Source organism: Panthera pardus, unplaced genomic scaffold (genome assembly GCF_024362965.1).
Source record: "Panthera pardus isolate Hobbes unplaced genomic scaffold, ASM2436296v1 HiC_scaffold_20, whole genome shotgun sequence".
In the NCBI taxonomy this organism is placed as follows: domain Eukaryota; kingdom Metazoa; phylum Chordata; class Mammalia; order Carnivora; family Felidae; genus Panthera; species Panthera pardus.
In genome coordinates, this window is record NW_026526766.1 from 36,198,221 (window position 1) to 36,270,309 (window position 72,089).

Below are 72,089 nucleotides of genomic sequence, written 5' to 3' on the forward strand. Positions count from 1 at the left end.
TGGTTTGTGATTAATCATATAATAAATAGACTTTATGATTAGTTCTTACATTAGCACTACATACATAGGAGATAAATTACCTAGACTTGAACTCTATGAAATAATTCTCTGCTTCAGGAAAGAGTGATATTAGTTTTTTTGTTTTCATTGTTTGCTTGTTTGTTTTAAAGGGTAACTTGATAGGGTAACTTTATTCCTGTGGTTAAATTAGCCATTTTTTTGTTTGTTTGTTTGTTTGTTTTACAAATTACATAGCAAACAAACCAAGATGCTCTAATGAGAATTCGTATGAGTCTGGACACATCACAAGTACTTGGCTAGTAGTGTGGACTAATTTTACCAATACTCTTCCCCAATGTGAGAGCACTGAAATTATTGGTATTTTTCACTACACATTTTTATATGAACATAGATATTTTTCTTCCTTTTTATATCATCTCCCATACTAATTGATCGATACGTTGCAAAATGAGAATGCCTTCTTCTGGCAGTTACAAAACACACATGTTTCTGGTTAAAATGCTTTCCCTGTAAATATATATTAAAAATTTACATTGTATAATGTGACAGAAATACAGTAGATATGCCTTACTGGCCAGGGACTTGATATTTTAATTCTACAACAGAAATCCAGAAGGCAAATGTCATAACTACATATTACCAACCAGTCCCATATGCCTATCAAACTTCTGACATCTATATTTATATACTTTGCCTTCACCTATCTTGTTATGATTAAACTCTCCATGTCCCTGGCTGCAGACAACCTTCCACTTGTGCCATCGATCTCATCTTCTCTCATCTAATTAGAGCTTTTACTTCAGCAATTTCCCCCTCACTGTCTCCTGAATCATCATTGGCTTCCCTGTGTCTCCATTGTATCATTCTTAGCAGCATATGAACATCCTCTATCTGTCCCATGATGCAGAATAAAATGTCTTCTTCCATCAAGTCACTCTTCACCTGCTACCATCCTAATTCACTCCTCTGCTTTTGACAACACACCTGAAAAAAAAAATGAGTTCAGAATATGCAGTTCCTTTCCAGTTATTTTCTGAATCAGGGATTAAGATCAATCAGGTTTTTGTTCCCCTACAACTTTATATCTCTCTTGTCAAGGACAACCATAACTCACACAGTAATAAATGCAATGGTCATTTTTCAGTCTCTACCTGACTTCATCCAACACAATTATTTCAATGGCCATTACATCCTCTTCTGGAAGCATTTGCTACACTTGACATTCAAGGAAAGTTTTCCTCTAATATCACTGACCACACTGTTTTAGTCTTTCTCATCTTTACTCTATTCAATTTTTAGATAACCTCACCAAGCCTCAAGATTTAAGCACAATCTATGCTGCTGATTTCCAACTTTATGTCTCTAGCCTGGAATTCAACCTCCAATTCCAGACAAATAATTCAAATTTCCTATATAGCATTGTCACTTGGGGGGTAAGTGGCATCTTCAAATGTCCCAAATGTTCCTACCTATCCAGTAAATGATAATATTTTTCTCATTCCTCTGTCAAACAAAACAAACAAGCAAACAAAAAACAATCAAACAAAAAACTAATGTATCAGGATTTCATTCTCTCATTTTCTACCTCTTATTTATCAACAAACTCTGTGCCTGTATTTTCAAGAATTATGTGATCAATTTTCACCATCTGCACAACTACCATCTTGATCTATTCACCAGAACTTCTTGCCTGGTTACTCAGTATCCTCCATTTTTTCCAACATATCCTACTTTGATGTATTTTGGAAACAGCAGCACCAGTGAGAATATTTGCTTAAAAGTTCCTATATGAGATCATGGCATCCCACATTATCTTCTCATCTCATGTATGATCACAGGAAATACATTTTGCAAATACTATTATATTATGTATATACAGACATCATTATGCTGTGGGATGATTATGGTAAGTATACAATAAAAAAAAGTAAGCATAAAATATGCTAAATTGAAATTCAGAAGTGAAAGTGTAACAAAAATATAGCAAAAGAAGAAAATATGTGAAATAAAAGCTTTTATATGAATGTATTTAAATAGATGATGTTAAATAGCATACTATAAAGGTATTTCATTCCCTCTGGATAAAACTAAATGAATGATAGGACTATTTTTAAATGTCAATATTTATAATATACAAAAAATTTTATCTTTTATTTTTTTTATTTTTTTTTAATGTTTATTTATCTTTGAGAGAGAAAGAGCGCAAGCAGGGAAGGGGCAGAGAGAGAGGGAGACACAGAATCCTAAGCAGGCTCCAGGCTCCGAGCTGCCAGCACAGAGCCTGACACAGGGCTGAAACTCGCAAACCACAAGATCATGACCTGAGCTGAATTCAGACACTTAACTGACGGAGCCACGCAGGTGACCCAGAAATTAAAAGGTGCCCCTTTCAATTCTACTTGAATTTATAATGAAAAATGTTATATTTCAGCTTAAAATATATAAAGAAGAATCTTCTTAAAATTCAATTAGGGTATGGAAAACAGTATGGAGTTTCCTCAAAAATTAAAAAAAAAAAAATGAACTATCACATGATTTAGTAATCTCATTTCTGGGCATATAACAAGAGGAACTTGAGCTAGGATCTCAAAAAAAAATATTTGCACTTTCATGTTCATTGCAGCATTATTTATAGTAAACAAGATGTGGAAATACCTAAATGTCCATCTATAGATAATAAATAAGAAAATGTAGAACATACATAGAATAGAATGTTATTCAACCTTAGAAAAGAAGAAAATCTGGTCATTTGAGACAGCATAGATGAACCGAGGACATGGTACTAAATTAAATAAGCCGGGCACAAAAGGGCAAATGCTACACAATACCACTTTTATGAGGAGTCTAAAGTAGTCAAATTTATAGAGGCAGAAAGTAGAATGGTTGTTTGCCAGGGGCTGGAGGCAGGGAAAAACAGGGAAATATTTGTCAAAGTGTAAAAGTTTCAGTTATGCAAGATGAATAAGTCTTATAGACCTACTGTATGGAATAGTGCCAGTAGGTAACAATACTGTATTATAAACTTATAATTGCTAAAGGGTAGATCTTATGTTATTTGTTCTTATCACAAAAAATAAATGAATAAATAGAGGATGGGAAGAAACTTTTGGAGGTGACAGATATGTTTATGGCATAAATTATGGTGATGGTTTCACTGGTGCACGGTTATTTCCAGACTTAAAAAGTTGTGTACGTTAAATATGTTCAGCTTATTGTATGTCTTTCATACCTCAATAAATTGGTTAACAAAAAAAAAAAAAGAAGAAAGAAAGAAAGAAAGAAAGGCACATCACTTCTGTGGGATTCTTACCAAAAGTGCATAACCACAATACAATAATTAGAAATATTGAACAGACTCAAAAGGAGGGAAATTCTACTAAATAGGTGAAAATTGTGACTTGGAAAATGCCAAGATTATACAAGATAAAGTCTAGGGAACTGTAGCACATTGGAGTAGACTAAGGAGATATAAGTGTACTGTGAGATCTTCAGTTGGACCCTGGAAAGGAAATATGGCATGAGCTGGAAAAACTGATGAAATTTTAATAAAGTTTATTGATATTAATAGCATTGTATCTATTAATTTATTGGTTTTGGTAAATAAACTATGGTTATTTAACATGTTAATTTTAGGGGAAGTTGGGTGATTAGTATATGGGAACTCTGAACTACATCTCCCTTTTCCTGTGTCTAAAATTTTTATGCCCAAACATGTAAATCTGAATACCAAAAAAAAAAAAAAAAAAAATTAAGAGACCCCCAAATTAACAGAAAAATGACATTTTTTTCTCATTCATTTAAAAATACTGTCAATGACTTCCCTCATATGAGGACTTTAAGACACAAAACAGGGGTGCTTGGGTGGCTCTATTGGTTAAGCATCTGACTTTGGCTCAGGTCATGATCTCATGGTTCATGAGTTTGAGCCCTGCTTCTGGCTCTGTGCTGACAGCTCAGACCTGGAGCCTGCTCTGAATTCTGTCTCCCTCTCTCTCTGTCCTTCCTCCACTCATACTATGTCTCTCTCAAAAATAAATGAACACTGAAAAAAAAAGATACAAAACAGATGAACATAAGAGAAGGGAAGCAAAAATAATATAAAAACAGGGAGGGAGACAAAACATAAAAGACTCTTAAATATAGAGAACAAACAGTTGCCGGACGGGTTGTGGGAGGGGAGATGGGCTAATTGGGTAAGGGGCTTAAGGAATTTACTCCTGAAATCATTGTTGCACCATATGCTAACTTGGATGTAAATCATTTAAATAAATAAATAAATAAATAATTAGATAAAAGAAAAAAATAATAAACAATAAAAAATAAATAAAATAAAAATACTCTTAATGAAAATCAAATATAGGTCAAATCAGGGCCAAGTTCTATAAATAAAGTACAAGTTTGGAATCTTGCTGCCTTCACTTAAGTTTCAAGAACTCATGTTTCTCAAGCTGTCCTTTGAGAATTTGGATCTAATTTACTCTTAATCTATCCTGTTATTAATAACTTAACTAACTGATTCATTCATTAATACAGATTCAATAAATTGTAATTCTTGGCATAGGAAGATAAATGACGTGTGTTCGTATCACATAAGACAGTATACCTCAAAATATAGTTTCCTTCAAAGGAGAATCTCTGTTAAAGGCTCAGATTAGATGGCTCCACCCTAAAAGCCTTAATAGTTTGGTGCTGGCCAACAAGCTCCTCAAATTATGTTGATAAACATTTGAGGACCATCATGGAAAGCTAACATGGATCTATAAAGTGGAAAACTTTGCTGTGTTACTATTGCTATATATTGAAATGCACTAATTTTTTTTAAAGAGTGAGCAAAGTTTCATTTGTAGAAAAAAAAGATACTGATGTGGTTTTGAAAGAGTGAGTTAAATAGAGAAAATAATTCCAGGGATAGGAAGTATCATACGAAAGAGCACAAAGCACTCTGAAATGATACTCAAAAAAAAAAAAAAAAAAAAAAAAAGTCATCCTTAAAAAGCAGATTCAGAGAGCAAATTAATCTGATTTTTTCAATTCAAAAAAATAAAATAAACTTCAAATGAATGATTGCCAAGTGATTTTTCCTAAGTCAGAATTTAGGGGGATATATATCTCTAAGAGATATGAAAGTGAATAAAATAAATCAGAACCAGGTGTAATTCATTTTATAACATATATTTTTTGGAGTGTTATTAGATTTAAGAAAAGTTGAAAAGAAAGAACATATCTTCGTTACACCCTTCATCCATCTTTCTCAACAATTTAACAATAAATTTTTCAAGATAGCATCCTCTATGGTTAACATATTATATTCATGATACATATTTATCCCAGAGCTATGATACATCCGTCAAATTAAAAAGTAACAATGATTCAATTAACTAGCTTAGGGTGAACCTCAGAATACGATATTGCATTTAGATGAATTCTCTTTTAAAATGTCATATGCTTTATTCATCTGATAGATATGTTAAAAGTAAAAGACTGACTGAAGGAGTTTTTTTTAATAGACTGGTAACCTTACAATGTCTATACAAGTATAATACAGAAAACCATATTAAATAGTGTCAAGATAAGCTAAAATAACTGATAAATACATATAAGCACTGATAAGAACTGAAACACAATAATTTAAACACTCCATCCATCCATCCAAATGAAACAAATCAAGATCACATTACATTTCAATGTCGGTATATAATCTATTGTTTCCATTCAGTTGTACTCTGAAATGAGAGCAGTGATAAACCTGCTGATTTCACCATCACTAATCAGAGCTGTGATCTTTAGTAGTAATTTGTGAATTTAAAATAAAATTCAAGAATTGTAAAGATAATGTATTTGAGTGTGCTTGAGAAAAATAACTAGATTTAATCATTTTATAATGTGTGTGATTCGAGCTATAAGTTTAAGACCATGTCCTCTGTGAATATTTCAAAATAATATTCTTATCCCATTTTTTCTGCCCAATTTAATATTTAACTCTGTCATTTTTCCATCGCAATTGTTCCAACATTCAAACTTCAGGTGTTTTTTGTTGTTGTTGTTTTTTGCTTTCCCCCTGTGAGTTTTACATGACTTTTCTGTGACATACTTGAATGTATATTATCAGGGCCAAGGTTTTATATACCACACGATTTTTTTCTTTAACATGGTCACAACTGGAAGAACCACCTCTACTTATGTTCTTTGAAAAACAGAGAAATTCAAATTCCAGAGAATCGACTATGTTGTTGAAGGCTAAACTACAGAAGACAACAAAACGGCAATTTAGCTCACTCAAATGGACTACACAAGCATGTCTGATGAGCACACTTTTTATTTTCATTCTTATCTTATTCTTATAAGATACTAACTTAGTGTTTCCCATGTTAAAACGGTGGGGCAATTTGAGTTTGAACATTTATAGTAAGATAATGGTTTATTCACTTTTACTATTGAAAAACATAAATAAGGTTGTACTAATCCACTCTTTTTTATTATACTGTAGTCAGACTTCCTCGTGATATCCCAACAGTGATAACTATGTAATCCTTTATTCTCCCTATTGTTTCTTCCTTTCTCATGGGTGGAAATGTATTACATTCTTTTGTTTCCTTGAACTTGTTATTTCTTGAGGAATATACAATGTAATACACAACTTTGTCATTTACATATTATTTTATGATGTCTCTGAGTTTAATACTTTCGCTGATCCAAAAAGTTATATCTTTTATTTCTGTTTTCATTATTCCAAAGCAATTGGATGATGTGGTCATTAACTAAGAGAAGAAAACTACTAGTACAGGGCCTGAGGGGATTATCATGAATTCGGTTTTAGACAAAATTCCAAAATGTCTATTACACATTGAAGTAGAAATGCTGAGTAGGTACCTGGATATGTGAGTCTATGAAAGGGCAGGCCTATGCCCGCGGACTCCATCTTATTCTGTGTCCTTCACCGTGACCACACCTCCTCCCCTTGAGTAACCCCCCCCCCACCTGCCTAACAGGACTCGGACCCTTCCCCAGGACCCTTCCCCATCCAATCGGCTGAGGCCACAGCCATTACCTCACCAACTGCCCCTATGCCCCAATAAAACCTTTGTCCTTTTGAAACTCGCTCTCTTTCCCAGGTATCTCACCGCTGCATCCGTGCAGGTAGGGGATTGAGCTCGAGCTAGCTTGAATAAATGCTCTTTTGCTTTCACATTGGACTCGGCTCCCTGGCGGTATTTGGGGATCATGAATTCTGGGCATAACATCTAAATCCAGAGCAGAGGTTTAGGCTAGATATAAACATTGAGGAGTCATCAATTAACAGATGGTTGAGCTCTTATGAGCTCATCAAAGGATGAGTATAGTAAATGACAGGGAGGTCCCAGGATGAGCCATAGGACATTCAAGTTTAGAGAATGAAATGAAAAGGATCAATAGAGAACCTTGAGAAGTGTCAAACTAGTGAGGACAACCAAGGAAGTATGAAATCATGGAAGCCAAGTTAAAAAAAAAAAAAAAGTGTTTCAAAGAAAAGAAAATGACAATTTTACCAAGTTTGGAGAAATATAATTAAAAACAAAATCTTCTCCCAACTGAGAAATCCTTTTCACAAAGATAGTAGAGGGGAAAAAAAAAAAAAAAAAAAAAGCAACAACAGCATTTTTATTATCGAAAAATTATTAAGTTAGAACGTGATACATATATCACAGGCAAAACACTAAGAGATTGAAAAAATAGAAACAAATCTTACTCTTTTATATAGCCAAGCAGATACACACCATTGCATAAATGCTCCTTTTATTTTAAATGTTTATTTATGTTTGAGACAGAGAGAGAGAGAGAGAGAGAGAGCACATGAGCAGGGGAGGCATGGGGTGGGGGAGAGGATCCAAAATGGGCTCTGTGTTGACTGCACACCATCTTTTTTTTGCAGGGCTCAAACTCAGTAACTGTGAGATCATGACCTGAGCTGAAATAGGATGCTTAACTGACTGAGCCGACAAGGTACCCTACAAAAATGTTCTTAAGATAAATTATAATTAGTCTCCAAGAAAAAGGATTTGACTGCACTATTTGTGACAGGTACCTTATCTTTACTTGGTAACTGGAGTGACCATTTGTGTTAGCTAATTGGCTTTATCCAGAGGAGAAAAAGACTTCTCATATCTTTAGTACAGGAGATAGTTAGGAACTTGGACCAGGGTGCCCTCCAAAGACAAGCTCTCATCTTCCCAAACTGGAAGACAAGAGTCATCACTCTGGATGTTTACATTTCAAAGAGATGGTTCCCAGGAACTTGAGGAAGATATTTCTGGGTCATAAAGCTGATAAAAGACCCATCTAGTTTTCAAAAGGATTAATATACATTTCAAAGAGAGAAGAAAATACTTACATTTTCTAAATTACAAGTTTTCTGAAATAAATGCTCTAAGTAAAAAGTTAAAAGAAGTCCCTTTCCTTATAATCAAGAGGGAAAAAAAAATAAGCCTTCTGTTTTTCATTTTTATTTTCCCTCATACCAAATAATGCTTATAATAGGATAAATAAAATAAGAACTGAGAATTGACCTTTGGATTAGGAAACATTAGAGGCCCCTGGTGACTGGCATAGGCAGCTTTAGTAGGGGCACGTTTCTATTACAGTGGTTAAGAAGAAAAAAAAGGAAATAATGGATTGGGAGATAAGTAGAGAGGTATTTTGTGGAGTTCTGTATGAATGACACAGTGGGGTAAGAGCTACATGAGGAGAGACGAAAGAGACATTATCTTGACTAATCTTTTTTAATTTTTATTATTTTTTTTTAATGTTTATTTATTTTGAGAGAGAGAGAGAAAGAGACAGAGTGCGAGCAGGGGAGGGACAGAGAGAGACACACACAGAATCTGAAGCAGGCTCCAGATGGGGAGCTCATGGGGCTCAAAGCCATGAACTGTGAGATCATGATCTGAGCCGAAGCCGGATGCTTAATGGACTGAGCCACCCAGGTGCCCTGAGTAGTCTTATTTAAGGGGGCCTTATATAAAGGAGGAGACAAATAGGTCCTTACTGCTAGTTTTGTTCACTTTTACGATCAATTTAATCTACTATTTCAGCCACAGTTGTGATAATAAGGAATGTTGCCTGGCCACAGAAGAACATTTATAAAGGGGGTGTAGTGTCTAACAGAATTGTACGTACTAGCAAATGGCTAATAAACTAGGCCTTCCCTACTGAGGCATTTAAATATTAGATACACAGAGGGACAGAGCCAGTGCAGGAAAGTGTAAGATGAGTGATTAAGAATCAAAGGAGAGAGCAGAAGCTATGAGGAAGAATCCACATGCAGATTCCATGACATATGGACAGAATGTCAAGAGAATTACAATGATGGGGTTTTGGGCGCTGGTGGGGGTTCAGAGCCGATGGCCAAGAAAGAATTCTTGAAGACGTCTCTGGTGCAAAAAGGTGATTTTATTAAAGCGAGGGGACAGAACCCACGGACAGGAAGAGCTGCACTGGGGTTGTGCAGAGTGGCTGCTTATATATTGTGTAGTTGGGGGAGGTAAAGTAAAGGGAAAGTTTCTTAAAGGGATTTCCATATACTAAAGAGGATTTACAGATTACTGGAAGACTAGCTATTGTCAAACTAAGGTTGTTTTTCCCTGTAGCAAAGCATTATCATTAAGGTAGTAGGGGGTTCTTAGAGATTAGGTTATGGAGGAGATATTTTTAAACTGATGGGAGATTTTATCAGTTTAGCCATTTGTTTTCTGTCCTTTCCTTTGTTCTTAGGCAGCCAGGAGTGCCTGCTAATATCACAGTATGCCACCCACCTGGGGTGGGGGGTGGGGTATGCCAGCTGGTACTTTCCCCCCAGCTGGCCTTAGGGTCCCTCACCACTTACTACTAGTTTTTTCCCACTTTTCCATCAATTTAACCTGCTACTTTAGCCACAGGTGTGATCATAAGGAAGGTTGCCTGGCCAGAAGAACATTTATAAAAAGGCTGTAGTGTCATAGGCCTAACAGAATTGTACATACTGGTGGAGAATGGCTAACAAAGGCCCTCCCTACAGAGGCATTTAAATATCAGGTACACAGAGGGACAGAACCAGTGCAGGAAAGTGTAAGATGAGTGACAAGGAATCAAAGGAGAGAGCAGAAGCTATGAGGAAGAATCCATGTGCAAACAGATTCCATGTGATATGGACAGAATGTCAGAATTACAATTAGAAAGTGGTTCAGTATGTGCAATGTAATGACAAAGAGCTAGAGTTAAGTGAATGGCTCATTTGAGATTAATTATTATCTGTATGTCAATCTATATTTTGCTGCCTTACTCTAAAATTACAAGTAGAAAGAAATAGATATGAATAATCATATGAGACTTTTTTTTAAGATTTATTTATTTAAGTAATCTCTACACTAAACATGGGACCCCCCTCATGACTCTGAGATCAAGAGTTGCATGCTCCACCCACTGAACCAATCAGGTACTCTGTTAATGAGATTTTATTCATCACATCACATCCACTGAACAATATCTGGGTATCCTGGTTAAAGCCTGACTGAAACTTTTAATAGTAATAATAATAATAGCAACAATAATAATAGTAATAGCCCACTCTTAGTATCTCCAGTATACCAAGGGGAAAGATGAAGCACAGAGAAGTTTAGTAACTTGCCTAGTGCCACACAGGAGTCATCATTACTATGCCATAACTTGTTCAAATTCCTTCTCCTTTATCACTGTGACAATTCTAACTTAGGGGAATAAAAGCAGAAGGAGTAAGTACTGGGTTTTTTCTCTAGCCAGTCTCTTTTTATGGATTGATCATCTATTTATGTATTCAATAAATTCTGTATTGAAAGCTAATGTATGCCAAGCACTGTGTTAGGTGCTGAGGAATCAAACACAAGCAAGTCATGATATGCACTTCAAGAAGTTTATATTCTTCTGAGAGAGCAGAAAAACTGTAATTGTAAGTTGTTAAAAGTGCTGTAAAGAAAAATCAATGTTTTGAGATAGAGAATAAAAATAGACTCCTGCATGCCATATAACAAGTATCTGATACTGTTAAAGAAAAAAATATTGATGATATTTGTTAAAGATAATACGCAGACTTTATTCAGGACCATCACAATAGGTATAAAAACCACTGCATGGGGTTTTGTAGTAGGGAAGAGAAATTGGACTCAACTCCAAATACAACAAAGAAAAGTGGGAATTGGTAGCCTAGGTACAAAGTTGGAGTCAGAGAATGGAAAATTCCTGAGAGGAAGCATGAGTAGTAAGGGAGATTCTGTCCGAACTGACCTAACACAATTGTTGCTGGAGACAAGCAATGGTGATCAGATATCACTTGGGGGATGGAGGAAAATGAAGAGCTTTATTAGATATGAAGGGTGATCAGGTATCAAGAGTGAAGAGTTCCAATTAAACTGACTTAGCAGAATTCTGGTTAAAACTAGATTTTACAAGGAAGTACACCAATGGGCCTAGGAGAAGGTTCAAGAGCCTGACCAGTCTGGTCAAACTGTGCTAAAACACAGATACTATGTTCATCTTTCCTAACCCATACATTGGCAGTCAGGTAACTGAGCTGGTCCAAGCAAAGATGCCTCTACAACTAAGTTTTGGGGTTCTAACACAGTTATTTGTGAAAAAAACAAAAGGGAAAATATGTTCTAAGCGTTCAGTCAAAAGATTATACACCAATAAATTATCAGATACTTATTAGAGAAAGAAGAGGATATAGATTGAAAAGTTTTCTGAAGTTCATTAGTTTTATTTGCATCTTATGCTTATATTTGATGAATCTAGGACTTTATATCATAATAATATTCCCCACTGAAGTTATACTGTCTCTTTTCAATGATGGTTGATAGTCACATTTGTTGAACTAGATTGTCAAACTGTTAGTGGTAGTATTTATAAATGCTCATTGTTATAAAGAAAACAAACCAAACTGACCTCTGTTCATATAACCCCACCTGACGTAAGTTTTAGAGTGGAGTTTAGTGGTTAAGTGGGCTTAAGCAGGTTAAGTTTATGGATTTTGGTATTACATAAACATCTTGATTCTATCACTTAATAACTAATAATTACATTACCTGGGCAATATATTAATCTCTCTGAGCCTCAGATTACGTTATGTAAAATGTGAAGACTCAGAACATTTACCCAGAGGGCTGTAATGGGCATAGATGAAATTGTGTATGATTATTAGATCAGTCTTTCTAAGCTGTAATGGTAAGAGATAAAACTGGCAATAGCTTTTATAACTGAAATGTCTAGAGTGAACTTTCAGAAATGGTTGGATCCAGGGGCCTCAAAATGATGTTCTGAGATGCAATTCTTTCTTTGAATTTACCTTCTGTTTTCTTCTGCGTAGCCTTTATCTCCTAGAGTCTTCTCTATATGGTGATCTTCAGTAGACTTTTAGGGTTGTATTTTCCTTTGACATAATAAACATAGCAGAAAAATAGCTTTCCTTTTCCAAATAGTTAACCACAAAATTCTGGTATTGAGCCTCATTGAAATCTGCTGGGTAATCTTTGACCCAAAGACCACAGCCAGAGGGAATGTATATATTAATAGCCACAACCTGGTTCACAAACTCACCCACTGAAACCACATGGATTCTGAAAGGGCATGGTAGGTGGTTCTTCAAAAATCTGGATGCTGGTACCAACAGCAGAGGAAAATGGGAGCCAGTGGGCAAAAATAAATGATGTTCACCAAAGCATGTTACTACGGTGGCTGACACAGATCATGTTAGTACAGTGTCTGGTGTGTAATTATTACTCTGAAAAATTATTTTTAAAGATACAGTTATCAGGTTTCCCATACTGCTGGAGAAGATGAACTGTAACTTAGAAACCTAAAAGGAAAATCAAGAAAATGCCTGTTATAAAGGATTATTTGCTCTTTAACAGTCCCTCAGAGTATTATTAAATGACAATACAGTGCCAAAAATGTCCTTAATTGTAACTCCACATGTATATACATTTGCAAAGATACCTGTGTAAGTAGACAACTGTTTTAGAACATTTCTATCCCAAATGTTCTAACTAAATTTTTGAATCTTTAAGCATGAAGGCTGACAATGTATTCACCAATTCTTTAGGAAAACCAGAATACGGATGTTCTCCTCTATTTTTCAGTGTCCTTAGTGTCTTTTACTTTGGGATATATGGAGTAGGAACTCTTTAAGTACTTGTTGATAAGGTCAATAAAATAATGTAAACACATTTTTAAATCTATTAATAGGCATTTACCAATTTAAATTAATAGCCATATGTCAACACTATATTAGCCACTGTTTTTCAGGACATATCGTGGAAAAAACTGCTTTCTTTTCCATAATTTCCAGTTTAGGGAAACACATTCAGATGGACCATATCTTCACTTAATCTGAAAGAACTACTATCATCATGCACATATATTTGAATGTTTATTATTTCCTGCCATATTTTTCAAAAGCTGTTTTCATTCATGTGTGTGTAATATTTCCTAGCACTTTCATAACTTTTCCTGGGGATGTTGTTGGGTGGAGTTTGTTGTTTCTATGAGGTGAAGTAACAGATAAGTGTACCATTTGATTAGTTTTGAGAATTCTTTACACTCCTATAATCACCTTCTCAAGTAGGATGAAAGATACTTCCATCATCTTAGAAAATTTTCTAGTGTCCTTTCAACTCCATCTCCCACTGTAACAACCTGACATCATAAATATATTTGTTTATTTTTTCTATTATCATAAGTCTTATCACATATCTTGCTTTGCCTGTCCTAGAACTTCATATGAATGAATCACACAGTATGGATTTTTGTGTGTCTAGTTTCTTTCACTCAGGATGTTTTTGAGATTCATCCAGGTTTTCTAATGTACCTATACTTTATTCCTTTTTATTTTTGAGCAATATTCAATTACATGAGTAAATGACAGATTTTAAAATATTTTTTTTTCTGTTAAGGACTATCTGGCTGTTTGCAGCGTTTGGTTATTAAGAACAAAGTTTCTAGTAACATTTCTTGCCAAGGAGTTCTGCAGAAATACAGGTCCATATGTAAGATTGAAACTATGGGGTCAAAAAAACAGGTATATTTTATTTTTTAAGGAAGTGACAAGTTTTCCAAATTGGTGGTTCCATTTTACACTTTCATTCACTAAGTATTAAAATTCTGGCTTCTGCAAATCTTTGACATCATTTGGTGTTAAAGTTCAGTGATGAAGTTTAATCATTTTAGTGGTTAGCTAGTTATAGTCACTGTAATTTTAATATGCATTTCCTGATGGCAATTGATTCTCAACATTTTTTTTTCAAGCCCTTGTTGTCCATTCGTTGATTTGGTGTATCAGTTTGTTTGGTTATTTTACTTTCTTTCTACTAGCAGTTGCCTTTTTTTTATTACAGACTTGTAGAAGTATTTACATAGTTTGGATATTAGTACTTTGCCAGATGTATGTGTTGGAGATATCTTCTCCTATTTTGCAACATACAAACTTAATGTATGATTTAATTAAAAAATATTTTAAAGTGTTATGAAGTCTAACCTGTCAAGGTATTTTACAGTTATTCCCTTGTCTTCTCTGTAAGAATACCCTTCCCCAAATGATGAAAATGCCCTCTCTCTCTCCATATATATTAACTTTTGGTAAAACTATCAATTAAGCAAAGTTGGGTATAGTGCTGTTCAGGACTTCTATATCTTCATTGATTTTCTGTCTACTTATTCTATTGATTACTGAGGAAGGAGTGTTGGAGATTCCTGGAACTATTTCTCTTTTAAGTTCTATAAGCTGTTGCTCTGTAATCCGAGCAGCTGTTATGGAAATATAAACATTTAGGATTCTCATATATTCTAAATTACTTGACCCTTTTATTAGTATTAAAAGTCTCTCGTGGGGCACCCTAGTGGCTCAGTCTGTTAAGCATCTGACTCTTGATTTTGTCTCAGATCACCACCTCATGGTTGTGAGACTGAGTCCTGTCAAGCTCTGTCTCTCTGTTTCAAAATAAATAAATAAACATTTAAAAAAAATCTTTCATACACCTGGTAATATATATGTTCTAAAGTCTACTTTGTTTGCTACTCTAACATTCTTAGCATTAATGCATGACATACCTCCTTTCTTTCTTTTACTTTAAATCTATTTATGCCTTTATAGTTAGAGTCATTTTGGCACAGACAGAAAAAGTTTAGTCTTTTGTAAAATGTTTATCTTACGTTTTCTTTTATTTGAAATATTTAGAACATTTATTTTGAAGGTGGTTATTCATTCATATGTTTGGGTTTAAATCTACATCTTGTTACTCATCTGTTATTTGTAATCTCTATTCTTTGCTTCTTTATTTCTCTTTTCCTACATTTTTTTATTTGTAACTTTTATTGAGGTATAATAAACATACAATAAGTGTATATATTTAAAGTGTATAATTTGATGTTTTGATGTACATATACTCTTATTAAACCACCAAGAGTCAAAATAGCAGATATTTCTATCATCCACAAAACTTACCTTCTACCCTTTATTTATTTATTTAGTTATTTTTTTTATTTTTTATTTATTTATTTTTTAATTTTTTCAATATGAAATTTATTGTCAAATTGGTTTCCATACCACACCCAGTGCTCATCCCAACAGGTGCCCTCCTCAAAACCCATCACTCACCCTCCCTTCCCTCCCACCCCCCATCACTTTCTACCCTTCAATATTGCCTCCCTTTGCACTCTTTCGCATGACTCCTTCCCCCTCCAGGAAAGCATCAATCTGTTTTCTGTCCCTTTAAGTTAGTTTCCATATTCTATAATTTTATTTAAAGAGAATAACTGGGGCACCTGGATGGCTCCATCAGTTAAGCATCTGAATTTGGATCAGGTCATGATATCATGGTTCATAGGTTCAAGCCCCATGTTGCACTCTGTGCTGAGATCTTAGAACCTGGAGCCTGCTTTAGATTCTGTGTCTCCTTCTCTCTCTCTGCCCCTTCCCTGCTCATGCTCTGTCTTTCTGTCTCTCAAAAATAAATAAACATTGGGAAAAAAAAATTTTAAAAAGAGAACACAATATGTACTAATTTAGGAAAGGGTCTGGCTTCTTTTATTTGGCACAATGATTTTAGAATTATACCAAATAGCAATGTTTCATTCTTCTTTCTGGCATGAGTAGTATTTATTTATACCCAGTAGTATTGTGGAGTAACTATTTACTTATGCTACAATGTGTTTTTATGGACATTTGAGTTGCTTCAAGCTTTCTAGCTGTTAATGTACATCTGGGTTGTTAAATTTTTTTGTCTATTACAACTAAAACTGCTATGAAAATTCACGTACAAGTCTATGTATAGACAAAAGCTTTGATTTCTCCAGAGAGTATATATATTTTTTATTGTTTTGTGTAGAATTAGCATTTATTTATTAAATAAAATGTCTTCCTTAGCCAGCGAAGCCACCGGGGTTAGGGATTTTCTTTGTGGGGATGTTTTGAGATAAAATTCATCTTTTTAATAGATATTGGGCTATTGAGGTCATCTAATTCTTCTTTAATGAGGTGTATAGTTTAGTAAGTTTGTATCAATCAAGAAATGTGTCCCTTTCATCTGGACTATAAAATTTATTCCCATATTTTTCATTATATTCTCTTATTATATTTTTAATATCAGTTGAATCTTCAGTATTATCAACTTCCTCATTTCTGTTATAGGTAATTTGTGTCTTATCTTTCTTCTGCTCAGCAAGAATTTTACCAATTTTATCGATCTTTTTAAAGAAACTGTTGGATTTTATTGATTTTTATCATATTTCATTGATTTTATCAATTGTTTTGCTGTATTTCTCTTTATTTCATTTTTACCTTAATTTTATTTTTTATTATTCTTATTTTGTATATAATTTGCTCTCCTTTTCTAGTATCATACTTTGGACACTGAGGTCACTGATACGATTTCTAACGTAGGCATATGGTGTTACCACCTCTGCTTGAGCGCTGGTTTATTAGCATCCAACAAATTCTGGTCTATTGTAATTGTTTCCTATCCACCTAGTTCAAAATAATTCCTGACTTCTCTTTTGATTTCTTTGGTTATCCATGGGTTTCCTCCTACCTTGACTTGAACTGAACATTGCTTTAATATTTCATTTGTTCTCTGCTTTCGTCTTACTATTCCCATTGTTGTATTTTTTAGCAATTACTCCATAATTCACTGAATATAACTTTAATCATCATAATTTTCTTTGCATAGAATATGAAGCATTGTATATTAATAATATGCCTCATTTTCTCCTACCTTTTGTGCTATCATAATGCATTTACATATGCATGTTTTAAACATAAAACATACATTTTTTAAAGTTTTTAATTTCATTTATTTATTTATTTTGAGAGAGACAGTGTGTGAGCAAGGGAGGGGGACAAAGAGAGAGAGAGAGTCCCATGCACGTTCTACACTGCCAGCATGGAGCCCAACACAAAGCTCAAACCCACAAACCGTGAGATCATGACTTGAGCTGAAACTGAGAGTCAGATGTTTAACTGACAGAGCCATCCAGATGCCCCAAAACATGTATTTTTATTTAAATATTCGATGTCTTTGAAATAAATGTTTAATTAGAAAAAAAATAATTATTTGACGTTTTATCACATATTTACCACTGCTAACACTGTTCATTCCTTTTGGTAGATAGAACTTGTATTTATATTTCCTTCTGATTTAAAAACTACCTTTAGCATTTCCTTTAGTTCAGATATCCTAGCAGCAATTTTTCTGAATTTTTTTCCTCTGAACATATTTTTTGACCTACAGTTTCAAAAGATATTTTAGCTGCATATAGAATTCTAGGTTACATTTTTCTTTCTGTCTCCTCAGTACTTTAAAATGTCATTTCAGGGGCGCCTGGGTGGCTCAGTCGGTTAAGCGTCTGACTTCAGCTCAGGTCAGGATCTCGTGGTCCGTGAGTTCGAGCCCCGCATCCGGCTCTGGGTTGATGGCTCAGAGCCTGGAGCCTGCTTCCGATTCTGTGTCTCCCTCTCTCTCTGCCCCTCCCCTGTTCATGCTCTGTCTCTCTCTGTCTCAAAAATAAATAAACGTTAAAAAAAATAAAAAAAAATGAATAAAATGTCATTTCACTACCTTCTCATTTGAATACTTTCTGAAGAAAAATTTTGTTGGCAGTATATCTTTGTTTTTCTGTGTGATTTGTATCGTTTTTTTCCTGTTTCTCTTTACATCTAGATTTTTACAAATTGATTATGATTGTCTTCTGGAGATGGGCTTTATGTTTATTCTGCTTGAGATTGGTTGCCATTATATCATCTCTAAATTTCCAATTTGCACTGAAAGTTGAAAGATTTCAGCCATTATTCCTTTCGGTTTACTCTATTTTCCTCCTCAATTTTAATTGCACACGATACACAGCTTGATATTACCTCAAAAATCACTGGTATCTTTTTATTTTTCAGTATTTTTTTGTCTCTGTTCTTCTTTTTGGGAATATGTGTTGCTGTCTTCAAATCCATAGATTTGTTTTTTTTTTTACAAATGTCTAAATTCAATTCAGTCTAATGTAGTATTATTTTTGATATAGTATTATTCATACCTAAAAGTTTAATATTTTTCTGTTATATCTTTTATTTCCCTCCTCTATGTGTATAAGCTTTTCCTGAGATCCTTGAACATATTTTTTAATGTTTATAATAGCTTCTTTAACTCCTTTACTGTTAATTCCATTTTCTCTTTTATTACTTGATCGGTTTCTATTGGTTGATTTTTTAAATGTTTATTAGTAATACTTACTTATTTTCATGTATTGCTATATTTTATTGAATCTTCATCACGATGTTTTCTGTGTGTATTGTCAAGTTTTATACTTCATATTCTCCCAGTGCCTCAAAATCCCCACCAACAGGCTATGAGCATCCTGCCCAGGTAACCAGCTGCACCAGTGTGGTAAAACTGGCCCCTGCCACAAGACCCCCTTTTCCCCGATTGTAACCTCATAACATCCAAATGCACCGATAAAATCCCCTTACACCTTTTGCTTGTGTACTCCACCCTGACCTCAATAATGGCACTTGCCCATCATGGGTCCTCACTCCCTCCCAGATTTCAACTTGCTTGGTTGAGCTTGCTCCCGGGCATGCTTCCCTTATGGCCACCTCCTTGGTATATGGTGCCTTCCTCTTCTAGGAACTGTGAATATAATAAATCCTTTAATTTTGCATGCCTCTCCAATCGTGATTTCTGAATTTGTGCTGGAATGATCCTTAAAGACTCCACAGGGGAGACTTACTCTGACACTTAGAACACATTGTTATTGTGTGATGGATATTTTGTATTATTTTTAAGCAGCATGTAACTTACAGATTAGCTTGATCTTTTTCAAGGGTTTTTGGTTTTGTTTTGCTTTGTAAAGATGTGTACAGAAGGTTGTCCTCTAGGGATATTTTAATCACAATACTATGATAGTATAATGTTACCCTTTGAGGTCTCTCAAGAATGCCCCATATATTTGATGAGGTGTTTACAATCAGACTGAAGAAATATGAGCAATCCTCTCTTGTTTGTGAACCCTGAGAATTTTTCATTTGTAGCTTCCCAGTAAAGGTGGTTTCCCTGGCAATAGTTCCTTGCTAACCTCAGGGAATTTTTTTGTATGTATGCACAGATGGTATTTACTCAAAGACCTCCATTTTCTGGAACATAGTCTTTTCACAATTCTGTCCACTGTAGCCCTGTCCTGAAATTCTAGCCACATTGGCCTCCCCATAAATGATCTAACTCCTTTGACTCTGATTTTTTTTTTTTTTTAATTCACCAAGAGCACTAGATTTTTTTTCTTGGCATAAAGCTGGAACAGTTTTAGTGCTCATCTTGTTGATTTTTCTTCTTGCTGAAATCACAGTCCATTATGACCATTATGCAGAGCCTTAAAACTATTGTTTCACATATTAAGCACAATTATATATTTATTGATGATAGAATACAAGTCCTATAGTAGTTACACTTTCAAATTTAGTATAAATCTGCTTACCTATTTTTAGTGTAAAATCTGCTTACCTATTTTACATAATAGTTTAAAGTGATGAAAATACATCAAAAGTATTGAGAAATGTTTACTTGAAATGTTTAGGCAATGAAGGCTCCTACCCAGGAATTTTCCCTCAATAATTTTCTCACCTTATGTTATTAGAAGCTAACAATTATACCTTTGAAAGGTCTCTAAACAAATCATGTATTTATTACCATTATACAGACCTCAGTATGGCTGCCTAATTCAGATGTACCAGAAACCAGTTTTCTGGTACTTATTATTCATTCTGGTACAGATTACAATGTTCTGATATTCTTCAGGCATTTTCCTTTCAGCTATTAAAATTATTTACCATTTGAAACAAATTCCCCAGGAATACTTATAATTAATCCCCACCATTCACTGAGGTAAACTGAAAGCCCCTCTCTCTTTCTTATTTAGTTAAATGGAACTAAGTAACCTAAAATTTTTATTAAGATAGTGAACAGAATCTCATGTTTTACAGTACACATTTGGCTGTAATACTGGATCAAGATGACAATCCATGAGAATCCTGATCTTATCTTTGTTTGGAAGTTGTAGCCAATGACTTGTGGGGCCTAAAATTTAAGTAAAAGTCTGACTGAAGATGAGGCTTTGAGTATTTGTACACCACTAATATATAGCATTATGAGAAGATTTCTAAAAAGCGGAATAAGATTGTTTCTTCTGTTATAAACCTACAATAAGAAGTAACAAATTTCAGTCTACAACTCTCCAATTCTGAGAGGTTAAAAATATCCATTATGTAACCATATTTTAAGAAGCTAACCCTGCCTATTATTTTTGTACTTGCTAAATATAATGACCAGAAATATACTAGAACATTAGAATTTGAATAGAGGGTAAATTCTAATGCCCCCCAAAAGTTACTTGTCAAAGTCAAAGTCCTGACTGACAAAGATTTAAATGCTGTGTGTTAGAATGAACCTCTCTGAAAGGATTTTGATTGTTCCACGTACATATAACAAATGCTACTCAATCATTATTTACACTTAATCACTGGATGAGAATGACAATATTCCTTGTTATAGGACACACACTATGACAATATTCAAAGTAGTCTGGACTGTGCAGTGATATGTAAAGTTATATCACAAAGAAATTATATGAAATTAAACTGTAGAAAATTTAAATTTAAGAGATGACACCAAAGTCATGGGAGAATACACTGGGTATCAGTAGATTTGATTTTAGGGAATTATCATGGAGAAACAGGTAGAATATGATAAAAATATGCATTTATATTCTGGCTGGGGTGAGTCTACAGGAGGTGTTAACTTTTTAGTTTTCACAACTTGTGCTAATGTAGGATGTGTATTCGCTAATTGTCAAGGATTCCTGATTGATGAATAATATTCAATAAGGCCTATTCTGTATCAGAATAAATTCATGTATTTTTCACTTATTGCTCTTGTTTCATCCTCAACATGACACAATGAAGCTTCTACCATTATTTGTGCATTATTGCACATAGAATTTAAAGCGAAGAAAAACTACTAATGCCAAGTCACTCATTAAACATTTATTGAGCAACTCCAGGAAATGTGGCATGGTAAGTGAGGAGAAGCTTGGGTAGACAGACATACCTTACTGCCTTTGTTAAATTACTTAAACTCTCTGTGCTTCAGTTTATTCAACTTTAAAGTGACTACGATTACAATATTTACCTTTCGGGTTAATATAAATATTAGAAACCATATATGTGTATAGCATATATTAACTGAAGTAGTTGATTCCATACAAGATATTCTAACTCAGTAACAGACTTATCTGATACCGCTGTGGTAAGGTGGCAAGCGCTATATGAGATACATTGCGCTCATTACCTTACTTAAATGATGCTTTCATTTCTGATAAATTGGAATTTTTACAATGACGAGTAACCCAAGGATCATATAGTAAAAGTAATTGTATCGATTTATTTATTCACTCTGCAACATGTATGGAACCCTTGTTATATATTAAATATTATGTAAAGTCCTTTGGATTCAAAGATGAATACAGTTCATGATGGAATATAAGGCTGGTAATGTATCTAAGTGCATTATAAAGCATCCTATACCAAAAATTCTTGAGATACGTAGAGGGCATTGTGGTTTACACAGTGATTTCACATACATTATCTTATTTATACTGTTAGATATGTAAAATAGGGTCATTATTTTACTTTTTTGTGCACAAATTCACTTTTATCAAACTCTATAATGAATGTTGTGGCATGTCATTTTCCATTATGTAACAATTTATTGGCCAGGTTGTTATTGTAAAATTACATAGAAATTGGTGTTATAATAGTAAGTCCTTCTGAAGACAAAGCTAGAAATCAAGTTTATTGTGCATGTTGTGAATAGAGAAGAAATTGTTATGAGGATGGGCAGAATGGATGTTTGACATAAAACAGTATTAATTAGGTACTATAGTATCTTTGTCTCCCTTATCAGCATTTGGCCTCCATTCTACACCAACCCAATTTCCCACTCAAACATTATTTTACTGATTTTGTAGAAAAGAAAACAAAACAGAGTGAGACATTTATAATGTATTTTAACTCATGGAAGCAAAAAAAAAAAAAAATCGATAAATATTTCTTCTCCAATACTTAACTGTGTGTGGTAACACTAATTTGTAGTCATTGTTTTAATGTTTAATTGTAAAAATTATCATTCAAAAGTAAATAACCAATTTAAAAAAAATGATAAAATGCTGGTATAAATATGTCCTTAAATCAAAATTAGGTATTTTAGAGCTCTCATAATTAAACAGTATTTTATATACTTACATTTGAGTTTGTATTTATATTACAAAAGCATGAACAAAAATGTCTTAAAATGCTTTGTGTTAGTCTGAGACAAAGTATAAACATCTATCTAGATATTTATACTTTGGCTGCAATTGTACTCTATAGTGGTTTTAAACTTGATTCTTTAAAAATTTAATAGTGCTTCAAATTTAATCATTTTTGTACTGCTGTTCTGCCGAATAGTACAGAAATATACTAACACTTAAACTAGATATCCCGTTTTCTTGGGGGTGTATTGTTAAAATTTTTATCTACTGGGAGAAAAATAGATTGAATGTATCTTCTATATCCTATTTTGTTTTTAAATCCTTTAAGCTGGAAAAACAGTTTTTAAGTAAACAAATTACCTGGAGTATTATAAATGTCTTCAATGTTTTTATTTCTTTCATTTCATAATTTAAGATCTTGTTCACAGGAAGTGTCTTCACTAAAATGCAGACTGAGAGTTAAACATTTTAGAGCTCAGAGGGACTTTCAATTTCATCTGGTCCATCTCAAAGTAATTATATGAAAATAGTAACATTCAGGTAAACCATTTGGCCTCTGTTTCCAAAGCTCTCAACTTAGCTGGATTTTGATGTAGACTGGGCATTGAGAACTCAAATCCATCCATGGCCAGGAAGGAAACGTGCACCTGTGAGACAGCCAGGGAAGGATTTAGGGCTGTGTATTTCTCTTGTGAAATGGAGACAGCACACCAACCTAAATTTGGTCAAATCTACTAACAAAAAAAACAAACAAAATACATGAACCAATCAAACAAGCAACACAGACTGAGCCAGCCCTTCTTAATAAGGCTGCTGGCCTGATCTGGCTGTGAGTTTGAGACCTGTGACTTAGATCCTTCACTCCAAGACTCTTCCAATTTGACCTAGTTTCTAATGTTAGAAAAAGAAAGGTACACCTTGCTTCACTTAAAAGAGTAGATCAAGAAAATTTCCCAAATAGGTTTTGGAAAAGTGTCATACGAAGATTACCATTTACTGACTTCCAAATACTGATTGCTTTCATCTTTGCCTGAGACCTGTGTTTGGAAGAGAATAATGGTTTAAAAAAACAATCCCCCAGCTTAAGTGTTCCTGGAAATAGTTTACTGCAAAGAATCTCTTTTCCACTTAGAGTTTGCAGATGACCCCTTTTTACACAGACCTTCCAAATTCTGATCCTTTGCTTCATAAATTGGTAGCTGAAGTGTTTGTACTCACTAACACAAGCTAAATACGTGATCTATCCAACCTTTAGTTCAGTTTCTTCTTCCTTTAGGTCACTGAACTTGGACCCACCTTCAGTTGAGCCAGGATTATCCTTTCTGCTGATCTCAGGAAAAGACACTCCCTGATCCTGTCTCCTCACACCACCCACCTCTTCCAACTCAGCCTGCTGCATTCTCCCTAGCTTTGTTTACTCTTGTCCTGAAAGAAAAGCCTATTTTCTGCTCAATCTTTGGGACACTTGCTGATCTTATGGTGGGAGCTTTCTCCCTATTGCAATAGTCTCCCTTTTCCTCATTTTAATAATTCTTTCAAATAAAGTTTCTCTTTACTTACTTCTGAATTTTTTTTATTTGAAAAGATATAAACCACTTAAAAAATCCTAAGATTTTTTAAAGTATTATTTTCACAAAAATGTTAATGAATCTATTTTTAATTTTTAACAGTTTTTGTTATACAATATTCCAAAATATACAAAGAATAATAACACTCATATGCCCACCATCAGCTTTCCCAAATATAAACACTTTTGTATATTTATGTAAAATTTTTTCAAATAAAAAGATAAGAACTTACAAATAATTTAAGATTTCCATATATCTTTCCTATATTTCATTGCTCTGTATGGCTACTGAAAGGTAAACATTCTGAATCTGAGTTTCTCATCCTTATGCTTGCTTTTGCATTTTCACTGAATATTTATCATCTTTGTACCCCTTTGCAATTTGAGGTTTTAATTGAAATATATATATATATATATATATATACACACACACACACACACACACACACACACACACACACATTTTACATTTAACCACATCAATATAGACAGCTCTAGCCAATTATATTTTCATTGTCATTGCATATGAAGTTGTTTATTACGTTATTCTATAAAATAACAGGCAGATTTTCTCCAATATTGCCAGCATTCCCAATACCTCACAAACAATATTGCAATGAACTTTCTAATATATGTCTCATTATGTATATGTATAAATTTGATTTTAATGGTATATACTTCAGGCAGACTAACAGGACAATAAGAACTGGATTTCCTTATGCTTGTCTTCAGTTTTATTAGATATTGACAAATGCTTCTCCAGATGACATTCACAAGATAAATTCTACTTGACAATGATGCATTTTTAATACACTGTGGAATCTGACTTCCTATTATTTTATTTAGTATTTTATATCTATGTTCCTAAATGAGCTTTTAATAATATTTTCTGCTCTTGTTCTATTCTTGTTTTATTCTACTTTCATAAAATGAATTGGGTAACATTCCCTATTTATGTTCAATTTTAATTCTCTTCATTGCATTGTAAATCATGGGAATTAACAGTACTTTAGAGATTTGGTACAACATGGTTTAAAATAATACATATTCAGTGACTTTTGCAAGGGCATTGGGATGTTTTAGAGCCATCAAATTTCTGTAAATGTAGTTTTAAAAAGTTATGCTACTTCTTCCTGAACGAATATGCTAATAAATGTTTGTTCATAAAATGTCATTTTTTTCTGTTTCAAATTTATAGTTGTATATTTACTCACAGTATTTTCTAATATTTAAACCCTTGTACTTCAATACTTCAGTCTCTTTTATCACTGTTGCTTTTTATTCCCTTTCTAATGTTGGTTGCTATAATTACCGTAAAGCAAATATAGTTGCTTTTTAGATGGCAAGCAGTGGAATATTGATGAATTCCTGCAGTTTAAACTAATTTGTGCCATTCACTTTATTAAGAAAAAATCATCTGTGTCTGTCCTCATTAGTGTTCCTTAGTTTTTCCTTTTGTCCATTTATACTTTTAATGTTTTTTCCCATGTATTTCTGTAAGTTTTTCTTATATTCCTTTACTTACCCTATTGGCATGAATATATATCTATCTATCTCTATATCTATATCTATATATAGATATAGAGATAGATAGATAGATAGATAGATATAGATATAGATATATCTCCTTATTATTAGAACTTTGTTTAAAACATAAATTTAACTGTTATTTTAGCTACATCTTGAAATTTTTCACAGGTGGTACATTCATCACTGTTTAAGAAATCTTTATAATTTCCATTATGATTTTTTCTTTAATATGTTATTTAAGTGTGTATCTTAAGTTTCCAAATATATAATTATAATATATAAAATTATATTTCCATTTATCACTGAGGATTACACAGGATTAGATGATCACATCTGAGGCATACAAATCAGAGAATTTACCCAGTCTCAATCTTCCGTAAATAATTTCAAAGACACAAGCAATTAAAAGGTTCTGAGATGAAGAGAGAGGTTCATGAGGACAAAGTTTGCTCCTATGGTCCTTCCTTCTCAGCTCTTGTTTCCCAGATTAAATAAGTTTTAAGTGAGGGTTGTGTGATTTCTCAAACAGCGAGAAACATTTTAATTGTGGACTATTTTTATATCTCTAACATCTCTATTCCAGGAAGTTATACAGCTTCATAAATCCCAGGGTTTATTTACTACAGGAAATCCTTAGTGGATGACATCTTTCTAAAAGCATTTCAGTGACAGATCTCTTCTTTCCGACAAATATCATTATCCTAGAATTTATGTAAATGAAATTTTACAGTAAGTGGTCTTTTATGTTTGGCTTCTTTTATTAGTACAATAGTTTGAGAGTCTTCCCTGTAGTTGCCTACCAGTGATTTTTTTTTTCTTTGAATTGCTTCTTCCAAAGATAGACTCTTAGTTATTATGTCTTTAGCCATATTATTTTTCAACCGTATTTTATTCTAGTCTTCTGTGACATCTGTTACATGTGAATTGGAGTAATTCAATTTCTTTACCGCATCCAGTAACTGTTTATATAGAAAACTATATCTGCTGTCTATTTCTACAACAGTGTTGTGTTCTAAGTAAATTCTTCTGTAAAATATTTTTTTTTAAGTTTGTTTATTTATTTTGAGAGAGAGAGAGCCAGCGAGTGAACTCATGAGCAAGGGTGACCAGAGGAGGGGCAGAGTGAGAGAAGAAAGAGAATCCCAAGCAGGCTCTGTGCTGTTAATTCAGAGCCTGATGTGGGGCTCAAACCCATGAACCATGATATCATGACCAGAGCCAAAATCAAGAGTCAGACTCAACGGACTGAGCCACCCAGGTGCCCCTCCTCTGTAATATTTTCTAAATCACTACTTTTGGCTTTGACACTATAGAGATAGAATTATCATGACTGTTGTATATTTTTTCAACGATGATACTTTCTCATTGTCTCCTATATCCAGCATCTCTTGTTTCACTTCTGCCTGTTTTCTTATTTTTACAATTTTTATGTAACTTTAAACATTTTCATAATAAACATATTCAAAAGCTTTTCAGATGCTTCTGTAATATTAACTTACTATTCCAAGTTTTCATTTTGATTGTTGTGTTTCTTAGAATTAGAATGTTTGCATATGTTTTGAAGTTCCTTTTGTTGATTCATTTTTAGTTTATTTTTCTACTTTTAACTTTCTCTTTCTTTTTTTTTCTTTCTCCCTATCACCACTCTTCCTTATTTAGATTTTCCTGCAATGTATTGCCCAGGCCCCCTATTTATGACAGTTTTAATATGTATCTTTGAGTTCCTGCCTTCTTTTGATATCACAGCTATAGTTACCTCTTTAATGGACTGTTTGGTTCATATTTCTGAATAAGTTTGCTTCTGAAGTGTTCTTATCTCCTCAAAACTTGAGCTTCCGGTAAGCAATAACCACTGTGATTGCACTGGAAGTTTTATTCATCATCCATTCCTGAAGATGGGGGAAGTAAGGGCAAGTCCTGCCCTAATCTCAGTATTCAAGCATTGAACTTAATTCTGCTCTCTCACCTACAGAGCACCTTCAGCTTCTGTTACCTCCATTAAGTCCATATCTTAGCCAAAACTTCCTCACAAGGAGCCCCATATGACTGTGAATTCACCCCTGCTGCACTTTTCTATTTTTTTCTAGTTTATTTAGTTTTGGCTCTTATAGTCCAATATGTCTTTTTGGTTTTAAGTATTTTTTTTCTAATGTTTTCTTTATTTTTGAGAGAGAGAGACAGAGAGACAGAGAGACAGAGAGGGAGAGAGAATGAGTGGAGGAGGGGCAGAAAGAGAGAGGGGGACAGAGGATCCAAAGCAGGCTACACGCTAACAACAGTGAGCCCACGGCGGACTCGAACTCACAAACTGTGAGATCATGACCAGAGCAGAAGAGGATTCTCAACTGGCTGAGTCACCAAGGTGCCCCTGGTTTTAAATATTTTAAAATTTATCTATCACTGGTATATATTTGGAGCAGGACATTTGGAGCATGAACTTGTTTAGCTTTGCTGACTGTAGGTCTCACTACATAAAAATTTAAAATTTCTATAATCCTAGACTATCTTTCCTTATGCTTTAATTCAGAATTTCTGGTTCAGGTGAAGGCATCTGAAATCAAATTAACCTTGCTACTGACATTTAATACTTTGAAACACAGGCTATAGGAACTTTTACTATTCCATTTCTTTTTTTTTCTTGTTTTCTTTTTTTTTCCCAGTCTCAACAATTGAAGCTCACATGGGCTATGCCTTTTTCCTTCTTCTTCTTCTTCTTCTTCTTCTTCTTCTTCTTCTTCTTCTTCTTCCCTTAAGAACATACAGCTTCTGCTTCAAAGAAGAAAAACAAACAGGAATTCTGGACTTTCCTAAGTAGGTCTACATGCTATCAAATCAACCCATATCTATTGACATTCAAGACAGAGTTGAGCCTTGTGCAGTACCAAGGAAAATAATACTTCGCAGTTAATACCTTTATAAGTATTGACTGTAGGGCTAGAAGATCTATATTCTTCTAGGGACATCTCTCTTATGAGAAAGAAAATATGTAAGATATTGAATACTACAAACAAATTCAAATCCTGGAATTTTTATAGTCGAATAAGAAAGAGAACTTCAGTTTTCTAGTTACGTGCACAATTTGAAATGAACAAAAATTTTTTAAATGTTATTTTCTTTATAAAAATTACATAGAACAAGGGGAATGAATTCTTATCTCAGCATCAATTAAACACACGGTTTTTGGTTTTAGTGAAGGTGCCACTGGTACTTACATCCATCTGAGTTTGCTCTCTTGATCCATATCTGAAGAGGAAGCTTTTTAGTATGCTGTCTGCAAATATTTTTTATATTGTAATACTTCTGTAAAAATACTATAATTCTGCATATAAAGAAATAAATGTGTCTTGAGTACAATATAAAATTTTAGAAATACATTTAGAAAAGTAAACATAGTTTGAATGCTCAAATGTATTAAATGAAAATAATTGTTCTGAAAATTGACTCTGTATAAAGCATTTTATAGTTTAATTATTTGGGTTCTTTTTCTCTTATGGAAAAGATGGCACATGAGTTGCATATGAAGTAATGAATTACCAAAAATGCCCTACTGGCTATGTCTACACAGTGCATGGAGACTGGTAATTACTGGTGAAATGTGGGTGGCATGTACAGACAGTCTAGAATAAGGTAGCCAAGACTTTACTTTTCTTGGTATCTTCTCATTTATTTGGGCAAAAATGGAAACAAGAGGGCAGAGCTTGGTGATGGTGATGATTAGAATTTAAGTATTTAGTTACCAGCTATATCTCTGCAACACTAAGCAGTATATTCATGAGAAGTTGAAAATACAGACTCTGTTCTTTATTACTGTTGATACTCGTCATCACTGTAAGGAAATGTCAGTGGAAAAATACAAACTTTTATCTGTATAGAGTTTTCGGGAACACTAATACTTTGACAATGCTTCATATACATTTCCTGTCACCTAAAGGTTAGAACACTGCCCTAAATATTAAGAAGGTGCTTACAAGACAAGATTAACTGTATTGTAAGTATTTATGCTAGCACTTTTGCTCTGTTTGCTTAAAATTTCTCTTTTCATTCTGATCAGCTTAGAAAATACCTAATTAACTTATGACACTCAGATACTTTTATTAATGTCTCCCTCAGACAAAACCAATCACTACTTCTTTTTTGTCTCCAGTTATCCAAAAATGATACTACTGAGTAAAATCAAATGGTCTTTGAAGACAAAGACCATTTGCTCTCTTGCAACCATAGAATGGTTATTGGCACAATGGATTGTTAGTAATAGGGAGATCAGTCATAAAACATATTCTTTCTGTTTCACTCGATCTTTATGACCAATAGACAGTGACATTTTGGGTGAGGATTAGCTATATATTCAGAGTTTATTAAATGGTAATTTAAAAAGGATCTGTTTCTAATTAAAAGTAAACCAAATACTGACCTTGACTGTTTAGAAATATGTATGCACTTTATTATAACTTAGATAATGATGGGATTAAATATAAGATAAGTGAAAGTGTCATATAGAAAAAAGGTCTTAAAAGTAAAGGAGCACAGTAAGTATACATTTCAGTACTTATGAAATAATTTCAAGCAGGTATAACCTTGGGACTTTAGTGTAAAAAAAGAGATATTTAATCCCTAATTATTTATTATATTTCTATTATGTAATTACTATTATAACATATATCTGACATATATAAAGTGGTAAAAGAGAACATTTTATATAGTCATGTAAATACAGAATATTTCCCTTTTTGAATATTGGAAAATTCATCCATATTTTAAGGCATTATATCAGAAATTTCATTTGAGTCTTAACTATCAATTATATGTTATTGGAGAAGTCATGTAAACTTCTGAGTTTCTCTTATTAATCCTATTAATTTCTAAGGCTACTTTTAGGATCATACTTATATAAACTCCATTTTAAAAATGTTAGAGTAGTTACTATTATTATTATGTTCATACCACTGATAATCATGAATGAACAATTTAGATAATTTATTTTCAGGGCATTTTTGATGTTTTTTATAAAAATGACACCTATCTGGTTCTGTTGGAAGAGCATGTGACTCTCTATCTTGGGGTCATGAGTTCAAGCCCCACGCTGGGCATAGAGATTACTTAAAAACAAAATCTTTAAAAGAAATAATAAGCTTTTAAAAATGCCTTTAAATTTGGTATTTCATCAAGTATATATTTTTAATAATTATAACTGATCTCATTATCTTCCCTAATTTCTTCTTTAGAAATAAAATACTGTTCAGTATTTATGTTCAACTTAGAAATATGAAATCTAAAATAATTTTCTCCTGTCATTATCTTTAATCTTCAAGTTACTTAGAACACTCATATTTTCATTCTCTCTACTAGATACAATAATATAAATAGAAACCTTAAATATTTGAAAAGAAGGTTGAAAATTAATGAGTGAATTTATATTCTGTGTAAAGTCAAAGGAAACTTGAAGACAGATCCTTTTGTGATGGAAGGTTTTGTATCTGAGAGTTTTACCTTATTAAAATGTTAAAAACAGTTTGCCATAATTCTGGTTTGCATATACATGATTGTAGTTTTTTTACAATACTGCTTGAATGTAAAAGAGAGGGCTAATAACACCCTTCATTAGAAGGATAGGTTTAGGGTCTACAGATGTAATGTTAATGTGACAATGACTTAGTTTTCCATATCCTCTCTTTGTATAATATCTAACTGCATTATTTTCCAGAGAAGAGAAGATAATATAATTTGGGGTAGAGCATCTATTAATATAGTTGAGTATTATTTCAATGTGTCATCATACTTTTAGACTACTTAAATTTTAGTTGGGCCAGTATTATTTCAATATCACAGTGGAAAGATACGTTGCTCCTATCTATTTATTCACTACCTTGTTATAACATTGATTACTATACAACTTTTACTAATAGTTACAAATAACTCAAAAATGAATTTAAAATAAGAAGACTGAGTAGCTCATACAATTGGAATTCCAATGTCGGGCAGGCTGTCTTTGAACTTAATCCAGGTATTGTGCTCCCAATTCTCTGTAATTTTCTGGACATCTTTCTTCTCTGTACCACCTCTTACTCATTGTAGTAGTACTGTCTCAGTTTTTCTAAGCTTTTCATTTGCATAGGTAAACATTTAGCAAATTAAGACGAATTTCTTCCTCTTGACTTTCTTTTGTCAGTAAGAAGAATTATTCATAAATCTCTAGTATGCTTCCCCTTGCCTATCATTGACCTCAGTTGTATCACATTCCCATTTATTAACAATGATTAAGCTCAAGTCTGGGTTTCTGGCAGATCATCAACAAAGGAGATGACTGACCATCACTGTCCAGGTCTAATCACAATCCACCACTTGTGCTTGGACCAATTCCTCAAAGCATATGGCAGCTAAATTAAGAAAGGGAACACAGAATATTATGGGGATGAAAAAAATAATAAACTGTTTACAAAATATTTTCATATGCATTATCTCACAGTAGATGACACCTGTTAGTTCCGACCCATTTGCAGTTACCTTGAGCATGCATATGTCAACTCTTCAACCCTACAATCGTTATCAGAGTTGTAATCATATAATAGTCTCTTAAGTATCTGGGACACAAGAAGTAACAAAGCATTTCAACAAATTCCAGGTATCAATAGAAAATTTCTGGATAGGGGCACCTGGGAAGCTCAGATGGTTGAGAGTCCGACTTCAGATCAGGTCATGATCTCATACTTTCTGAGTTCATGACCCTCATGGGGCTCACTGCTGTCAGCCCAGACCCTACTTCAGATCCTCTGTCCCTCTCTCTCTCTGCCCCTCACCTGCTTGCAATCTCTTTCTCAAAAATGAATAAACATTTAAATAAAAAAAGAAAAAAAATATGTAAAATCTCTCTGATTTTTTCAATGTTTTTACTTCATGAAAAACCTAGTAGCTCATAAAAATACTCTCCACTTAAAAAAAAAAAAAATCCACAGTTACAGTATCCTAAGGCTAGGGCTCTATATGCCAAAGGACCAGACTGAAGTAAATCTTCTTTAATCATTGGAGCCATGTGAAAATTTGGACAGAGATCTACACCATTCATCTGGTTGCTACAGATAAATATAAATTATCGAAATAGACTGAATGGCAAGATCTCCTGTGTAGTTTTCCAGATTTATAGATGTAGATTGATATTCTTTCTCAGAAATCTCCCTTCTTTGTTGTTTAGTAATTTGATGCATGCTTTTTGTTTTGCTAGATAATATACTCAAAGTGGAAATTTTGAATCACTGCCAGAAACAAGTATCTTCATTATGTTACAGGTTTTGCCTGATTTTTTTTTTTCTGAAACAGTAAATTTTATTAAAGACTTCAAATTCCACTTTTATAATCTGGCACAAAAAATAGCCGACATTTGGTTTCAGGGAAACCATATAATTCTATGCACTAATGCCTCATGATAAAAATGAACAAACAAACAACAAAATCAACAACAAACTGCTTAACAATCATTAGCCTCTTGCATTTGTTTAACATGATTTACCTGTAGGAACGTAAAATAATTTTAGTATTCAAGCAGAAATTTCACGTTATTTATCTTCGCAAGAGAAGAGCCCAGGGACTGGAAAAATGTCACAATAACTCAGGATGGAATATTATTTGTTTTAGAAAATGGGTGCAATAGTCCTCTTCTGTTGCTCACATCATGAACACAGTTGCCCAATTAAAGCCTTATATGTTGAAAATTAAACGAGAATGACAAAATTTAAACACTTGGTAAGTCAATGGGCACAGGTATTTTTAATATACCCTATAGTCCTTACATGGCAAAGTGGTGTTGTGTTAGCAAACATCTAACAACATATGCTTTGATGGGCAATGCTACATTTAATGACCAGGGTTAACATTCTGTCTTTGGTCTTGTGTTGAGCCATATGTTGCACGTGAAAATTAGTAATGCATAGGCTGACCGGTGCCTTCCTGTTCCTGGCTTTCGAAGGGAAAGAGTGGAGCTTCACGGTACATTACTGCCTTCTGTTTCTCTCAGACTATACCAGGAAATCGCTGTAATTGTGACTAACTTGGAAAGGTGGCTGTGGCTCCAAGTGTTCATTCTGGCGTTTATAAAAACATTTTACAGTGGTGACTGCTTCTGTTAGCGGCCTGCCTTGCAGCCTCATCTGTCAGCTCCCATGGAAAATAAATGACTCGTTTCCACACAATGTGTGACCGTCAGCCTGGTTCAGACATTTTTGTTGTAATCTATGTTGCTCATGGCTGAATATTTTTAGTTCCTTAAGAGATATAGGTGTTGGCATGCCAGTGATTTCCGGTTCCAGAATTTCTGATTTCATTGGAAATGGTCATCTTCAGTGTTTTCAAGCACTTTGAATAGAGAAGGATCAATTAAGAATAAAATAATATGAAGCTATATGCAGGCAACAATATGACTTCCAAGAAAAACGCCATCATTATTACTTTCTGAATACATTTAATGAAATTAACAACAGACTTACAATGGATAAATCTGCACATCCATATTTAAATTTCTATTTTGGAGGAGTATATAGACATTTTTGGTCCCTTTCCCCTATCCTTTGGGTACATAATCAGCAATATGAATGTATCATCCCTAATTACCAATATCTTTGAGTATTTCCTGTAAATAAGTTTTTTTGGGTTTTTGTTTTTTGTTTTTTTTTTTTTTTTTTTTTTTTTTAGTTTTTATCATTTTATTGCTTTTCCTGGTTCTTGGAAACAATTTTCTTCTGCCTCTCATATATTAATAAACTCATAATTCTCTATTACCAATATGTTTAGGTTCCAATTAGATTTATCTTTGATTAAACTTTCTCTGTGCTTCTTTTTATAAACGTAATTTTATTTTCCAGTATTGTTTTCTGTCTTTATTCAGTGATTAGAATTCTTTTCTATATATTTTCATTATACATTCAAGGTTTAAAAATTAAGTAACATTGACAATCTGTAATCCATGGTAAATCTCTGAGCTCATGCAGTTTACATGCTAATCTTCTGTATTCTTTAACCAGTTTGCTTCACAGAGACCTATAGCCAACAGGGGTCTGGCTTCTGTGCCTCAATTACTCACAGGTGCTACTGAATATGTCTTTGACATTCAACATGTAAAATGCTATTAAATTATGGAAAGATATGAATATGGTGAGATTTAAAAAGTCTTATCATCAATTTTATGATTATACCAGAGACAGCATCAAGAAGCCTGATAAATAACAGTCCCCACTTAATGTAGACTAGCTACTGAGAATGGCATATTTTAAATAAGGTACAAATAAACCTCGGCATGGTGTGTGTGTGGGGGGGCGAAAGGGCTCTGAATCTAGTTGAGCTAATATGTATTTAGGATATTATGGTATTTTGAAATAAGGAATAGTCATGATTTTCCTGATGTCTACTTTAAGAACAAAGTGTGACCCATCAAACAAAATGTTGAATGGAATAAGACTGAGATTTTTGAATCAATAAATAGACTAAATGGTTAAAATAAAAACTGTCTTTTAAATTCATTATATAATTATTATCTAATACATTTTGGAACACAGAAATGATTGCTCAACTGATTATTTGATAAACTATGGCAAGTGAAATAGATTGAAACCACAAGAAAAGGTAGTACTAACAACACCCATAGCATGTAGTAAATTTAAGCAAGTATAGATCCTGGTTAGATGATAGAAGTGCTTCAAGTAAGATTGCTAATAGTCTACTTCCTAGGAATTCACTTTTGATCATATCTTCAGATGATGGGATAACTCTGAATAGGCTGATTCATTTAACCCACTAGTATTTGAAGAGCTTTACTACTGTTATTTTTAAAATAGAAGTCAATTAAGGAAGTAAACATGGTAAAATGTGAGAGTGGCTTCTACATATATTACAGATATGGTTTAGCATGAAGCAAAAAAAAAGTAAATAAACCCACAAATTTGATTATTAAGCAATAATCATTATCTTGGTTACGTGGTAGGTTCTTAAAGAGGACAAACACAGAATACATAAAATAGCCATATTGCCTCCACCCCACCCACCCCACACACACATACATGCCGACCAGTCCACAAATCCTAAATGTTTTGTTAAATTCAATTAAATGATAAATTATGACATGCCCTGATAAGTCTTAGAAAGATAATTATTCTTTTATTTGACATTTAAAGTCTTCAATAATTTTTATATTTAGTTATTTCATTTTGTCCTTTGTTTAACTTTTTGACTTAAAATCCGTACTGTCCTCAGGCTGGTTTTCTAATAGTTGTACAAGCCGTCTTCTCGTTCCAGCTAATGTTGTTGTTGTTGTTGCTGTTATGGTTTCAATTGCTCTGAAATCATGAAAATTCTTCCAAAAATTTAAATGACCTATATAAGCCCTACATGTTTCAAGTGCAGGTTTATATACTAATTTTTGATGTATCCCGCTCTACCAGGACAACTCTTTCTAGGCATCACGTGTCTCAGATTACTCTTCCAATTCCCCTATTGATTATAGTACATTGCTTCTGTTTATGTATAGCCCCATTATTTGTCATGTTATTTCAAATAGATATTAGGTTTCTGGCAAAATGGGATAGTTATATATGCCCTTTGCATCTTCCAATAATGACTCATAGAGTGGAAGCCACATAGAAGACAAGAATCGAGAAAATCCTTGGATGATTTACTGATTGTCTGATAAATGTCTATGTACATATATTTCATATTCCAATCAGGTTTGTTAGTCATATGGTAATAACTTGCATCTGGCCATGAATTCTTAAGAAATTTCACACTCAATCACAAAGTATGGATGGGAGAATCCCCTTGGAAAATTGTAGACATCTGTGCTTAGACATCACGTGAAAAGTCTTAAACATACTGAGGCTAACTTCTGGTTATTAAACTTAATAACAATGTGCTTCCTTTACACCTTCAAAAGGAAGAAGTATAAAGGGAAACTGAACTTCTTGTCTCTGATTTCTATACTAACTGCTTGATATTTTCCCAGAAGATGAAATAAAAAATAAAAATAAAAGAGGGCTCCTCTAATTTTGTGAGTAGTGTTAGCTTAAAACATCTGTGTGACCGATAACATAAATAAGATCAGAGTTTTAACTAAATGTTTATGGGTAGCTTTGCGCAAACTCACTACTCTTTCTTTATCATTGTTCGTAGTTTTTATTTCACATAATAACATGTTGTCTCTCTTAAAATTGTCATAGGCAAGTACTCCCCAAAATGCTAACACTTGCATTCAGCTATTCCCTTCCATATGCTTTCAAATTCTTACTCCTACTCTTTTTTCCCCCTCTCTTTTTTTCTTTCTCGTGTCTCTTTTTTTTTCTGTCATTCATCTTTCTCTCATTCTCATTTTTGTCTTTCTTTTTGTCACTATATGTTAGAAAATTATTTAGTGCAAATCCTGATGTTAAACTTTGAGATGTTCCAATGTCAATTTATATGGATTCTGCCCTTGAGGTACTTACTGTCTGGAAGACAGATGGTGTACACATAAATTAATTATAATACACATTATAAGTGATAAATGCCATGAGAAAATTACTGATAAAGAATTTCCTACGTACAAATTACCCTTTTCCAACCTTTTAAATCATAATTTCTGAATCTCCTGTTTACTAAACCTTTTGACTTATTTGAATTTTATTTGTTTTTACAAAGAATTCTATACATTAGTGTTAACTAAAAACTTCTCAACATTTACTAGGGCATGGAGAGCTACAGAGCGTTTGAGAATGACAACTTGAAATATCCACATTTAATATGTGAGATAATGCTGGCATCTGTATTGAGGAAGCCTTCAATCAGAAAAGGCAATCCCAGTTTAGAGGTTATTGCAATTAGTGTAACAGAAAAAAAAAACAAATAGATGAGTAAAAGCATATGGTAGGGAGAATATACTAGGGTTTATTTGAATAATATATGTGAGATATAGTTATTATATACCTTCTTCCCGACACAATCCTTCTCATCCAGCAGCAAAACTGCTTAGGAGGATTGAGACGAAATGTGATAGGGCTGAGCATTAAGTGGGATATTACAGACCAGCTGGAGAAGTGCTGATCAGAATGGTGGGTCTGTCTCATGTCCTTTGCAAAAGAAGCCCTCTCTCGACCCACAGGATCACTGTGGAGCTACCCTCATTGAGTGATGAGACCATATGACCACAATGGACATGTTCAAGAAAAAAAAATCTCAAACAAATGTGGCCAAGATCTTCCCTGATGACCAGAATCTGGATACAGAGATATTTCCCCCCTTTTGGTATTTATACTAGAGGAGGAAACCTGTTCTTGGCTACATGCATATTTGAAATGAGGAAATTAGATTCATAAAAACAATAGAAACATTATTGCCGAGGATAGGAACCTGTGCCCTCCAAGCAGGCCAAGACAAAGTGGGGAAAGGCAGAGGAGGCAAGGGTTGCATGTGTGGTTCAGGCAGCAGAGACAGCTGAGGAGAGGGGTCACCGCAGGAATCCATCCATGAGCACATTATCCTGTAGGTTTTTCAAGTTACTTTGGTATATTGGTGATAAATTTCCCTCGCTATCTCAAGCAAAATCAAGTTGAATTTCTCTCACATGCCAATCATGAAAGGAGATTTTCCACAATTAGAAAGGAAACCTCAATATAAAAGTTCTTAGGCAGAATAATGGGTTCTTTGGGTACCTTTGATCTCTCTCCTAATAAAGACATGGTTGTTTTCTGTATGTTAATTCGTGTCTCAGTTACATCCCTACTCTGTATGGGTTGTAAAATTATTTTAAACAGGCATAGTGCATATTGAACATTCTTGATTACACTGAACAGATAATCTTGTTAAATAGAGTCATTTTAAATGAATAATGTCTATGTGGATAGCATATAGAAGAGACAAACAAAATCGTCATGTTCAAAGATCGTAAATAGAACCTATTTTCAATACAAACTAAAGGTTTCAGCCCATAATGAACCTAGACAGTTGATGCAAAGTGTGATATAACTTGTCCTTTTTCTTATATTATACTCATGCCTAAACATAATAAAGTTAACTAGAGGTGTCAATAAACTTATTTATAGAAGAAATTGAACTGAATTGATATGAAGGTTTTAGTCATAAGAGGATTTCCAGTTTTCCTGAGTCAGGACATTTCATATTCTTTATATTTTCTAAATCTTCATTAATGTTTTAAATTCTAACCAGTGAATCTGGAATATTGTGAAATCTTCAATGCTTACAGATAATTTCAACCATGTTCACTAGAACATGTGTGTCAAAACTATTTGTCAAAATGTAAGGTAAGAAATTTTCACAGTCTTTTTTGGAAGAGTTGTCATCAAGTAATCATACTCATCATCACACAAAATATTTGTATTTGTTTTTCCTTATTTAGGAATAAAAGGTGTTATTAGCAACCTTCATTTGATCTGGTGCTATTTTGTGAGGTTTGTTTATACAGTGGGTTTACTATATTTAACAATTTCTAAGGAATATTATATACTAACCCGAGTTCTCCAGGATTCGCTTTATATTTGAGGAACAAGTGATGAGAGAAGCAAATTTTACTTAATCTCTATCTCTCAAGACAAGTTAGAGGTTTTCAAATAGATGATTACAAAGTGGGAAGCAGAAACAAGATGAGAAAGAACTTGATGGGGAACAAGGATTAGTTTCCTAAATGGAAGGCAGTTAGTCAATACTCACAGATTAAGATCTACTCTTGTGGATTATATCAATCACCATTATCCAGGTCCTGAATAAGACCTCAATTAGAATGCACAAACCATTCAGCCCTCACTTGACTGAGACTGTTTGTTTTGAGGTACATTTTCTTTCTAGGTGGCCCCATGAGAACTCTCTTTGTTAAGAGCCTAAAAGTCATGCAGTCCGTATTGCTTTTGTTAGAGTGATGCTTGTTTGTAGCCTTAGATTTAACTAAGCTCTCTTGGTAGGATGAACAATGCCCCCGAAGATCTATCCACACCTTTATGCCTCGATCTGATCTTATGTTACCTTAATTGGGAAAAGAGTGTTTAACAACGTGATTAAGTTATGGATATTTAGATGAGGAGATCATTCTGTATTATCCCAGTGGGCCCTAAATGACATCACAAGTATCATTGTAAGAGTAAGGCAGAGGGAGATTAGATAGACACATGGTGATGTAAAGATACAGAGATTGGAGTGATGTGGCCACAAGTCCAGGAATGCTGCCCCCAGAAGATACAAGAAGCAAGGAATTGGATTCTGTTGTTGAACCTTCAGAGGGACTGTGGTCCACTTGAGTGTGGTCTGTGGTTTTGAATTTCCAGCCTCCAGAACTGCCAGAGAATATATTTCTGTTGTTTTAAGCCATAGAATTTATAGTAATTTATTACAAAATCACAGGAAAATAATACAGCTCCTATCCTACCTTTGCTACATAAACATTCACTTTTGTTAGCAGGCTGAGATAAAATGGTGGATTCAGGGAATCTACTGGAGTGGTTGTATAAAATGGAAATTGCTAAATATTTGAATATGAGTGAGAATGGATGGAACCAACTCAAGGTCTTTCTTTAAGTATAGCAGCAATCAATTGTACTTTTGGGTAAATACATAAATACACATACATATGTATGTATATATAAGCATTGCATATTTGTGTAGTGGAAACAAAATAAGACTTTTGATCCTCAAGTTAAGTCAGATTAAGAAATACTATCTTGAGAAACTAGGGTGCATTATGCTAAGCAAAATAAATCAGAGAAAGACAAATGTCATATAATTTCATTCGTATGTGGAATTTAAGAAAAGGGGAAGGGGAGCAAAGATATGATAAAAACAGAGAGGGAGAAAAACCATAGGAGACTCTTGAATACAGAGGGTTTGAATACAAACTGAGGGTTCCTGGAGGGGTGTTAGGTGGGGTAATGGGTGTTAAGGAGGGCACTATTGGGATGAGCACTGGGTGTAATATGTTAGGAATGAATCACTAAATTCTATTCCTGAAATCATTATTACACTATGTGTTAACTAACTTGGATTTAAATTTTAAAAATTAAGTAAAATAACAAATAATTAAATAAATAAGTAAAAAAATAATAATAAATAAATAAATAAACAAATGAGAAAAAAAGAAAGAAAGAAAGAAAAGAAAGAAAAAAGAAAGAAAGAAAGAAATACTATCTTAATAAATTCAAATATCTTTTTAACTATATCACTCTACACCAAATGAAAGGGAAGTTAGGAAAGTGAGCTAGTGAACTGAAAGAGAATTTTTTTACTCTCCATTTCTGGATGTATTTAGACTTAACAGGCAATGCATTGGAGTAAATACAATAATCTTGGCACGTAAGCACACACAAGTTAAGAAGAATTATATGTTTTGGCTGCTTGAAAGAGAGGATTCACCTGAAACAGTCATTCCCAAGAGTTGACATTATAGCTAAGCACCAGGCAGATTATATTCCATATTTTCACATATACACTGTGTCTCTGGTATGTTATCAAAGAACTTTTCAAAACACTCAAATGTAGCACCTTTCTATCTGTATAGATGCCACATGTACAATCTTTGTTTAGAGCTCCCTACTTTCACATAGTTGAGAAAATCCCAAAAAGTATAGATCTATCATCATAAGGCAAGGTCAAAGGCCCAATTCGACTAGTCATCTACCAGTGAAACCAACTGGTGGCATGCCCTTACCTCAATTTATACAGAATTCTAAGCATATACTTTAAAAATCTTAAAACCTCCATTTCACGGCCGTGAAAAGTTAGAGAAGAGAGTCAGGAATATCAACACATGACAAAGAAATATAAAGAAAAGTAGCAAAGTCTTTATTTTTTGTTTCAACATTAAAGCAAATACCACCTGTGTAGTCAGAAATGCCCACATTCTTAACAGCCTGGGAACCGTGAGAAGTCAAACAGGTGCTGGGGGAAAAAATAGTAAAGAAAAAAAATGTAATTTCTAAAAATAAGCAAAACACTTATTTTCAAGTTTTTGACATCCTGCTTATTTTTCTTTCTATAAAGTTATAACAAGTATAACATATATTGCAGAGTTACGTTTTTCAGAAGGTGGCCTAAGAGAACATAGAACTTATAGAAGTGACAAAAAATAGATGAATCAAAGTTTTTGTTTCTGTTTGCGTGTGAGTACTTTTAAAGACAACTCCAAAAAAGGAAAATGAAATTTCTCATCAGGGGTTTATGTTCTCAGAAGCAAGATTACAGAAATCATCTAGACAGTGGAAAATCCTAAATTTATAATGAGTATAAAATAAAGAAACCCTGGTGTGTCCATACAGTGAAATGGGTGCCTCTGTCATTGCTGTGGATTGTTTTTGGTCACAGGTAAGAGAACCTCCCAAGTCACCTCTAGCCAAAATGAGGATCGCCTTTTAGGAAGAAGCTAAAGATGTAGGGTTACTGGATAAAATGCAGGATATCTGGTAGTTCTGAATTGCAAACAAATAACATTCTAGCATAACTATGTCCTAAATAGTACACTATTATATATTATTTTAAACTATTATGTTTTATTTATACTTTAAGACCTGATTTGTGGTTTTTCTGAATTTCAAATGCATCAAGGTGTCCTGTATTTTTATTTACTAAATCTGTCATTCCTGACGAGATGTCTGAGATATTTCCAAGTGTCAGGAAAGACTAGGGAATGGATTTAGAAATTCCACAGGCAGCTATGCAGTTTCTCACTGCCCTCTCAATGACTTTAATTCTCCATCTTACTTTTTGGCCTTTCCTCTTCTTTTTTCCAAAACTGAACAATCTCCTATTTCATTCTCATTTTTGCTCAATATAGAGTAATTTTATTTTTTGTTGTCATATTTCTTTTCATTTTGCATTTGTTTTTGTTTTTCTGTATTCAATATAGAAATAGGTTGGCCTAGCTTTGGTCATGATCTACCTATGGTCAAATCAAGGTTTAGATCACATGGCCCAGTGTCCCCTCAATAGATGTGGAAAGAGCAGACTCGAAGAACTATATATCAAGTAGGGAAATGAATAACATGCCTATTGAAGCTAAAGTGATAAATCATGCCTTTAAAGAGTACTAGCTTATGAACCACAACTGTATAATATTAATTGAAAGTATGAGTCTATAAAGTCATCTACAAAGTCCAATTTTGTTATACATACACAAGCACATATGCAAACACAACTACGATCATACAAGTAGAAAAATGAAAAGAAAAATATACTAAAAAAATATTCCCAAGGATGGCTGTTGTTATGATTAAAAGTAATTTTATCTTATATATATTTTTTGGCTTGCTAAATTTTTAAGAAAGATCCCTAATTATTTACATAAAGAATCATACTAAGAAATAGGTAAGAGGAGGAAAAACACGTTTTCCAAGAATTATGAATGCTGGGAGGGTTATTTAATCATCCAATGGATTCACAAATATTTTCGTAAATATGAATTGCAGGCTGTTCATTCTGAAGATCTCTAAAAATTTCCTCCAGAACATAATATTTGGAAAGACAAGGAATTTAAAAAGGGCAATATCTAAGATATCTTAAGATAAAAATAACATATAAGGGAACACTGAGATTTTCAAGCAAAAATACATTATTTGGAGGTGTCTTTTAACTTATTTTCCATATTTTATAGAAGCATAAACAAGATTTGAAATTCATAATCATGTACCCAGCATAAAATAAAAAATTTAAAGAGCTAAACAATATTTAAGATCATATAAAGACAAAGAGTCTTACAGAGATTTCATCACTTGTTTGACAATTTTACCAAATCTATTTGTTATCATCTTTGGAAACATCTATAATTTCACTTTTTTATATCATTTGTTATAATTTTAGTTTTTATTCTAAGAGCTCATCTGAAACTTCCAATTATTGATTCCAGTTCTATCTCTGGGTAGCTATGGATGAGTGTTAATTCCTGTTTCACATAGAAATCCCTCTTATATTTGAAGATATATTTTTCTTCTCATTTGTTGAGTCCCCAACTAAAATCTTTTATTCCTTCAGCTACCTTGCCCATGCATTTTCACTTTGACCTTCTGGCCTCTGTCAAAATAACAATTTGTCTAGGCATTAAACTAAAACTTACAGCCAACAGTGAATGAATCACTAAGTTCTGTCAATTCTTTTAAATGCAACTTGAATCCCTGTGTTCATCTCTATTTCTGCTGGTCTTACTTAGGTCATTGTTTTGTGCTTCCTGGATTATTGAAAGTAGTCTCTGATACTTGGATTGCTCTTCATTTCTAAAATAAAAGGGTGTTACCTGACTAATCTTCTGAAAACACTGTTTTGTGTTTAAGAAGCTACATCCCCAAATTATCCATGACAAACACATACAAAAAAGGAAAAATCTGTCCTATAATTAGTTTTTAGTATTTTATGACAAAAATAGAAATAACAAGGTGTGTTTCAAAGTCCAAAACACTGTTCATTACCATCCAGCCTGCCTACAATACTCTTTATTTCATCCTTACATATTAGAATTTGTCTTTTCTTCAAGGTCAGTTCAATTATTGGGGCTTATGGCAGCATAACACGTTTATTTAAGTCTTAAATCAGTAGGTGTATCATCATATGTGACATAGGTCCACAAACTTTTTAAAATGAGGTTCCAAACCTTCCCAATATGAAGCATAGATTTTGATCAAAATTTCCAAGAAGCCAATATAAAGAAGAAAAAATAGTTAACATTTCCTTACAGCTTATGAGCTAAGGCTAACCATTGTTCAGTTGCTGACTCAAAGCAACTTCATGGTCCAGAAACGGATGAAATAAACATCTTAATGTAAATCATATGTTAACTTTCATTTGGAGAACGAAGAGTTTTCTTTCATATGTTTTGTTTCTAAAGTAATATCAAAAAAGTTTCTAGATTTTGTATAATTTTTAATTGCAAAGTCTATACTTCCTTTTCAAAAATAAAAGTTCTTTTAAAACTAGAAATTAACACCATGTCTTTAAAAAAGTTAGGGATGGGGCTCCTGGGTGGCTCAGTCTGTTGGGCAACCTACTTCAGCTGAGGTCATGATCTCATGGGTCATGGGTTTGAGCCCTACGTCGGGCTTGATGCTGACAGCTCAGAGCCTGGAGCCTCCTTCAGATGCTGTGTCTCCCTCTCTCTCTGTCCCTTCCCTGCTCCTCCTCTGTCTCTCTCCCTCTCTCTCTCTCTCTCAAAAAAAATTGTTTTTTTAAAAAGCCAGGGATAATTCACAAATTTATATAAATTCACGATCAACTGCAACTATTTTCAAGCACTAGAAATCTTATTCACACAAAGACATATTGGTAGTTGATTCCTTGTGAGCTATGTAAAATGTTCCTTTAAAGTACAAAATTACATTTTTCCAAATTTTTTTCCTAATTGGGAATATGCTTTGTTCTCCAAATATTTTGTATTTAGATAGAAACAGAGATCATCATGACTGAGAAATATATTTTTTCCTCTCATCTTGTCAAGGCTGCTAATGTTATCCTGGGAGTAATTAGTAGCAAAATAACAAACAAATAATTTGTGAGATTTCCTTATCAGATACCTACAAACAATTCAGGGATGAAAATAATAAAATTCTTGGAATTTTAATTCTAAAGAATTTGAATTTAAAAAATTAAGGGTACAATGAACTAAAATGCATATTTGGAAATTTTATTTTTTGAAAGAATAACTACAATGTTATAAGGGATATCTGATGGTAATAGTCTTGAAATATGAATTTTGCATTTATGCTAGAGAACCTTGCTTTTATAAAGGATTGAAATTGGTGTGCTGTCAATTCTTAAATACCTAAAGTCAAAATGAAGAAAGAACAGCTGGTCAGGGTCACTCTCTTGTTAGTTAAGAAAATTAGTCTTCTACACTAGCGTCCCCTGGTCTAATCCAGATTTGAGCTAAAAGATGAGGCTGTGGGTAGGCATTTTAGATTAAGCCTTGGCACAGTGTTATTCAACTGTGCTTTGGGTTTGTGGATTGGCAGGTATTTCCACTGCAGCTGCAGCAAAAAGTAACAAATGGAGAAAGTAAGGGCTGAGTGTGGAAAGGTAGGAGGAGACTGTATCCAGAAGGAATATGAATGACATGCTAAGAAGCTAGGGCTTTACTCTGGAAGTTATTCAAGATTTGAGCAGAGTGATGTGATCTCCATTTCTGTCCTGTGACAGTGCTGCTCTATGTCTACTTATAGAGAGATTTTTACAGTATTCTCACACCAGGAGAGCTTTGTTTTCCTTTTTAATAAGCATCACTAGCGAGGCTTAATTCTTTGCCATTTCCATAAGAAATACTGTCAAATTTTTGAGAGTAAAGGAGCCGTCACATTCAACTATGTCATTCTAGAAATATCTGCTTTTGACAAGGGCATATATCAGTAAAGAAGAGTACTGCTCTTATATTGCGGTAGGCAAATACACTAAAATACTGGAATATCTAAATTGATAGTATAAAACATATTTCAAGTTTTACATTTAACATCAGTAAGAAAAATATCGTTGCAGAAAAGAAAAGAGGATAGCTTGGTTTGTAAAAATGTGTTTTGTAGGGATCTCCTTTGTTCAAAGGATAAAATGCATGATCAACCAATAATTCTTCAGGTACTTACTCATTTGAAGAATAATCTAGGTGTGCTATTTCTACCTCTTTTTTATCTCCCAATACACCTTTAGCCATTTACTCAGTGTATTTCTTTCTATCCCTTTACAAAAGAGTACATATACAACAAAAAGAAACAACACTCAAATAAGGCTACTCATACTACTTGTTTCTTACTCTGACGAAAGTATAATGACAGAGAATTAAGAGTCAGTTAAATGAACTTCTAGGGCTTTGCTTTTTTATGTTCTCACCATTTTCTGTCAATCTGGGGAAAATAAACATTGGCTTCATATGTTCCTGGGAATCAAATATTTTGAAATGAAAAAGGACAAGGTACGTATTTTAAGTACTGAAAGGTTATAAATACCAGGGACATTTTCATGAAAACCAACCCCCTGAAAACATATAGGATATGTGTATTTGGAAAATAAAATAATTATCTTATTTCAAAACAGTAATGCAAACAGTACATGACTGTGTGTCAAAATGTGTGTCAAACTTGAAATTCTTACAGCCAAGTCCCATAACCAAATATTAATTGCTCACTTGTAGATCAGTGTTCTGACTAGTTCAATATGAAATTAAAGACAAAGATTAGCATCTACTTCTAATCTCTCTCATAACTAGAAAACTATTTAAATGGAATTTATCTCTTGTACCTACAATCTTTCTAAAATGAAAAAAAGTTCAACAAACAAAATATACACAGTGGCATTACATCCACATGTATGGTAAAGTCTTGTCACTAGTTAGTGAATTTCAAAGGGTGCCTGACACTAACAAAGAATAGTGGTATAATTAAAAATTTAAGAGACTGAAATTCAGACCAATTTGGTTTTAATTCTTGCTCACATATCATGTAATCTTTAGTAAACTATTTAACCTCTCTGACCTATTGTTTCCAATTCAGTGGATATAATAAATTGTAAGGTTCTTTGAGCTTTACATGCCATAATGTATGTAAGTGATATTATAGTATATATATTATAAACTTATAAGTGTAAATGTATGAATTTAAGTGTCTTTCCTTCCTCTCAGAATATATGTTTGACCATGATATTTTGTAGGCTATAAATTTATGCCATACCTGGAAAAAATAGTCTTATGAAAGTACTCATTTTATTATACTCTTTCTCTCTGTATACTCAGAATATTGTACTTTAACATCTAAGGGACTCACTGACATATATCTATTCACAGTCACTTTCTATTATATTTTTTAGTAGTCTTAGAGTACACACACATGAGGACATATACTCCCAAGGAGGCTATCCATTTATGGTCAGATGTAGCTTACTTCTTATTGGAATAAAAAACAAGTGAATATAAAGATGAAATTACATGTACAACATGAGTTACCAAAACAGGTCATGGCCACTCACTGTATTTATTTTTCCTTTATGTAAATATCCAGTGCTGGCAAAGCCTCTGAACTTTGGATATTACTACATTTTAAAAGGAGATTTGGTGTCTTCTTTTCATAACCATATTATTTGCATTAACCAATATATGGTAAGTGCTATAGCAAGTAATCCCCAGTCTCAATGGTTAACAGAATTCTTTTTTTTTTTTTTTTTTTCTCCTGTTGGTATCACAGTGGCTGCTCGGAGGCTTCTTCCAATTGGAGACTCAAAGATCCAGGCTGCTTCCATCTTCAACATGTGGCTTTCCAGATCTATGGATGGGATAATAGAATGTCAAGTATCAAGCAGGGTTTTCGTGGTTTTTCCCACAGATGGGCTTAGATGTTATGTACATCTTCCCAACCAGCATAACATTGGCCATAACTCTATCACATAACCCCAACAGTCTTCTCATGTACCAAAAGGAAAATCATGGAGTTGATGAAGATACCACAGCATCTTCTCTCCTTTAGTAAGTTAGTATCTATGCTCACTGAAGTTTGAGACTATGTATTTTTTGATGAACACTGCATTGTCAGTGTCTAGAATAGGGTTATAATATAGACACAATATTTTAGAATGAGTAAATATCCGTTATAATTAAAACAAAACATATAGCTAATCATGGAACCACCATGGAAAGCTCACTTTTGTGCCCAATAATACAGTTATATAAACGTTGCACTTAAAAAAATCCCACTGTAAAACAATATTAATATGATATTATCCACATAAAAAGGATGAACAATAACTTTCAGACTTCACGGTCAAAGCCAAGTGCTTAAAAGTCTTAAATAAGATTATTGAGATGTATTACTTTTTAATTTTATTTTTAGTTTCAAGTGTAGGATTTATTATTATTTTTTAATGTTAAGAAATATTTCTTAAGTTGGGTTTAACCTAAAAACTGATTTTTCTTGCCAAAAGCAAGTGGAGATCTAACCCTTAACTGTGACTGTCAGAGGTAGATAGAAGATAGCACAAAGAACGCCAGTAACTACAAATGGGAAACACTGCTTGCTGAGTAGTAGATGGCCAGTATTTTGAAGACTGCAACATTTCTTAGATGTCACCACTTCAGAGATATGAGCAAATATACACAAAGCAGTACTTAGAGCCACAGAAATGGAGTCAATGGACTACCTTGGAAAAGCAAGGAACTACGGTGGAAAAAACAGCGTAAGAGAAGTCAGAGAACAAGGCAGGTATTTCCTAGAGTTGGGAAAAAAGTGACCTTGTTAGGAACAAAAAATAAAAACAAAAGTCTTCCTTGGTTAAATGTTTCAAAAATTAACATCAGAACCAAATTAGAAGAAAACTAAATTTGGGGCTCCTGGATGGCTCAGTCAGTTGAGTGTCTGACTTTGGCTCAGGTCATGATTTCGTGGTTTGTGAGTTCGAATACCGCGTCTGGCTCTGTGTTGACAGCTCAGAGCCTGGAGCCTGCTTCAGATCCTGTGTCTCCCTCTCTCTGTCCCTCCCCCACTCATGTTCTGCCTCTCTCTCTCAAAAATAAACATTAAAAAAAAAGAAGTAAACTAAATTTGTTGGAAGATTTGATAACTCTCATAAACCTATTTCTTACCAATTTTTCAGAGATAAATTATTTGAGTAGTAAGGAAGAAATTTAGGCAAGTGAGCATGTTAATGAGGTCATAGATTCAGTGACTTCACTGAAACCAAATGGGACCATTCTGGGCAAAAGTGTTCAGCTTCCTCTGAAAAAGCTGTCTGAGTATAAATGTTATACAATTCATGCCAGTGTCTAGCCATTCAAATAAAAATCCAAAGATGTGGCTTCTTGAGGACAAAAAAGTTGGTCTTCCTGATCAACAATTACACAGAATTTCTGGAAATTATTTGCTAAAATAGTATTTTAACAAAACCTCTCTGAATATTTACTTCAAGATAAAAAGACCCAACTAAATGATAGAAAATTTAATCTTTTCATATGAGTTTCACTAGGGTGACTTTTGTGCCTATTACGGTGGGTTTGTAGAATATATTCTACAGAATTTCTAAAAACTCTTTCAGATGTTTATAATTAACTGAACTGGTTCATACTGGCTTAATAGTGTTGGTTTTTATTCTAAAGTAAACCCTTAGTTCACTGTAATGTTTTTTATACCTCAGAGCAAATAAATAAATAAATAAAATAAAAATTTCGATACTTACAAAATCAAGAATTCTTTATTTTCCACTAGAGGAAAAACAAACAAACAAAGAGCTGGATTCATATATTATGCACATATGAATCCCCACACACATTTATATTTGTTACTTTAGACAGAGACAAACAGTCACACACACAAACACAATGTACAAGCTAGATTTAAAAAGCACATTAGAATTAGGAATCTTTTCTGTGGATTTTTATAGCAAATAGTTTCAATGTGCAGAATCATTCACCAATGAAAATTTTTCTCCCTTTCTAAAAAAAAAAAAAAATTTTTTTAGCTACAAATGTCATAAAATTGCTTCTAAACAAATTCTTACTTCACCAATCCCTGTTAAGCCTAAATAACTGTTTGGATTCCAAAAAGGAAAGTAATTATAATTATTGTTTACAGAATAAAATAGCAAAAATAGGTAAATGTTAAAAGATAGAGAGGCAGACAGAGAGTTGATAGAATAAAGAAATAAGACATTTTAAAATGGACTTTGAGGTACTGTGAAAAATGAGAGGGAAGTTGCAGCAATTGCCAACACTGGTGAGTAATCATGCAGTATTGTAGAAAGTATTCCCTGATCAGAGCTTAGACCTAGCCTCCTAGCTGCATTGTGTGATGAAATACAAGTAATATATAAAATCCAATGTTACACATCTATTAACCAATATTTCACAGAACTCCGGCCTTGTGCTAGAACTTTGCTAGACCTCTATTTTTGTTTCCCTTCTAAAAGCAGATTTTCCCTTCTTTTTTAAAAGGTATTATTTTAATTGGCTGTTTAAGAATAATGAGGCCACACAGCCTGACATGCTGAGCTAGCAAGGAAATGCAGCTGGTCTTTCTCTTGCAGACAAAGGCAGTGGTTCTAATAATAAAATGGAGAAGCACTGCTCACTTCATCATGCAATCTTTTACATCCAGATTGTACTAGATTTACACAAAACAAGTCTTAACATATTTAAGAGGATTGAAATCATATCAAGCATCATTTCAGAACAAAATGGTAGGAAACAAGAAATCAATAACAAAAGGAAAACTGGAAAATTCACAGATAATGGAAATTAAACACACTCCTGAATAACCAATGTGTCAAAGAAAGAACTAAAAGAGAAATAAAAATATATCTTGAATTGAACAACAATGGAAACACAAAATAATGAAAATTCTAGAACAGCAAAAATTCTTCTAACAAGTTCATAGCAATAAAAACCTATGTGGAAAAAAAAAAAAACACCTCAAATAGCGTAATCTTATACCTCAAGGAACTAGGGGAAAAAAGCAGAAATAAAACACAAAGTTAATAAAAAGAAGGATATAAAAAGGTTGAGAAAGGAAATAAATGAAATACAGACTAAAAAGATGATAGATCAACAAAAATACAAGCTTTTTAATTTTTTTTTAATTTTTTGAAGTTATTTATATATTTATTTATTTAGAGAGAGCACAAGAGGGGAAGGGGCAGAAAAAGAAGGAGAGAAATCCTCTCAAGCAGGCTCAGCACTGTCAGTGCAGAGCCTGATATGGGCTCAAACTCACAAGTGACCTAAGCCAAGATCAAGAGTCAGATGTTTAACTGACTGGACCACCCAGGCTTCTTTTAAAAAAAGTAAGAGTTTTTTGTTTGTTTGTTTGTTTGTTTTTTGTTTTTTTTTAAGCAACAATATTGACAAGTCTTCAGCTAGACTGATATTAAAAGAGAGAAGATTCACATAAATAAAGTCATAAATTAAACAAGAAACATTACTAAGGAGAAATATTAAGAGAGATACTAAGAATCATAGGAAACTACCTATAAACAATTATACAAGTTGGATAACTTACAAATACTGGATAAATTCTTAGAAGCATGCAACCTACTAAACTGAATCATGAAGAACTAGAAAAGCAGAATAGACCAATTTGAATAAGGGGATTAAATCAGTAATCAAAACCTCCTGACAAAATTCCAGTATCTGATGACTTTACTGGTGAATTCTACCAAACATTGAAGAAGAACTAATGCCAATTCTTCTCAAGCTCTTACAAAAAATTGAAGAAGACAAAATACCAAAACTAATTATACTATGTCAGCATTATCCTGATACCAAAGCTAGACAAGTACAATACAAAAAAAGAAAATTATAATCCAAAATCCTTGATGAACATAGATACAATATATTAGCAAATGAAGTCAACATCACATTAAAAGGATAATACACACAGTCTAGTGGGATTCAACCCTACGATGCAAGGATGTTCAACATATGCAAATCAATACATCAAGAATGAAAAATAAAAATCACATGATCATTTTAATACAAAGAAAAACTCATTTGAAAAAATTCACTTTCATGTTAAAAACTCAATAAATATAAAATCAGCTGTGTTTCTATATACTAACAATAAACTATTGGAAAGAGAAAACAATTCCATTGACTACAGCATCAGAAAGAATAAAATAATTAGGAATAAATTTAACCAAGAAGGTGAAAGATGTACTCTGAAATCTATAAAACATGAAAGAAATTGAAGACAGATAAATTGACAGGTATGCCATGTTCATGGATTGTAAGATTTAATATTGTTAAAATGTCCATACCACCCAAAGCAATCTATGTATTCAACATAATCTCTATCAATATTTTAATGGTATCACAGAAATAGAAAAAAAAAAAAAAACTTGAATAGCCAAAGCATTTTCAACCAAGAAGAGTAAAGGTGGAAGCATCACACTGCATTATTTTAAAACATATTACAAAGTTCTAGTAAACAAAAGAGTATTGGCATTAAAACGGACACAGAGATCAATAGAATAGACTTGAGAGCTCAGAAATAAACATATATATGGTCAATTAATTTTTAACAAAAATACCAAGAACACACCATGAACATAGAACAAATTTTCAAAAAAAAAATTTGTTGGAAAAACTGGATTATCTACATACAAAAGAATGAAACTGGACCTCTACCTACATATATCTTACACAACATATAAAAATCAACTCAAAATGGGTTAAATAAGTGAATGTAAAACCTGAAATTGTAAAACCCCTAGAAGAAAAAAAAGAAGATAAACTCTTTGACATTGGTGTTGGCAATGATTTTTTTAAATATAACACCAAAAGCATAGGCAACAAAAGCAAAAATAGATGGAAATACGCCAAACTAAAATGTTTCTGCTTAGTAAAAGAAAACATCAACAAAATGAAAAGGCAATATATATAACGGGAGAAAATACTTTCAACCCACATATCTGATAAGGGGTTAATATCCAAAATATATAAGAAACTAAAAAAAAAAACAACACCTCAATAGCAAACCAAATAAGGAAAAACAACAACAACAACAACAACAACAACAACAAATAATCCAATAAAATAATGGCAAAGCACTCAGATATGTGTCCAAAGACATATAAATAGCCAACCAATATATATGAAAAGGCACTCAGTGTCACTAGTCACCAGGAAAATGCAATTCTAAACCATAATGTGATATCACTTCACACATGTTAGGATGACTATTACCAAGAAGACAAGAGTTAACAAGTGCTGATGAGGACAAGGGAATACTGGTACACTGTTGGGGGAAATGTCAACTGGTATAGTCACTATGGAGAAACAGTATGAGGGTGCCTCAAGAAATTAAAAATGGAACTAGCATATGCTCTAGCAATCCTACTTCAGTGTATATATGTAACAACAGCAAAAAAAAATCACTATCTCAAAGAGACATCTGTACCCAGATGATGTTTGAAGCATTACTCACAATTGCCCAGATATGGAAACAACCCAAGTTCTGTTAAAAGATGATTGGATAAAACATATATGAATATGAATATTGAAAATATATACAAATAATATATACAAATATTATTCAGCCTTAGAAACGAAGGAAATCTGGCCATTTTTAATGAAATGGATGGACCTGGAAGACATCAGATAGAAAAAGACAACTACTGTATGGTATCACTTATATGTAGAATCAAAAAAAGAAGTCGAACATATAGAAACAGAGTAGAAAGGCAGTTGCAAGTGGCTGCAGTGGGTGGAGAAATGGGGAAAGGCTGGTAAAAGGGTACAAACCTTCATTTATAAAATGAGTAAGATCTGACAATGTAATGTATAGCATGATGACTCTAGTTGACAATATTGCATTGTGTACTTGAAATTTTTTGAGAGAGATCTTTAAGCATTCGCATCACAAACAATATAAAAGTAACTATGTGAGGTGATAGATGTGTTAACTTCATTGTGTGAATCCTTTCACAATGCATATGTATCAAATAGTCACATTGTATTCTTTAAATCTATTAAAATTTGGTAATTACACCTCAAAAAAACCTGTGAAAATACTTCGTAGTCTCTACTTAATTTGCCAAAACTGTCCTAATATTGAGAAACTCAGAATTTCTCAAATTATCTTCTCCACCCACACTTTAAGCTACCGCAGAAGCTCGTCCCTCTACTTAGATGACACCCACTCTGGGCCCTAACTCATGAATATCTACTTATTTATCCTTTATAACTTAGCTCAACTGCAGCCTCATCTGGAAGCCTTCCTTGCCAAGTCTCTCCTGTACTCCAGGAAGATTAGAGACAATTTCTTTTGGGCATTATATATATGGTGTGTGGATGTGTGTGTATGTGTGTGTGTGTGTGTGCATGTGCAAATGTATGTGTAGAGAGGGTATCTATAGATATAGATACACACATATTTATGTATTGTACATCAAACATATTATATTATCATAATTGCTTTTCTTTTCCTTCAAATGAATTGAATATTCACCATAGATTTACATATTTCAGCATCTCGCACAGTCTCTGAAACACACTAGCCACCCAATGAATGCTTATAGAAAGTATTTATAATTAAACCTTTTTTTTGCCTCTTCTATGAATGGGTTCCATCAGTTATTATTGCTTTCTCTTAAAATTGTAGCCCCTGTTGGCTGGAGATTTCTTTTATGCTTTAAAAAAACAAACAAAACACACTTTTATTACCTTGAACTACTGTATTTCTGAAAATAAGAGTTTTTCATTACTGACTCTTCTGCCTTACTCCTCATTCACTCCTTAGACCTTGAAATAAAATATTTTTATCTTATCATTTGGCTTGAATTCCTTATCTGGAAGTCACTAGTGACTCCTTAATTGTCACATATTTTTCATTTCTCACCTTGCTAGAACTTAATGTGATGTTTGATACTTGTTTTTTCTCTTCTTGGACTTTTTATCTTGTCTTTGAGACTTTATGCTTTCCTGGTTTTCTGATTAGTTCTCTGACTTCTCTGTTATTCTTCCTCTATCAGCAGTAAGATATTTCCTAGCTGGTGTGTTTGCACTTATCTCAACATTTACAACATTTGATATCATTTAGTTTCCCTATAACATGGTGGACATAAAATCTATATATCTTTATTCCATACTTGTTGCTCATGTCTTCTTGGATACACTGTTGGTATCTGATGTTCAACATTTCTGAATTAAAATGTGTCATCCTCTCCTGTATTATATATAACACCTTTCCCCATTCATATTTCAATTAATGATACTGTATTATTCTCCTTACTACAACATGGATGTGGAACACAGGAATATATTGGCAGTTCTCTCTTTCATATGCATCTGATACAATCAATTTCTCATTCTTGTAAGGTTCTCTTCTACATGTTTATTATTAATCCTTGGTTTTCTACTTCCCATTTCTGTAAGCCTTAATTTATGTCCCGTTTCATTTAGCTTTTATCTATTTGTAATTTATATTATCTCCTAATTTGACATTTACAAATTCTGCTTGCTCTGAATTCACATAAGACTACTCTATAAACTTACAATGTTTTATAACCCTTCATATTTGCTTATTAATAATCTATCTGAAATGGTCTTCACTTATACTTTACCTTTACTTGAAAGTCCTAGCTCAAAGTCCATTTTCTCCAATTCCTTCACTTAGAATTTCTCCAGCATCTATGTCCCAGCAATAGCTCTCTTTTAACTCTAACGATTGATTTATGGTAAATCACTCCTGTGCCTTTCCTTATCTTAATGCCACTGATATTTGAGACCTGTCTTGTATATCTTATTCCTATCATAGCACTAAACATAATTTTATGACTTACTGAAGTCAGGCACTGAGTTCAGTTTCTCCTAACATCTTGCCTGACACTAGACAAACGTTTCCTAAATATTTATTGAATGAATTAATTTGTCATAATCACTAGAAACTAGCTCAGAAATTTGTACAAAGGTTCTATGTACATCAGCTTGAAATACAGAGCATTACACAGTATTATACCAAACCCAACATGCTTTATATTTTGTGTGGAAAAAAAGGCATGACTGGGACTGCAGTGACTTGAATTTTATAGCAGATTTAATGACATTTTGAAATAACTAAGATCAACATCATAATTATTGTGAATGTTATTTTAAATTGCTATAATGTATTTGGTGCTTACTAGATGTCAGGGACTATGTTAAACGTGAAACACACATAATCTCATTTTATATCACAGGAACTATAGAATATTAGTAGACACAATGTTTTGCTCATATTTTACAGATAAAATATCTAAAGTCACACAGTGAGTATATGCCGTGGTAGGGATTTAAATATTTCTGCTTCAAAACCTCTTAACCAATGCATACTCTGCCTTCAGCTTCCATATTGCACTCCAAATGTGTTTTTATTTTTCCTGACACAAAATAAATTGAAATGCTCTTTGTGAGTCATTCATTCAAGTGCCATCAGTTGCCCTTTTCCTGATAATAACATGATTCAGAACTTTTAATAATGATTATAATTAAGCAGTGATATCATTGCCTCTCTGTTTTATGAGACAATAATCCAATTCCTAAATGGCTAAACTAGAAGGCCAAAGGCAGAGCAGTTTATCACAGCTAGAGAATCAAATTACTGCTCAGCAAAACAGAGAGCCTTGATATTATTATTATATAAAGCATGTTTGAGGGTTAATAGCCCTCTCTCCAACATTTTTTTTTAATGTTATATTGGCAAGGTTAAAGACAGAAAGGATGGATGCTGGTTCTATTGGATATGTCTGCTAAAGGTTCTTTGAATAACGAAGAAAATTAATTCTCTGAAATAGAGCACTTGACTTGGAGTCAAAGTAAGTCAAAGCTATTTTTATTATTTTTTATTTTAGAGAGAGAGCATGTGCATGAGTGGGCGAGAGGGAGAAAGAGAGTAAATCTGGAGCAAGCTCCGTGCTTAGTGTGAAGCCTGACGTGGGGCTCGATCCCATGACCCTGGGATCATGACCTGAGCTAAAATCAAGAGTAAGATGCTCAACCAACTGAGGACCCAGGCGCCCCTCAAATCTTTTTTATCTGATGTGCTTAAGTAGCTTCACTTCACTGAAATTCAGTTTCCATGCTTTAAAGTAAAGGATTTCTTGTTCTAATATCTAATGACTGGACAATCCAGGAAAATAAAAATCTTTGAAATCATATGTAAAGAAATGCATATATTTATGGATCAGCCTCAATTTTCCTATGTATATGAACAAGTAACATAGTGTACTATATTGATATATAGTACTTGTTAGGAAAGAACACTTTTCTACCCTAAAAAGTTACAACATAATGCCTCCCATTTTCTTACATTCCACACAGTCAACTTTAAAAGGGCTTCTCTACATAGGTTTCCTTCAAAGGATCTGTCACACAGAAGCTGACTGGTATGTCATAGTTGCAAAAAGATTAAAGATTCTCACGTATTTTAATCACTGCTTTATGGATTTACATCAAAACCACTTCCACTTCCATAAACATCTAACACTTTTAGAGCTGACTATAGATATTTGAACCATGGCATTAGTAAGAATGTATACACAAATGCACATATTTAAAAACTGTTCTTAAAACAGAGTCCGATGTCAGATATGTATACTTTAAATCAATAAGTAAAATACTTTGTTTAAAACATGTTAGCAATGATTTGCATGGCTATAACTAATCTACCACATTAGGGGAAAGAACGATTATTTTTTGTGATGCAATGAATCTGGCTTTTTGAAAAACAATGGCACGAACCACAGAGAACAAATATAGTCACCGCCATGTAATAAGTTCTCCCTTTTTAGAAAGTGCTACACAATATATAAGGATTATTTTGATATTTAATTTCAGCTTGAAAATTCAATTAAACAATGTTAGATGATTTGTATAGAAATAAAAATCAATTCGTTTCAGATTGATAGCTAGCTTGACAAGTGTAATATGGTTTTGATTGAATTTATCACTTGACTATTTTGCAATTGTATAGATATAACGTTAAAAAATTTATAAATTTTGTCACTAACATTTTTTTTTTTTAGTTTCTCATTCACTTGTTAAAGAATAGTAAGGCAGGCTTTCTTCAAGGCAGGAGGGGCCATGAGGTATTGCAGTGGGGAAAGAGATTGGGTTCAACTCTGAAAACAATAAAGAAAGTGGAAATTTATAGTCAAAGAGCAGGATGGGGATCAGTAACTAAAAAATTACTAAGAGGAAACATCTATTTAAGAGAGGATTCTGGCTAAACTGACCTAGCCAGATTTGTGCCGAAGACAGGCCAGGGTGATTAGACATCACCTGGGGAGTGGTGGAGAATGAGAAACCCATTAGATAGAGAAGGTAATAGATATTGAGGATGAGGAATTCCAGCTAAAGTGACTTCACAGAATTCTTGCTAAAACTGTAAAATGCAAGATGAACACAGAAGCCCAAAAGTTGAAGTCTAGTTGAAAAAGTACTCAGAAGAGTCCTATATGAGTTCGTTCAAGGAGAGAATCTTTGTCACACAGTTTATGAAAGAAAACGGCTCCTTTTATCTCTTATGGTCAGATAAGTCTGCCATGTACCACCCCTACCCAGATATTGTGTATATCTCCCTGCATATACATCACACATTTTATAATGGCATGTAAGCCCCTTTTATGATCTAGTCCAGGAGTCAGGAAATTATGACACATGGGCAAAATTTAGCCATTGCCTGTTTTTATAAAGTAAGTTTTATTGGAATGTATCCATGCTCATTTGGTTGTGTTTTAATCTATGGCAGCTTTCTTGGTAAAGTGGCAGTGTTCAGTAGTTGTGGTAGGGTCAATATGGCCTTTAAAATCTAAAATATTTATTCTCTGGCCATTTACAAAAAAAAAAAAAAAACTACTTTCTGTTCTAGGCCAAAACTTTCATTTTAATTTAATTTTTCTTTTGTCTCCTTCATATGTCTTAAAATCCTATCAAAATGGATAACTATTTGGAGTCTAAAAGTATGCCATTTCCTTTTCCTTTCCTGCAATTTTGCATATGCAAATACCCTTTCCCTTAATGAACCTCTTATCTTTGTCAACATCAGAAACCACAGCAATTTTAAGGCCTAACTTGAGTTCCAGCCAAAATCTTATATCCCTCCATTGAAACTGAGCTCTCCTTTTCTGAACGCCTATGACATTTACTTTTGCAAATTATAACACTTGCTACATTCTGTTATGTGTTAGAATTATTTGTGCATATGTTTCACATCCCTCATAAATCCATTAGCTCTGTGAGAGTCATTGCTAGGAATTAGTAATCTAGTTATCCTCATTAGACCCTAACACACAGCACATATAAACTTTCAGCGAGCATAGATACTTTCATGTTCATAGTATTTCACGACTGAGGGGATTTAAGAAATGCAAGTAGATTGCATGATGGATAAAACAATAGAAGGAAAGAAAAGGGGAGATAGTATGTGCGATACAGAAAACATCTGCCTATTTACTTTGTAATTTGAGTTAAATCAAAATCTCTTTCTGCTTCAATATAACTAACACTGGGTAGTGCCTTTCTGGGTGGTCAAACCATCTACCATGATCAATATTGTTTTTAAATATATCAGATTATTGTATTAATAGTATGTTCTTATTGTCAGAATGAAGGTGAAATGTTTTCCTCTGGGAGACATTGCTATAAAAATCATTTAAGAATAAAATTATAACAACAAATTAATGGTATAATAGTGGCTAATTCTACCAGAAAGCTTAGTCTGCCAAAAAATATAGTGGACATGAAAAGATGTTTTACTCTTTGTCAAGTAAGAGAAGGAGAACACATACTATTTTTCTTTTAGGAAATGTCAGTGAAAAAGGTACAATTCATTCAGTAAGGTTGTACTTGAACAACAGAGCAGAACTCATATTATATTCAATTAACTGGTTGTCTCCGATCAGAAAGCCTAGCTGTAAGAAAATGGATGTCAAACACTTTTAACTAGACTTATTTTTAGAGAAGTTTTAGGTTTTCAGAAAAAATGAGCAGAAAGAACAGAGTCCCCATATACCAAACCCCACTCCTGGCATTCCCATACAATTTCACGAATCAATAGCTTCTTGCATTACTGTGGTACACATGTTACAATTAATGATATCACTTATTAGTTCCAGGAGTTTTGTTGTTTTTGATTCTCTGGCATTTTTTACATAGACAATCATGGTCTATGCAAACAAAGACAGTTTTAATTCTCACTTACCAGTCTGTACACCCTTCCCATCTCTTCTCTTCTCTTTTTCCTTTTCTTTCTTTCTTTTTTTTTTTTAAATTTCAGAGAGAAGAGAGAGGCGAGCATGTGCTGGGGGAGAGAGAGAGAGAATCAAGAGTTAGACACTCAACTGTGCTGCTGTAGGGCCAGTTTGTTTTCTCTCCTTATACTTTATTTGTTTATTTATTATTTTTAATATGAAATTTATTGTCAAATTGGTTTCCATATGACTCCCAGTACTCATCCCAACAGATGCCCTCCTCAATGCCCATCACCCGCCCTCTCCTCCCTCCCACCCTCCATCAAACCTCAGTTTATTCTCAGTTTTTAAGAGTCTCTTATGGTTTATATACACAATGGAATACTACTTGGCAACGAAAAAGAATGAAATATGGCCTTTTGTAGCAACATGGATGAAACTGGAGAGTGTTATGCTAAGTGAAATAAGTCATACAGAGAATGACAGATAACATATTTTTCACTCATGTGGATCCTGAGAATCTCCTTACTTTTTTCAACTTGCCTGGTGTTTGACATACAGTAAGCACTCATTTTGTTTATTTAAGTTAAACCTAAGAGGTGCAGCAAAGCCAGTATTTTTCTCTGCTTTGGTTTTAATTAGTTTCCACAGAAACTATTATATTAACACAGGTTAATACTTATTACTGTGCTTTATATAAAATAGAATAACCTCAAGGAGACAGTTTCACTTTCACTTAACAGCTTTATTACTTTTTAGTGTGGAATGGTAACACTTTTAAGATGAAAAGGATCTTATTTGACTGAGTCTTTGCATTGCCAAATATTTTAGCAAACTCAAAGAACATCATAAGTATGTGCAAAAGTATATGTAATAAAATTGTCCTACACATTTAAGGTGGTAGTTAGCAAACTCTTGCTTTTAATCTAATTCAGACATTGTTATTTCTAGTAGAAATAGAAATTTGATAACAAACATAAACCAATGTATATTATCAAAGCTTTTACTGATAATGTCCTTCAGTCAATTTCAATAAAAATTTCAATGGCAGAACAATAGCATGAGTGGGTTTACCAGTCTAATATAAATTACAATAAAGAGAAGTTACAGTACGCTGTTATTCTTACTCCACTGAGTTTCATTTTTAGAGGGGCCTCCTTTCAACAGCATTATGGAGTGTGCTTTTGGGCCTTCTTGCAAATTTTCTTGCTGTAAGAAGAAAATTTATGGCAGTAAGAATGTGTAATATGCCTCCATAGTGGGCTAGAGTTCTATTGCTAAGTGTGCTGCTCCCATATTGAGACATCATGTATGCTGTCACCCCTGAACTTATTGGGAATTTTTCAGTTGCACATAAAGCAAAATCTGACGTCAATTAATTTACAAAAACAGAAATTTACTATGAGGGTAATGGTATGTCTTATAGAACCATAAGGATAAAATCAGATCCAGATTTTCATGTCCTTGTTCATCTCTAATCAGTTACCTCTCCTTTTTTCCCCTCTCCTCCTCTTCCTTCCTATTACCTTCCTTCCATCCTCTCTCCTTCTCCCCCTGTAACTCCTCCTCCACCCCCTTCATCCTCCCCAACCTCTTTCTCTCCAGACATACATTTTGCTCTTCTGTGGTAAATGTTAATACCTAGGATTAATATCACCAAATACCATCACCAACGAGAACACCGATCTCCATTTTTTGAAGTACAGGAAATAAATTGGTATTTAACAAATATTTTTGCACATCGATAGGCTAGACCTGGGTTGGCAAACATTTTCTGTATAAAGCTAGATAGTAAATATTTTAGTCTTTTCAGGTTATGTTGTCACTGTTGTGACTACTCAAGTCTGCCATTATAGTAAAAAAGAAAGAAGAAAGAAAGAAAGAAGAAAAAAAAGAAGTCAGAGGTAATACATAAGTGAATAAGTGTGTCTGTGTTCTAATAAAATTTATATACATAAACAGGGAAGGCCTGGGTTTAACCTATAGGTCATAGTTTGTCAGTTCCTGGGGTAGGCTAAACCATCTACATTACCTTTCCTAGTGTCCTTTTGTCAACATGAATTCAGGTATTTTAGTTAATTCATCAAGGTTACTTTCTGGGTGATTATGGTTAAGGATTAGTTTGAATTGTTCAGGTACCCTTAGTCCAACAAATTTACCTGATCATATACTACTATATAAGGTCACATGACAGAATGGCCTCAAAAGTGTCTCTCAAAAGAAAAACAATAAATTAAAGTCTTATTTATAGTGCTATGGATTCCTTTTTTTTTTTTTTATTTTGATGTGTGGTAATGACAAAACCCTGTGATAGCTTAATTATTGCTTTAGCTGTCATGCAAGTCTCATTTTCTCTTGACTTTACTAGAAAGCAATAAAGCAACATTTGATCTGAATTAAAAGCTTTATCTAATATTAAACTTCACTTATTCTGTTCAGTTATTTCTACCTGATTCTTGCAAATAAACCTTTCTGCTTGCCCTCAGAAATTCCTGACATCCTTCTTTTCTCTCACGTTGAAAACCTATCCACCATGCTTTCTGGACTGCCAACTAAATGCTGTATCTAACCTTCAGTTTACCAGATTCATTGGTTTGTTGATTTGTTTATTGTTCTCATCTAATATCTTCTATTTCTAAGCCATTTTTAATAGCTAATTTTGTGTGTTAACTTGACTAGATCACGGAATATGCAGAAATCTGGATAAAATTTCTGAGTGTATCTGTGAGAGTACTTCCAGAAGAGGTAAATATTAAATTGTTAGACTGAATAAAGTGAATTGCTCTCCCAGTGTAGATGGGCATCATCCAGTAGCTTAAGACCTGAATAAAAGGTGGAGGAATTGAACGTTTGCTCACTGTCTGCCTGACTACTTGAACTGGGACATCAATCTTCTGTCTTTAGCTTTGGTTCTGAGGCTTGGACCACAATCTTTGAACTATTGGCTTTGAACAACGGCTTTCTTGTGCCTTCAGTTTGCAGAGGGCAGACTGTGGGATTTCTCAACCTCTATAATTGTGTGAACCAATATCATAAATATATATATGATAAAATATATATTGTGATAGCTATAGCTATAACTATACCTATCATAAAGTCAGTGTGCCCCAAATATTGTTTGGCTCTAACATGATGTTATGAACTTGGTTCAATAATGGTTCTCTCCCTTTCTCTCTCCCTATACACACACACACACACAGACACACACACACACACACACATATATACATATACACACACACATATATATGTGTATATGTATACACATATAATGTATACACACATAATGATACTTACAGCTCCCATTGCCCTTTTCTGAGGGAAATCAATATATTTCCAAACCTCTATTTTGAAAGCAACCCTAGGCAGAGATTATCTACTCACCACCAAGTGAACTGGGCAACATTTTTAGGGCTAGGTTAGCACATGAGATATTCAAGACAAAATGTAAGTTTACCACAACAATCAGCTCTAAATGAAAGTTCTAAATAGGAAAATGAGAGTAGTTAGGATCAGTAGATCCTCCTTTGGAATTTGAACTAGTGATATGTCTAGAAGATCATTCAGTTATTAGTAGAAGGATATTCAAAGAAAAATTAGGTACAGAAAGAATTAATCACATGAATGTGATTTAACTAAAGTGAAGACCATGAGGCACCTGGGTGGCTCAGTTGGATAAATGTCTGACTCTTGGTTTTGGCTCAGGACATGATCTCATGGTTTGTGAGTTTATGCCCCACAACGAGTTCTGCACCAACAGCATCCATGCTTTGGGGTTCTCTCTCTCACTCTTTCTGCCCCTCCCTACTCATGATCTCTCTCTCTCAAAATAAATAAACAAACATTAAAAAAAAAAACCTAAAGACCTAAGAACTCCTCTTGTGATTAGGGGATCCTCATATTGCAGCCACCCAAACTGACCTCTCTTCAAAGCCATCAACTATGTTTCCATGTAGGTGAGGTCTAGATCTCTAGCCATCTCTGGTTCCTGTGATTTTCTAATTTCTTTTATTGACATATGTTGCCTGATAATAATCCTCTAATTAAAAACAGTCTAAATTGAATCTACTTATATCCACTTAACACAAAGAAACAAACATATAACAAAACTGGAGCAAACCATTTTAATTCATATGTAAGCAAACAGAATGCAAAGAAAAAGAAAAACAGAATGCAAAGAGAATATAACATTTTCACAACAAAAAGGTTTGGTAATTCTTATTTTATTTTCTTGCCATGATGTTTTACCATAAATAGGGAGATATTTAACAAAATTAATAACATCACATTAGAGCTACATAATGTTTGGAACACACTGATCTGATGAGACTAATATAAGAGTGTTAATAGGAATGAACAGAACAGTGAGGATAATTAGTTGAGGATTACTGTTAATAGATACTAATTTCATAGATCTGTTAAATGTGGGTTATTAGGTGGGTTGTGGATGGTAACAGAAAACATGGATAAGTTGGATGTTAGCAAAAAATTTATTTATGAACAAAAAAGACTGAGTTTTAATGAAAATGTAAAAAGCAGCTAATTCTAGGGGTGCCTGGGTGGCTCAGTCGGTTAAGCGTCCGACTTTGGCTCAGGTCATGATTTCGCAGTCCGCGGGTTCGAACCCCGCATCGGGCTCTGAGCTGACAGCCCAGAGCCTGGAGCCTGCTTGGAATTCTGTGTCTCCCTCTCTCTCTGCCCTCCCCGACTCATGCTCTGTCTCTTTCTGTCAAAATAAATAAACATTAAAAAATTTTTTAAAAGTAGCTAATTCTGTAGAAAACTGATGTAATCCTTTTAATATATCTGGCATTCTATATGTAAAATTCATAAAGATATGTAAGAGCTTTGAATTAATTTAATTGAAGTACCAGGGTTTTATATCTTTAAAAGGCAATATCTTTGTTGTGTTGACATGAAAATAAAATTTATTCTTGAGGCACCAAAAGAAAGCATTTGTTTTATCATTAGTTTGTGTTTCATTTTGAGCTCTGAGGCATAATAAATTTAATGATATTTACAAAATTTTTGTTAACCTTCAAATAGTTATTCAAGTAGTAATTCAAGAGTAGTCCATACTGATATGGAAGAACAGCATCTCTAGTTGCACTGATTTGATCATAGCTCTGGGAAAATGGTCAGCAATATGGTCAATATCTTCCATGTGTAACTAATTAACATTTTATTTGCTAAGTTGGTATCAGTGATAAAATTATATCTATTATATCACAATGGTGTTCACTTGTTTATTGAGTGCTCATATAGTCCTGGGGATGTATCTTATTGTGTCAATAATGATGGTAGCAAAAATAATAATAATGGTAGCTGCCTTTTAATAAATTATTCATGTGTGTCAGGCAGTATGTTAAGCCTTCATCTACATTATCTAATGTCATGCTTATGACACCCTATACAAAGAAGTTACCAATGTTTAAAAATTTGTCAAAGAAGAAAATTTAGGTGATATAAACAAACCTTATTTAACACTTCATGAGGTGGACAGCGTCCTTCTGGAGAGCTGCAAAATGCTATGGAAGACAAGAAGCTTTTATTGGATAAAGTATAAAGAACAGGAAGAGACAAATAGAAAATATCTAATTGTCTGGGACTACATAGTCAGTCCTGTTTGGGGTGAGAAGACCCCAAATTGGCTTGGCATTTGTGGATTGCCTGACTGAAGATACTGCTTTTCTGGTCAAAGGGAGTATTTACAGAAACATAAAAGTTGTCTAACTTTCAGTTTGCTGATGCACTCCCCAGCAGGAGTGGCTCCACCTTGGAGAAGTTTATTACAACAGCTCCCTCCTATTTATCACTGTCTTTACAATTCAGGAAGTTTGATAAAAAATATCAGGCTTAGCATGACTCTCAGTTAACACTGCCTCTTTGGGTATCAGTGCAATATTCAAGAGATGATGTTGCACTCTTATTCTTGAAGGTGGTTACGTTCTTCTGTTCTCTTTTCTTATTTCAGTGAGAGAGAGACCATCTGTTGGTTAGTCAATGGCTGCCCACATGTGTTTAAAACTTTGAAACAACGAAGCATATCATTAGGGAGACAGTAATAATTATTAGCAACAAAAGAATACCCACGATTTGGATCCTGAACCAGGGTCTCCATGACCACAAACAGCTAGAATCAAATAAGTCAAAAAATGATCCCAATGAGGAATATCGTTCTTTAAGTCACTTGGCCTGTTTATGTAATTCATGAACTGTGTCTCCACTTCTCCAGAAGTGTTTATCCAGTGAGTCTTTTCCAGAGAAATGGAGGCAGTGGAAATCTGGGAGAAGTTTGTGATAGGCAGAAAGAACTACAGTATCACCAGCATCCCAGTAAATCCATAGTAAATTGGACATTGGATTATTCTCTTTGCAATGGCCCAAGACATGTGAACAATGGCATTATCTTTCCAGGTCAGGACAAGAAAAAAGTGGGGGAAATAACCATAAAGACTTTCATGGCATAGGATTAGAAAAAGGATGGTCAGAGATAAAATGAGGAAAGAAAAAGAAACAATCCTCGTGGCTTGAATGTGCTGAGAGAAAGCAGTCTACTTGACATCAGCTATTTATCTTCCTAGTCAAATAGATTTGGAGGTCTCCATAATTTGCCAAGGACCAGATGTCAGGTTGAGCTTTTTTCAGTTGTGAAATATATAACCAAGATTCAACACCTTGCTGCTTGGTAATGTCCATTTTCCATAAACCTCACTTTTGTACAAGCATCAGAGTAAAGTAACTATAAGTGATAAAACTCTTAAAAAATTCCCATAGTTAAGGATTTGACAAGAGTTCATTATAATGGAATTGACTATAAAATTTGGTTATTTTTGTGATATGCAACATTTTAAATAATAACTGGAATTATGACTGGTAATTTCATACCAGGACATATCAGATTTTGAAGAATTTCACACAATTTCTACAACATGTATGTATATTAATAACATTCATCCATATAAATATAACCTAAGAAAGCATAGCATCATTATATAATAATGCTTCCCATGTAATTTAAGATATCAAATAAACCTCATTAGTTTTTTTTTTTTTTTAAATTAATGTTTATTTATTTTTGAGACAGAGAGAGACAGAGCATGAATGGGGGAGGGTCAGAGAGAGGGAGACAGAGAATCTGAAGCAGGCTCCAGGCTCTGAGCTGTCAGCACAGAGCCCGACACGAGGCTCCAACTCACAGACTGTGAGATTATGACCTGAGCTGAAGTTGAATGCTTAACCGACTGAGCCACCCAGGTGCCCCAAACCTCATTAGTTTAATATCTTACTGGATAAGAATCAAATCCTTTGGAAATTTACAGGTTCTCTGGGAAATCTCAGTTAGTCTGAAGTTTAAAAGACCTTACTTAAAATTTATTTGTGTAAAGTTTGTTAAAGAATATCCTTTTAAACAAAGTGACAGTTAAAGACTCTTAAGGCAAATGTAGAAAGTTACAGTTGTAAAAAGCTTTTTTAATATTTAGAAAACTAGGTTTTTTACATAGTCAGACCTGATAAAGACAATGTGAAGCATGTAAATTATTTTGGTGAGGCATAAAGTCTTTGCTTTCCAGGAAACATTACTTAAAAGGTGAAGGAAAAATGTTGCAATGAAAAATGTTGCAATTTCTTATTAAGAGAAGACTAATAATCTAAGAAACATTTGTCCTTTCAACAAAGAGAAAACCTAAATCTAACTTTGCAGCAATGTACTTTTAATATTAAAATTCACTTAAATTAATCCATTCCAATCTTAGCCAGCATTGCCATATGTAAAATTCCTTTCACAAGATTCCTTTTCTACAATCCCTCTACAATGTTTACACCCATTCAGATGTTGCGCTAAGCACCACCTCCACTCCTCACCCCCCACCACACATACCTTTCTCATTCAGGATCAGTTGTTTTACTTTAGGACAAAATTACTCTATTTTTCCCTTACCAATAATACATCTCCATACCTTTTGGCTTTTTATTTTTATTTTATTTTATTTTTTTAACCAAAATACATCCTACTTTCCTAGCATAGAGATGTTTCTTTTATTATGTTTAATAGTTTTAATTATATGTGTGTGTGTGTGTTTATCATTCCCAGAAAATTTCTGAGGCTTCAGAATTTATATATACATGTATACATTACATATATAGTCTGTTTAAATTGGAGAGCTGCACACAGGAAGCGGAGCTCAAATCCAAGAGTAACTTACCCACAGTGATCACTAAGGACAAGTGGGACTTGAAGAACAGTGGACTCAAAGGGTTCAGTGGGAGCCTTGCCTGTGAATCTCATTATCTCAAAGGCCATTAGAACTGAGCTTTGGATCCTGTCCTCATCAGTACAAATAATTTAAAAAATAATTACAGAAGAAAATTTAGGTTATACATGAAAACTTTAATACTTCATGAGTGGAATATCTACTTTCAGAGAACTGCAAAATCAAAGAAAATTAAAAAAACTTTTATGAACAGTTCATCCAGATGAACTTTGCAAGAAGCCCTTAAAGTGGAAAGTGTTAAAGCAGAAACTCAAGCCCAGGTCTACCTATAATCACTCCAAACATTTAGCAGCTTCATAAAGACAACCTTCAGAGACATGCTGTTTTTAACATGCTTTATATTGCAAACAATTTTCATAAGAGTAAATGCATGGTTTTATAATTATGAGTGATTTGAGTTTGGCTGTTCTACTTATAAAACTCAGATGCAAATACATTGCAACAATAGCAATAATCTAGCCAGGTAAAGTGGAGATATAAAAACTAAAAGTTATTATTTGTCTGAGAAATTTACATTTGCCCAAAGAATGCATATTGCATTTTTTCTGTTAAAAAAAGAAGAGAGCACATGTCACCACATTTAAATGTGCCACTTTGCTGACATCATTTTATATAATTAATTGCCACTACTTCTCTATTCTAAGCCAATTGAAGGCAAAAGCTATTTCTTTAATTCTGGCATATGGACTACTTGTTAAATTAACATTTTCTCTATGCATTCATCCAAAGTGAAAGATTTAATTATCTTTGCTTGTTTTTTCCCTAAATTTATGTGTTCTTCTGCAGTAGGTGGTCTATTGGACTTAAGTTTGAATTGGAAAATGATAAATTGCTATGGAAAGTCTTTCTAATTACAAATTATATTATGTAACTCATGAGAGTAAATAAAGCATTTTCAAAATTATGAATATATTATAGGACTTGTATCTTAACACATAATTTCTAAATAATTAGTCATTCAGTAGCAGCACTAATTGATGAATCGTTATTTCAAAATTGCTACCAGAAAAGAGATTCCTTTGGCCTATTTGTTTTGTTTTTCCTTTCTGAGGGAAAATATCCCTGAGGAAAACATCTGGTGAATGTTTTAGGAGGACAAATCAGGGGCCAACCAGTGAAATGATCAAAGGGCAGTTTATAGATCTTTAATATTCTATGAAGAAAAACATAAATAAATGGTAAAAATCTTCTCTATAAAGTCTCTTCTCCTATGAAATTCTTAAATTTTAGCTTAATCAACATTCTCTCACCTATTTGCTTTTATAAAGTAAAATAATATTTGTTCAACATTCCTTTACTAATACCGTATGACAATGGTGGCTTAGAGAGATCACATTCCTGAACCATATACCAAATCATACAAAAGAGATTAAACTAGTCCAACTAATATGCATTGCACAAATTGCTGTTTTTTAAAGTCCTGAAGATTGGTAGTCCAACTATATGGCATATGGTATGTTTATACAATTTGCTTTTAAGTGTCTTTCCATTTTTCTAACATTCTGAATTCTCATTTCTTTTTTGGTTGTTTCATCTTTCCAGTCTAGCTTTCTGCACTTCTTATTCTTGAATAAATTTAGGTATAAACACAATGTTTAAACCACATCTCGTATTCTCTGTGTTGAAAATGGTGTTATAGATTTGCTTAATATGTTTTCTGATAAAATATCTTTGTGTGAAAAAGCTGAAGGGAGAATATTCCAACAAAGATAAAACAGGTCGGACATACATTAGTTGTACAAAAATGGCAGTAGATGCTAAATTAATATGTATTATTATCATCACTGATTTTAGTATTTCACAGCATTATTTTCAATTCATTATGTAGTTTCCACTACCTACTTACATTTAAATCTAGATGTTTGTTTTCTAAAATGTATGTAATATGTAGACAATACTTGTGAGAACTGGAGATAATAGTAACAGCATTTTGAAGATGATCTATACACACAGTTTAGTGATTTTGATATTCTACTTTTCAAAAATAAGATTATGGGGGTGTTATTTCTTTTAACAATTATAAAGTGAGTGCACTGACAAAGTGAGAGGCTAGAGAGACTGAAGCTGTTGTTCTTGCACAGATGAAGTATTGTACCTCTTGGCAGCCTCAGTTGCTGAAATCAGTTGCTCATTTTCCAAAGGGTATTAGCTATGTGGATCAGATAACATCTGGGCTCTGACATTTGCTCAGGATGAAAATTGGTTCTAAATGTTAATGTAAGTGTTGACTTTGATCTTCAAGTATCACTATTCTTTCAGTCTTGGCTATATCAAATCACTCCCCTACATGTGAACATTTTCTACATGCTGGTAGAAACATCACTGAAGGAAATACAGTGGATGGAGTACAATGTATAATGATCAAATGATCACAGGCTAGTCCAAGTAGAGGATTTATAAGTTTAGTATTCTTCTCTAAAGCAGTGGTTCTGAACCCCTTTGAAGATGTGATTACTTTGAGAATATTAAAGTTACAGAACAGCACTGTCCAATAGAAATATAATGTGAGTCACATAATATTAAAAATTCTAGTATCCATATTAAAATTTTTTAAAAGAAAGAGGTAAAATTACATTTAATACTATAATATATAAACTTTACATTTATATATACATATGTATAAATACATACATATGTAGATTATATGTATTTTATACATACACCTATGTATTTACATATACATATATACACAGGTATATACATAGACATAAAACACTACCATTTCAAAACATAAACTAAAAATAATTTATGAGAGGGCCACCTGGGTGGCTCAGTCAGTTAAACGTCCAACTTCGGCTCGTGTCATGATCTCACGGCTTGTGGGTTTGAGCCCCTTGTGGGGCACTGTGTTGACAGTTCAGATCCTGGAGCCTGCTCCAGATTCTGTGTCTCCCTTTCCCTTTGCCCCTCCCCTGCTCACACTCTGTTTCTCTCTCTCTCTTTCTCTCAAAAATAAATAAACATTAAAAAATTCTTTTTGGGGTGCCTGAGTGGCTCAGTCAGTTAAACGTCCAACTTTAGCTCAGGTCATGATCTCACGGCTTGTAGGTTCAAGCTCCACATCAGGCTCTGTGCTGAGAGCTCAGAGCCTGGAGCCTGCTTTGGGTTCTGTGTCTCCCTCTCTCTCTGCCCCTCCCCCACTCACATTCTGTCGTACTTTCTCTCAAAAATAAACATCAAAATTTTTTTTAAAATCTTTAAAAATAATTTATGAAATATTTTAATGTCTTCATACTAATTCTTTACACTTTGACATA